This window comes from Ornithorhynchus anatinus, chromosome 2 (assembly GCF_004115215.2).
Source record: "Ornithorhynchus anatinus isolate Pmale09 chromosome 2, mOrnAna1.pri.v4, whole genome shotgun sequence".
Taxonomy (NCBI): Eukaryota; Metazoa; Chordata; class Mammalia; order Monotremata; family Ornithorhynchidae; genus Ornithorhynchus; species Ornithorhynchus anatinus.
The window spans coordinates 170,745,973-170,818,061 of NC_041729.1; the positions used below are offsets into that span (position 1 = coordinate 170,745,973).

General features: G+C 49.2%; 1 protein-coding gene across 1 annotated transcript; it reads left to right on the top strand.

Moving 5' to 3' along the window:
• Window positions 1–10,064: 10,064 nt before the first annotated feature.
• On the top strand, window positions 10,065–37,317 carry LOC114806168 (C-type lectin domain family 6 member A-like). Its single transcript, XM_039915068.1, has 5 exons — window positions 10,065–10,776; window positions 19,366–19,497; window positions 35,003–35,217; window positions 35,994–36,103; window positions 37,036–37,317. Exons 3-5 carry the CDS (start codon window positions 35,005–35,007, stop codon window positions 37,211–37,213), a joined length of 501 nt encoding a protein of 166 aa, XP_039771002.1. The 5' UTR covers window positions 10,065–10,776; window positions 19,366–19,497; window positions 35,003–35,004; the 3' UTR covers window positions 37,214–37,317.
• The last annotated feature ends 34,772 nt before the right edge of the window (window positions 37,318–72,089 follow it).

Consider the following 72,089-nt stretch of genomic DNA (forward strand, 5'->3'; position numbering starts at 1 on the left):
AAACAAATAAATTACAGATGCGGACATAAAGTGCGGCGGGGTTAAAAACGGCAGTCTGACAGCCTCACAGAACGAGGTGGGGGTGGGGAGTGGGGGGGCGGAGTGAGCACACATCAAGCTGCCGCCTTAGTGACTGTGGAACCACAACAAGGAAGAGATTCGCAAAGGCATTCATGTAAACCCGTTGTGGGCAGGAACCGTCTCTCTTTATTGCTGAATTGTACTTTCCAAGCGCTTAGTACAGTACGCTGCACACAATAAACGCTCAATAAATACGATTCAGTGAATGAATGGGCTCTACCTGAGACAGGTGATTGCTGGCCTGTGGGAGCGGAGCATGGAGGGAGGCGTGGCCTTCTCTCCCTGTTCTACCCAGTAACGGTCCTGGACCAATCAGTGACCGCGACCTTAGGCCCACAGCTGCCACGCCTAAAGGCAGGTAAAAGGCGATCGCTGGGAAGGGCGAGGGGGCTTATAGAAATCGAGAAGCTAGTGGATCGGGGCATGCAGAGCAAGGAATCACACGCACAAAGGTAAGAGCAGCTGGGGAATAAACCCGGGGGGGAGGGGTTCCCTCTGGCTTACCCGATGTAGGGTAGTCTGTGTACCCCACCGGGATCACAGTCTTATTCCTAATAAAAATAAAAATAGTACTTGTTAAGGGCTTACTAGGTGCCAAGCACCGTTATAAGCACTGAAGTAGATACAAGTTAATTAGGTTGGACACAGTTGCTGTCCCACTTGGGGCTCACACCCAGTGCTTAGCACAGTGCCTGGCATATAGTAAGTGCTTAATGAATACTGTCATTATTACTAACCCATTTTATATAAGTGAAGTGAATTGCCCAAGGTGCCAGATCAGACAAGAGGTGGAGTCAAGAGTAGAACCCCTGTCCCTCTTGTCATGAGTCGTTCCCCCACACTATCAGGTGACCCCTCCCCCCAGGCTTATTCCCCCATGGGCATAGCCCCATCCCAGAGTCCTTTTCCTGCCCACCAGAGCAATCTGGCCCCTCCTTAAGACAATTCAGTTCCTCTTAAACAATTCAGGTCCTCAAAATTCCTCAGCAAGATAATAGTTTCTCTGTTAAATTGTCCTTTACCTTCATTACTTCCGGGATCAGATAATACAAGATGGTGTCGTCCTTTGGCCTCGTTGCTCCCCGGGTCAAATAATAGAAGATGCAGTCATTCTCGCCACACTTCTGTATCCCAGGCCCTTGATCGATCCACTAGACTACATTGCTTTTGTGGCTCTGCTTGTCCGGCCAGCCTCCGGTCTCCTTTCTCTCAGACTGCAGTTCTCTTGCCTATTCTCTGCCTGATGGACTGACTCACTGACAGTGTGCCCCACTCTCCATCGATGCTCTTCCACTCTCCTTAGCTCTTTTGTGCTCCCTTTCTCTCTCCCATGCTCTGTCCAACCCTCTTCTGTGATTTCCCACTCTCTCCTGTTCTCACTCATTCTCCTGTGCTTTCCCCTCTCTTTTCCATGATCTCCCACGCTCTCATCTTCTCCCACTCTTTCCCAACTTTCTCATATTTTCCTGCTCCCTTATATTTTCTTACTCTGCAACTCTCTCCCACTCTCTTCTGCTCTCTCCCATCTATGATTCTATTTATACATTTTGATGGTATTGATGTCTGTCTACTTATTTTGTTTTGCTGTCTCCCCGTCTTAGACTGTGAGCAGGTTGTTGGGCAGGGATTGTTTCTATCTGTTGCCAACTTGTACATTCCAAGCGCTTAGTACAGTGCTCTGAACACAGTGAGTGCTCAATAAATGCAATTGAATGAATGAATGAATCTTCTCCCTTTTACGATCTCTCCCACTCTCTTGTCCTGTCTACTACATCTCTGCCCCGTCCTCTTCCCCTCCCTTCAGGCTCGTATCTCCTCCTGCCTCCAGGACATCTCTACCTGGATGTCTGCCCGCCGCCTAAACCTCAACATGTCCAAAACTGAGCTCCTTATCTTCCCTCCCAAGCCCTGTCCTTTTCCTTGACTTCCCTATCACTGTGGATCGTACGACCATCCTTCCCGTCTCTAAAGCCCTCAACCTCGGTGTCATCTTTGACTCGGCTCTCTCGTTCACCCCACACATCCAGTCCGTCACCAAAACCTGCTGTTCTCACCTTTATAATATAGCCAAGATCCGCCCTTTCCTCTCCACCCAAAGGGCTATTTTACTGTTACAGGCTCTCATAATATCCCAGCTGGATTATTGTCAGCCTTCTCTCTGATCTCCCTTTCTTCTATCTCTCCCCACTCCAGTCTCTTCTTCATTCCACTGCCCGGCTCATCTTCCTGCAGAAACGCTCTGGGCATGTCACTCCCCTTCTTAAAAACCTCTAGTGGTTGCCAATCAACCTCTGCACAAAACAAAAACTTCTCACTCTAGGCTTCAAGGCTCTTCATCACCTTGCCCCTTCCTACCTCTCCCCCCTTCTCTCTTTCTACTGCCCACCCCACGCGCTCCGCTCCTCTGCTGCCCACCTCTTCACCATCCCCCATTCTCACCTGTCCCGCCGCCGACCCCTGGGCCATGTCCTCTCGCTGTCCTGGAATGCCCTCCCTCATCACCTCCGCCAAACTAATTCTCTTCCCCTCTTCAAAGCCCTACTGAGAGCTCACCTCCTCCAAGAGGTCTTCCCAGACTGAGCCTCCCCTTTTCCCTCTGTTCCCTCTGCTGCCTCTCTACTCCCTCCTTCACCTCCCCTCAGCTAAGCCCCATTTCCCCCCCTTTCCCTCTGCTCCTCCCCTTCTCCCTTCCCCTCCCCTCAGCACTGTGCTTGTCTGCTCATTTGTATATATTTTTATTACCCTATTCATTTTGTTAATGAGATGTACATCCCCTTGATTCTATTTATTGCTACTGTTTTTGTCTGTCCCCCCCGATTAGACTGTAAGCCCGTCAATGGGCAGGGCTGTCTCTATCTGTTGCCAATTTGTACATTCCAAGCGCATAGTACAGTGCTCTGCACATAGTAAGCACTCAATAAATACTATTGAATGAATGAATGAATGAATATTACTTTCCTCCTGTTCTCACCCATTCCCTCCCAATTTCCCACTCTACAATGACCTCATGTTGACACTGAGGAGTGTAAACTGAGCATCGATCAGAGGGAGGAAGACTTCAGATAAAGGTGCAGACTCATAACTCAGTAACCTTCATCATTCCCCCCATCTTGATTACTGGGTGTTCACAGAGTAGCTACATCCTGACTGGCACCTAGCACGTCTGGCACCTCATCATTTAAAGTGATGGGAAACTCAGGAGGAGGATGGGGTTTGGGTGAGAAGATAAATTTTGTTTTAGGCATATTCAGTTGGAGATGAAGGGAGGACATCCAAGAAGAGATGTCTTGAAGGTATGAGGAAATGTGAGATGGCAGAGAAGTCTTTCATACTCTCAGGCATGTGCTCTCTCCATCTACTAGGCCATGCTGCTCCTTCTTGTATCCTTAGGGCTTCTCTGCAGAGGAACTCTTACAGATCTGCAGGTCCTAGAAAGGAAAACATGAAGTTTGAGGATCCCCGGGGGTCACCTTTAGTTGTTAATAAGCTGAGGTATTTATTGACTGCCCACTGGCCACAGTACACTGTGGGAAATGAAGTACTCTTGGGAAGTTACAAGAAGAAGTGACAGGACCCAGACTTCAAGGAAGTGAAACATTAAATGAGGAAGCAGGCATCAAAGTATTTACAACTGGAGTAATCAAATGTACAATAGACTGACAGTATGCAGTTCTGAGGCTCGCTATAAATCAATATATCAGTTTTGGAATGGCTGGTGTACTCCTGATATACTTTATATTCACCCCACCCCGAACCCCACTAATGTCCATATCCTAATTCTCTCCCATTTCCACTCTCTAATTTATTTTACTCCTGTCTCCTCTAGACTGTAAGTTTCTTCTGGGATGGGATCATGTCTGCCAACTCTACAGTACAATTCAGTGCTTACTGTACAGTGCTTCAGTACATTTCATCTATAAACCCAGGGCTCCCCTAGTCACTGGCCTTTTCACCCCCCACACCCCAAGGACAATTCGACCATCTCCTCTGGGTATCACCATATTATGTTATTATTGCTGTTATTGCTGAGTATTAAGTTTTAATTGCTGTCGTTTTCCTCACCAACCTCACCATAACCCTTCAATCCCCTCACTCCTGACTGCCCATCCCAGTCCTCTCCTCCCCCCACACCTCCACACTCAACTCCTGCCCTCTCCTTGTGCCACCCCTACCACTCCTCCCTTCCCCATTCCTATAATCCCTCTGTCCCTGCGCCACCCCTCGTCCCCCTCCCCTACACAGGCCCCCCCCATCTTCCATCCCCCTCCCTCTGCACAGGCCCTTTCACCTCATTCCCATCCAACCCCTTCCCTGCCCCTTGCACCACCCCCACTGTTCCTCCCCGCTCCATCCCTTTCCTTCTGTTCCATCGCCATTCCTCATCCCCCCACGCTTTGCCGGCCCCCATCAACTCGCTGCCATCCAACCCTTCCCCTGCCCCTTGCACTTCCCACCCTCCGCCACTACCCCCTCCACAGCTGCTGCCAGGTGTGGCTTGTGGAACCCCCACTTCAGTTTAGGGAAGCTCCCCTTCATCCTTGACCTGTTCCTGTTTGTCATTCCCCCTCCTTGCCATCGCTGAAATTTTGCTCTCCCCTGATGGCACTGTCTCCCCTGCCGCTCTTTCCAGAGGGGGTTTCATCTTCTCCCACCTCCCCAGACTCACTGGAAAAGGAGGAGGGTTGGCTTCCTTCTCACACCCCAGTACCACTTTTGTACCACCCCTCCCCCCACTACCCTTTCTTTCCCTTCCTTTGAAGCCGACATCATCTGCCTCAACCACTCACTCCAGATTCTAGTAGCTGTCATCTACTGCCCCTCTTTAACCATTTTGATACCTTTCTCACATTGTTTCTCTCTTCCGCTGTACCCAAATTGATCCTTAGGGACTTCAGTGTCCACAAAGATGTTCCTGATTGCCATTCTGCTGCCTGCTTCTATCAGTCCTCAACTCTGCTCACCTCCTCGTCCATCCCACCTTGCCCACTCACCAACTTGGACACAGACTTGATCTCATCATCTCGAACCACTGCACAAGCATGGCATGGATAGAGCACAGGCCTGGGAGTCAGAAGGTCTTGGGTTGTAATCCAGACTCCACAAGCTGTCTGCTGTGTGACCTTGGGCAAGTCACTGAACTTGCCTGGCACAAAGTAAGCACTTAATAAATACCATTATTATTATTATCATTATTATACTGCCTTGATTACTGTATCAACCACCTTGCTGACCTCCTTACCTCCTGTCTTTCCCCATTCTAGTCTGTACTTCACTGTACTGCCTGGATCATTTTCCTATAAAAATGTTCAGAACATGTTTCCCCCCTCCTCCAGTCTTTGCCCATTCTCCTCTGCATCAAACAAAAACTCCTCGCCATTGGCTTTCAATCTCTCTATCACCTCACTCCCTCCTACTCATCTCGCTACTCTCCTACTACAACCCAGCCCACACATTTGGCTCCTCTAGTGCTAACCTTCTCATTATACCTCGGGCCCTTCTATCTCACTGCTGACTTTTCGACCACGTCCGACTTCTGGCCTCGATGCCCTCCCTCTTCATATCCAAGGGACATGACTCTTCCCGGCTTCAGTGGCTTACTGAGGGAACATCTCCTTGAAGAGGCCTTCCCTTACTAAGCACTCCTTTCCTCTCCTCCCACTCCCTTCTGCATCACCCTGATGACCTCCCTTTACTCATCCCCCCCTTGCAGCTCCACAGCTCTTATGTACCTATCTGTAATTTATTTATTCATATTAATGCCTGCCTCCGCCGCTAAACGATAAGCTCGTTGTGGGATGGGAATATGTCCTTTCCTGTTATAGTGTACTTTCCCAAGAGGTAAGTACAGTGTTTTGCACCCAGTAAGAGCTCAGTTAATATGATTGAATGAATCAATGAGTGAATGAAAATTTGTTAAGCAATCACTATCTGCCAGGCACTATACGAAGTGCTGGAGCAGTCCGTCTCCCCCATAGGGCTCACATTATCAATGCCCATTTGACAAATGAGGTAACCAAGGTCCAGAGAAGTAAAGTGACCTGCCCAAGGTTAAACAGCAGACAAATGGTGAAGTTGGGATTAAAACCAGGTCCTTCTGACTCCCAGACTTTGCTCTAACCATTAGGTCATGATGCTTCTCTGTCCCAAATACAGGATGAGTGCCCGGTCTAGTGGTCATTGATGGAGGACTCTGAGTGCTCCCACCATGGAACTAATGTGTCTTCCTCCCCAACCCTGTCCCCTATCTCCTGCAAGTCACTTGGGGCAAGTCACTTCACTTCTCTGGGCCAGCCCAAGGATTTGAGCTGACTCCCCTATGGCCTCCTCATTGGTGTCTGAGGTATGCTGGGCCCTCGGTGCCCACATGCATCGCCCTTCACCACGTACCAGTTTCATGGCTTGGTTCTACTGTCAGGCATGACCAGCTCCAGTGGCCTAAAACCACTGCTTCCTTCACACACACACTCATCACCACCACAGTGATGATGATGATGATGGCATTTGTTTAGTGCTTACTATGTGCAAATCTCTGTTCGAAGCGCTGGGGGACACAAGGTGATCAGGTTGTCCCACATGGGGCTCACAGTTTTAATCCCCATTTTACAGATGAGGTAACTGAGGCCCAGAGAACATAAATGAGTTGCCCAAAATCACACAGCTGGTTCCACTGCCGGGTTGGCTTTAGATGCACACAACCGCTGCCCCTGCCAAACACAAACACACAAACACTCCACCCCTCATCCCCACTAGTTTTGGGGCCTGACTTCAGCAGCCCAGAATCACTGCCCCCTCTCACCTCCCACCCTGATATCCGGGGGCCATGGTGGATCCCCCAAACCCTGCCCTAGAATGCAGGCTGTGGAGTCTCCTGGAATTCTTGCCACCACAGGACACTTTCAACCCCAGCCCTATCGCATCTTGGGATTGACCTGAGCACACCAAGTTTCCCCAACATATTTCTATTCTGTGAGTGTCCCCCTTGCGTGCCCATCTCTGGTTCACATGGCTCCAAGATGGCAGAGCATGCCATGAGGTGGAGATCAATGAGGCGACTGGAGGAGGGATCAAGAGTGATGAATGGGGAACATTGGTGACCAAGGAATGCCAACTTCCTGCTCACCTGTCAGTGAGAAGCCATGGAAACCGATTGACAGCATGGGGACTAATAATAATGATGTTATTTATTAAGAGCTTAATAATAATAATAATGTTGGTATTTGTTAAGTGCTGACTATGTGCAAAGCACTGTTCTAAGCGCTGGGGGGATACAAGTTGATCAAGTTGTCCCTCATGGGGCTCACAATCTTCATCCCCATTTTACAGATGAGGTAACTGAGGCCCAGAGAAGTGAAGTGACTTGCCCAAAGTCACACAGCTGACAAGTGGCAGAGCCGGGATTAGAACCCAAGACCTCTGACTCCCAAGCCTGGGCTCTTTCCACTGAGCCACGCTGCTTCTCTGATGATAATTTGTGCTGGTTGGATCATCTTCAGGACATCCAAGGGCAGCTGACACCATCAGCTGACATTGGGCAAATTCAACTGGGTGTGCAGTGTGTCTCAGTAGAAAGAGCACGGGCTTGGGAGTCAGAGGTCATGGGTTTGAATCCCGGCTCTGCCACTTGTCAGCTGTGTGACTGTGGGCAAGTCACTTAACTTCTCTTGGCCTCAGTTCCCTCATCTGTAAAATGGGGATTAAGACTGTGAGCCCCACATGGGCCAACCTGATTACCCTGTATCTACCCAGTGCTTAGAACAGTGCTTGGCACATAGTAAGCGTTTAACAAATACCAACATTATTATTATTATTATTATTATTATTATTATGTGTTAAAACCTTGCCCCGGTAAGTACCTGGTGGCTCGGGATTGAGATCACCTGGGAAAGAGTGGGATCAAAAGGGCCTGAACTGGAGCGAGCTGTTGTCCCTGCCGTCTTTGCCCTCCACCTCTCTGGGAGTGGTAGCATATGGAATCTCCATCTGCCAAGGAATTAGAAATGGCAGTGGTGAGAGGTCAGATGGACTTTTGAAGCAAATCTAAATGCGGACTTTCCCTCGCCTGTCCCTAATCCCCAAAACTACCTGTGTCCCCACCCCCTGACCCCCTGCCAGAAACACCTCCCTGTTTGCCGCATGTGGGCCGGCAGACTCTATCTCAGTACCAGAATGCACAAGGTGTTGACCTGATTCTGGTCCAAAACCAGGGTAATAATGATAGTAGTGGTATTTGTTAAGCGCTTACTGTATGCCAAGCACAATTCATTCATTCATTCAATAGTATTTATTGAGCGCTTCCTATGTGCAGAGCAGTGTACTAAGGAGCTTGGATTGTACAATTCGGCAACAGTTAGAGACAATCCCTGCCCAGTGACAGGCTCACAGTCTAGACAGGAGAGACAGACAACAAAGCAGAACATAACATAACAAAACAAAACAAGAGTAGTGAAGTGACTTGCCCAAGATCACACAGCAGGTATGGAGGTGGAGCTAGGATTAGATCCCATGTCACCTGATTCCCAGGCCCTTAGTCTTTCTACTACACCATGCAGCTAAAACACAAGATAAGCAAGAAATTGAAAAATGAGGCAAACCATCTGGAAAAAGGCAGCCAAATGAATCTGAAATGAAAAGATCACATAATATGGGCCTAGGCAGCAGATATGAGAAGATCCCGTTGGACGGCCGAAACTGATGGCTTCAGACCTTAGGAACCATCCAGTTTAACTAACAGCCTGATCAGAAAAGCTGGTCCGTACCCTAGCAAAATCCAATCCACTGGCACCCTTTAGTAAGGCACAGCTTCTCGCTCTCTGGAAAAATCCACGTTTGAATCATTTCTAAGATGTAGAACATTCGTTTCACATTATGTTCTGCTTCTTCTCCTTTCCCAGACCTTGCCAAGTTGGATACCCAGCTCATTGAAGAATGCCATGCACTTCTCAGCCACTTCCCAGCTCTGCTTCTTCAACCCAGAAACAAAGAGCCGGCAGATGCGATTATCTAAGGAAAAGCTGCGGGGGAGGAGCTGAGGCCAGTGGAAAGAGAGTAGAACAGGCTGGGCTGTAGAGTAAGCCCATTCGACCGACAATTCCTTGAAGGCTGTGAGTGAGTTCAGAGCACTTAATAAAGTGCTCTGCGCCCAGCAGGTGCTTGATAACTATTGATTAAACCCCACCATTCATTCAATTCAATCATATTTATTGAGAGCTTACAATGTGCAGAGCACTGGGCTAAGCACTTGGGAGAGTACAATATAACAACAGACACATTCCCTGTCCACAACGAGCCTACAGTCTAGAGCGGGGGAGACAGACATTAATAGAAATCAATTAATGATGGATATGGACGTAAGTGGTGGGGAGGTGGGGTGATTAATGAAGGGAGCAAGTCAGAGAGATGCAGAAGGGAGAGGGAGTAGAGGAAAGGAAAGCCACACGTGAAACAGGCTCCCAGAGAAGGTTTGTTCTACAAGGACCTGGGAAGGAGAGAGAGAGAGAGAGAGAGAGGGTGTGACTCGGGGCTCCAGGAAAAGGCTGACAGAAATGGATCATGGCAATTTAGGAACCACTATGTAGAGCAGAGAAATTCGGCTAGAGCACCTGAATCACAAAACAGGTGGAGCGATCCCCACCTCAGGTTCTACGGGAAACTGCTGTCCATCTAGGCAGAATCCTGGACTCTTTATCATTTTCCCTTCAGGGAACCGACATTTTTGATTGGTTTACTTTTTGAGATTTATGGATATGCTCTCGTAAAACCATGAGCTGGCCAACGATGCCAAGGCCTGTCTCTTGGCCTAATTTAATGTGGCTAAGAGTCACTGAAGGGTTTCGACTTCTAAGCCCTGGGGTAGATACTATCATTATTATTCAGTGTTTAGTACAGTGCTCTGCACATAGTAAGTGCTCATTAATTAGACAGTGAGCCCCTTATGGAACAGGGACTGTGTCCAACCTGATTAGCTTTTATCCATACCAGTGCTTAGTACAGTGCTGACACATACTAAGTCCTTAACAAGTATGACAATAATATTTACCATGATAGTAATAAATTCGATTGATTGATTGTTCGATTGATGGGCTGGTATAGCTGGGGCTTTGGGGATTGAATGAGGGAAGGGTTAGTGCAGGAGGTGAGATTGAAGAGTGACTTTGGGGATCTAGAAAGGGCTTTCCTGACTTGAAATTGATTTCAGTCTCAGTCTCCCCTTTAGATTGTAAGCCCCTGAGAGGAGGAATCCTAATTACTAACTCTATTGGCCTCTCCTAAGCACTTAGTACACTGCTCTGCGCACGGTGGGTACTCCAAACCACTGAATGATTAATTGATTGTTACTTTTATCTGGGACACCAAAACATCAGAGCCCTCAGTTAGATTCATCTCCATTGCATGACAGTGTCCACATTAAAACCTGGTCTTTGGGAAAACCCCGAAAGCTGAAGCTCCATTAGCAGGAAGTCCCCAAACACATGCGGTCACTTCTGTGTAAGAAAGGTATGATGAGAGACTGACCTCAGAACAGGAGGGGTGGAATCTGTAGACCACAGTTGACCTATGCACAGGAGAGTGAAGTCATAGAGCTCCAGCCACCGGAGAGAAAAATGGATGATAGCCAGGCTCATTGCTGAATCCACCCCATTCTGGCAGCTGGCCAGCACTGGACACAATCATGGACAGCTGGAGGAACCCAGCAAGGTGAGTCCAGGGTGAGAGGAGGAGTGGTCAGAGAGGGGTTAGGCTGGGGGGCGCTAAGGGGCTGGGAGCCTGAGAGGTTGGGGGACTGTGATCAGGAGGCTGTGAATTTGTAGGGCTGGGCCTATGAAACTGGGGTCTGGAAGGCTGGGAGACTAGGAGGCTGAAGACCTGGGGGGGCTAGGGAAACTGGCTGACCTGAAGGGATGAGAAGCAGTGATGCCTAGTGGAAAGAGCACGGACCTGAGAGTCAGAGGACCCGGTTTCTAATCCCAGCTCTGTCATTTTCCTGCTATATGAACGTGGGCAATTCACTCAATGTCTTTGTGGTTCAATTTCCTTAACTGTAAAATGGTGATTCAATAAATGTTCTCCTTCCTACTTAGACTGTGAGCCCTGTGTGGGACAGGGAAGGTGTCTTCTCTGATTCACTTAATAATAATGTTGGTATTTATTGAGCGCTTACTATGTGCAGAGCACTATTCTAAGTGCTGGCATAGATACAGAGTAATCAGGTTGTTCCACGTGAGGCTCACAGTCTTAATCCCCCATTTTACAGATGAGGTAACTGAGGCACAGAGAAGTGACTTGTCCACAGTCACAGAGCTGACAAGTGTCAGAGCCAGGATTTGAACCCATGACCTCTGACTCCGAAGCCTGTGCTCTTTCCACTGAGCCACGCATAGTAACTGTGATAATGAGGAGGGGTGTGAGGGCAGGGGGGATGAAGAATCAGACCTGGGCCTAGGAGCAAAGGAACCTGAGAGAGGTCAGAGTGGGAAGTGGCCCAGGGACTGGGGATGGGGATGGATCACTGGAGTAGATGAACAAGTGAATGCTAAGTTCCAGAGGTCACTGGCCCCGGAAAGGAGAAGGGCTGAGCCTCCAGTCTCAGGGTTGGGGGATGAGGGCCTAGTCGTATTATTATTATTATGATATTTGTTAAGTTCATTCAATAGTATTTATTGAGCGCTTACTATGTGCAGAGCACTGTACTAAGCGCTTGGAATGTACAAATCGGTAACAGAGACAGTCCCTGCCCTTTGACAAGCTTACAGTCTAATCAGGGGAGACAGACAGACAAGGACCTTGACAATTAATAGAATTAAGGGGAAGAACATCGCATTAAAACAATAGCAAATAAATAGAATCAGGGCGATGTACAGTTTATTTCGTTTCGTTTATTACTGTTTATTGTTGTCAGTGCTGCCACCCACCTCTCTGGCCTCTCCATGTCCCTCCTCCCCCCCTCCCCCCTCCCGCCCCTTCCTATCCTCCCCTTCCCCTTCCCCTTCCCCTCTCTTGCTCAGCTCTTTCCCGCTTTCTCCTCTGTCTCCTCCCCCCCTCCCCTCTCCCGCCCTAGAACCCCACTTTACCAGCACTACCCCTCTTCCCCCTCCCCCTACTCTTCCCCCCACCAAACCCCCTCTTCACCCCCTCCCCCCTTCTCTCTTCCCCACTCATGCCCCATCCCAGTCCTCCTGTCCCACCGCTACCCCTCATCCCCCTCTCCCCGTCCAGGGCCCCGCCACCTCCTTCCCATCCAAACCCTCCTCTCCCCCACCCTTCCCCCCCTCCCCCCCTTGCACCCACAGCTACTTTCAAGTGTGGCCTCTGGAACCCCCGCTCTATTACAGGTAAGCTACCTTTCATCCATGACCTTTTCCTCTCTCGCTCTCTCCTCCTCCTCGCCCTTTCGGAAACGTGGCTCTCTCCCGAAGACACGGTCTCCGTCGCCGCTCTCTCCGGCGGAGGCCTCTCCTTCTTCCACTCCCCCAGACTCACCGGTAAGGGAGGAGGCGTCGGCTTCCTCCTCTCGCCCCGTTGCCGCTTCCGCACTATCCCTCCTCCCCCCTCCCTCTCCTTCCCCTCCTTCGAAGCCCATATCGTTCGCCTCTACCACCCCCTCCAGTTACTTGTCGCCGTCATCTACCGCCCTCCCGGTCCCACCTCCGACTTCTTCAACTACCTTGACCCCTTTCTCACCTTCCTTCTCTCCTTCTCTCTGCCCACTCTGATCCTCGGAGACTTCAACATCCATACGGATGTACCCGACGACTCCTCTGCCGCCCTCCTGCTATCCCTCCTCGACTCTGCCGACCTCCTCCTCCACCGTACCGCGCCCACTCACCGACTCGGACACACCCTCGATCTCGTCATCTCCTACCGCTGCACTATCTCCTCCCTCACCGACTCTGAAATCCCTCTCTCTGACCATAACCTTCTCACCTGCCTCATCTCTCACACTGCCTCCCCCTGCAAATCTTCGCTACTGCCCCACAGAGACCTCCGCTCTCTCGATCCCATCGGTCTCTCCAATAGCATCTCTCCTCACCTTGCCGCCCTGTCCTCTCTTCCCACTCTCGACGATCAGGTCTCCGCTCTCAACTCCACCCTCTCTACTCATCTTGACTCTCTCGCCCCCCTTTCCCTCCGCCGCTCTCGCTGCACTAAACCACAGCCCTGGATCACCTCCTCCGTCCGCCTCCTACGCTCCTATGCTCGAGCTGCTGAGCGCTGCTGGCGAAAGTCCAAGCACCGAGCCGACCTCACACACTTCAAATTTATCCTTTCCTGCCTTAACTCTGCCCTCTCCTCCACCAGGCAAAGCTTCTTCTCCTCCCTCATCGACACCCATGCCCGTCACCCCCGCCGACTGTTCCGGACCTTTAACTCTCTCCTTAGGCCCCCTGTTCCTCCCCCTCCCCCATCTCTCACCCCCAATGATCTGGCCACCTATTTCCTCACGAAAATTAACACGATCAGGTCTGAGCTCCCCAAAGTCACCCCTCCGCCTCTCCCCTCCCCCCCACCGACCCCCTCCCCTACTTTCCCATCCTTCCCTGCAGTATCCTCAGAGGAGATCTCCTCCCTCCTCGCAAGTGCCACCCCCTCCACCTGCGCCTCGGACCCCATTCCCTCTCACCTTCTTAAAACCATCGCCCCTGCCCTCCTACCTTCCTTAACTTCTATTTTTAACCACTCAATCTCCAAGGGCTCCTTCCCCTCTGCCTTCAAACATACCCACGTCTCCCCCATCCTAAAAAAACCCGCTCATGACCCCACTTACCCCTCCAGTTATCGCCCTATCTCCCTACTACCCTTCCTTTCCAAAATCTTAGAACGAGTCGTCTACAATCGATGCTTAGAATTCCTTAACTCCCATTCTCTCCTAGACCCCCTCCGATCTGGCTTCCGTCCCCTCCACTCTACCGAGGCTGCTCTCTCTAAGGTCACCCATGACCTCCTTCTTGCCAAATCCAATGGCTCCTACTCCATTCTGATCCTCCTTGACCTCTCTGCTGCCTTTGACACTGTCGACCATCCCCTCCTCCTCCATACCTTATCTCACCTTGGCTTCACGGACTCTGTCCTCTCCTGGTTCTCCTCTTACCTCTCTGGCCGTTCATTCTCAGTCTCCTTCGCTGGAGCCTCCTCCCCCTCCCATCCTTTAACTGTTGGAGTTCCTCAAGGGCCAGTTCTTGGCCCTCTTCTGTTCTCCATTTACACTCACTCCCTCGGTGAACTCATCCGCTCTCACGGCTTTGACTACCATCTCTACGCAGATGACATGCAGATCTACATCTCCGCCCCTGTCCTCTCCCCCTCCCTTCAGGCTCGCATCTCCTCCTGCCTCTGGGACGTCTCCACCTGGATGTCGGCCCGCCACCTAAAACTCAACATGAGCAAGACTGAGCTCCTCATCTTCCCTCCCAAACCCGGTCCTCTCCCGGACTTCTCTATCACCGTGGATGGCACGACCATCCTTCCCGTCTCTCAGGCCCGCAATCTCGGTGTCATCCTTGACTCGTCTCTCTCGTTCACCCCACACATCCGATCCGTTACCAAGACCTGCCGGTTTCACCTCTACAATATCGCCAAGATCCGCCCTTTCCTCTCCACCCAAACGGCTACCTTACCGTTACGGGCTCTCGTTATATCCCGGCTAGACTACTGTGTCAGCCTTCTCTCTGACCTCCCTTCCTCCTCTCTCGCCCCGCTCCAGTCTATTCTTCACTCCGCTGCCCGGCTCATCTTCCTGCAGAAACGATCTGGGCATGTCACTCCCCTTCTTAAACAACTCCAGTGGTTGCCTATCGACCTCCGCTCCAAACAAAAACTCCTCACTCTAGGCTTCAAGGCTCTCCATCACCTTGCCCCTTCCTACCTCTCCTCCCTTCTCTCTTTCTACCACCCACCCCGTACGCTCCGCTCCTCCGCCGCCCACCTCCTCACCGTCCCTCGGTCTTGCCTATCCCGCCGTCGACCCCTGGGTCACGTCCTCCCGCGGTCCTGGAACGCCCTCCCTCCTCACCTCCGTCAAACTGATTCTCTTTCCCTCTTCAAAGCCCTACTTAAAACTCACCTCCTCCATGAGGCGTTCCCAGACTGAGCTCCTCTTCTCCCTCTACTCCCTCTGCCATCCCCCCTTTACCTCTCCGCAGCTAAACCCTCTTTTTCCCCTTCTCCCTCTGCTCCTCCACCTCTCCCTTCCCATCCCCACAGCACTGTACTCGTCCGCTCAACTGTATATATTTTCGTTACCCTATTTATTTTGTTAATGAATTGTACATCGCCTTGATTCTATTTAGTTGCCAACGGTTTTTACGAGATGTTCTTCCCCTTGACTCTATTTATTGCCATTGTTCTTGTCTGTCCATCTGCCCCGATTAGACTGTAAGCCCGTCAAACGGCAGGGACTGTCTCTATCTGTTGCCGACTTGTTCATCCCAAGCGCTTAGTACAGTGCTCTGCACATAGTAAGCGCTCAATAAATACTACTGAATGAATTAACAAAATAAATAAGGTAATGAAGATATATACAGTTAAGCGGACGAGTACAGTGCTGAGGGGATGGGACGGGAGAGGGGGAGGAGCAGAGGGAAAGAGGGGAGAAGAGGGTTTAGCTTTGGAGAGGTGAAGGGGGGGATGGAGGGAGCAGAGGGAAGAAAGGGGGGAGCTCAGTCTGGGAAGGCCTCTTGGGGGAGGTGAGCTTTAAGTAGGGTTTTGAAGGGGGGAAGAGAATTAGTTTGGCGGAGGTGAGGAGGGAGGGCGTTCCAGGGGTCCGTTCCAGCAGGAGGACGTGGCCCAGGGGTCAACGTGGGATAGGCGAGAACGGGGGACGGTGAGGAGGTGGGCGGCAGAGGAGCAGAGCGTGCAGGGTGGGCAGTGGAAAGAGAGAAGGGAGGAGAGGTAGGAAGGGGCAAGGTGATGGAGAGCCTCGAAGCCTAGAGTGAGAAGTCTTTGTTTCGTGCAGAGTGTGATAGGCAACCACTGGAGGATTTTAAGAAGGGGAGTGACATGCCCAGAGCGTTTCTGCAGGAAGATGAGCTGGGCAGCAGAGTGAAGAATAGACTAGAGCGTGGCGAGAGAGGAGGAAGGGAGATCAGAGAGTAGGCTGACACAATAATCCAGCTGGGATTTTATGAGAGCCTGTACCAGTAAGATAGCTGTTTAGGTGGAGAGGAAAAGGAGGATCTGGCGATATTATAAAGGTGAGACCGGCAGGTTTTGGTGACGGATTGGATGTGTGGGGTAGAAGCTAGAGGGGAGGAGGGGGAAAAGGGTAAGCCCCCCACCAGGTCTGGTCCCCAGGCCCGCCATATAGCCCCTGCAGAGGAGCCGGGATTGGTGGATGCAGCTCACTCTGATAATGGGGTGTCTCCTCCCCCTCAGATCTCCCAGCACCATAAGCCGCCTCCTGGTGTTTCACATTGCAGTGACATTGACCATTAAGCTGCTGATATCGATATTGACCCTGGTTTTCGTTCTGTGTGAGTATGGACTTTGCCCGGCCCACCTGAGGATGCCAGACCCCCCGACTCAGGACACTGAGGGCTCAGAAGAACTCCTCTCCCCAGCTGCCAGATCCCAGAATCTGCCCCATGCTCCACAGCCTGGGGCTGTGACCTCAGACCCCGTGGCTGAACCCTCACACACATGGCCACGATTCTTGCCTTGGAGAATTACCCAAGGTCCTGTGGGCTTCCTGGGGCCCTGGGGTCCTGGGGAGGTGTTTATTCCTGAGTCTATGCCCCTCTCTATGTCACACTCCCTATGGGACTCTCCCCAGACCTCTCTCCTCTCCTCCCCTCCAGACTATCGCCGCTCCTCCCTTCCAGCCTCTCTCCACTCCTCAAGAACCTCCAATAGTCTCTTGAGGGACCTCCAATGGTTGCCCTTCCCTTTCCACATCCAACAGAAACTCCTTACTTTTGGCTTTACAGTACTCAAATCAACTTACCCCTCAGACTCACCTTGCTACTTTCCTAATACAGCCCAGCCCGTACACTTTGCTCATCCAATTCTAGTTTTCTCAATGTACCTCGATCTCGTTTTTCTCACTAGTGAACTTTCACCACATGCTGCCTTTGCCCTGCAGTGCCCTCCCTCTTTGTATCTGACATTTACTCTCCCTCCCTTCATCTCCTTCTTGAAGGCACATCTCCTCCAAGTGGCCTGCCATGACTAAGTAATGTTGGTATTTGTTAAGCGCTTACTATGTGCCAAGCACTGTTCTAAGCGCTGGGGTAGACATAGGGGAATCAGGTTGTCCCACGTGGGGCTCACAGTCTTAATCCCCCTTTTACAGATGAGGGAACTGAGGCACAGAGAAGTTAAGTGACTTGCCCACAGTCACACAGCCGACAAGTGGCAGAGCTGGGATTTGAACTCATGAGCCCTGACTCCAAAGTCCGTGCTCTTTCCACTGAGCCACGCTGCTTCTCCTCCTTCCCTCTTCTCCTACTCCCTTCTGTGTAGCCCTGACTTGTTTCTTCTATTCATCTCTGCTCCCAGCCCCACAGCACTTCTGTGCATATGTGTAATTTATTCATTCATATTAATTTGGGTTGGTCAATCTTAGTTGATAATAATAATTAATAATAATAATAATTGTATTTGTTAAGTGTTTACTTTGTGCCAGGAACTGGTGGAAGGACCCACAGATGCCACAGGCATTCCTCAGGCCTTGAGAGGCTAGAAAGGAAACACTCACAATCCTGGGGTCCAGTTCACTGGTCATACATCAGTTATGAGTATTTATTGAGTGTTTACGGTGTACGAAGCACTGTATTATGTGCTTGGGAAAGTACAGTCCAACAGAGTAGGTGGATTTGATCCCTACTCATAAGGAGCTTATAGTCTAGAGGGGGAAAAGACGTTAAAATACATTATAGGTGGATATGTAGATAAATGCTGTGTGTTGGGGAGGTAAAAATCAAAGTGTTTAAGAATTACAAAAGCAAGTGTCTAGGCAACAAAGAATGGAAGACAGACAGAGGAAATGGTGCAGAAGGGTGGGCAAATGGGGAAATGAGGACATAGGGGAGGCCTTGCCTAGAAGATGTGATTTTAATAGGTCTTTGAAAGTAGAGATAGTGGTAGACTGACAAATATGAAGCAGGAGGATGTTTCAAGCCAGAAGGAGGATGTGGGCAAGTGGTCAACAGCAAAACAGATGAGACCATGCTCATCAGAGAGGTGTCTTTCCATGACTGTGGACAACAGTCTAGGTGAAGGCTATCTTCCCACCCAAACCATGTCCCCGCTCATTGACTTTCCTGTCACTGTGGGTGGTGCTACCATCCTTGCTGTCTCTCAAGCCTGTAAAGTTGGCATTATCCTTGACTCCTCTCTTTCATTCAACCTTCATATTCAATCCCTCAGTAAATCCTGTTGGTTACACCTTCCCAACATAGCTAAAATAATAATAATAATAATAATGCTGGTATTTGTTAAGCTCTTACTATGTGCAGAGCACTGTTCTAGGTACTGGGGTAGATGCAGGGTAATCAGGTTGTCCCATCTGAGGCTCACAGTTAATCCCCATTTTACAGATGAGGAAACTGAGGCACAGAGAAGTTAAGTAACTTGCCCACAGTCACACAGCTGACAAGTGGCAGAGTTGGGATTTGAACCAAAGACCTCTGACTCCCAAGCCCGGGCTCTTTCCACTAATAATAATGGTGGTATTTGTTAAGTGCTTACTATGTGCAAAACACTGCTGTACGCCCTGGGGGATACAGGCTGATCAGGATGTCCCACTTGGGGCTCACAGTTTTAATCCCCATTTTATATCTGAGGTAACTGAGGCACAGAGAAGTTAAGTGACTTGGCCAAATTCACACAGCTGTCAAGCAGCAGAGCTGGGATTAGAACCTATGACCTCTGATTCTCAAGCCCAGGCTCTTTCCACTGAGCCACGCTGCTTCTCTGTAGGTAAATGTGGTCTAGGGGTCTGCGGAGGGACAGGTGAGATTGAGATTGAGAATTGAGATTGAAAACTTTGCACCAGAGGAGCAAAGTGTGTTGACTGGGTTGTAGAATGAGAGAAGTGAGGTGAAGTAGGAGGGAGCAAGGTGATGGACTGCTTTAAAGCCAATGGTGAGGAGTTTTAGTGTCCCTGAAATGGAAGCAGAAGGGGCCCTGGCTGACCCCAGGCCGGGGCAGAACAGATCCCAGCTAGGAGCTCCGCTCTATCAGGAGGTGAAGACGTGTCCCGCTTGAGTGTCCCCTTGGGCAGAGGAAAGGAAAATTTCTCTGCATATCCCATTCTGATGATGTCTCCTTCTCTCCTGTTCCTCTCTGCAGCTCTCCCGAACTCCCAGACCCAGACAGCTGCCATCAACTCCAACTTCACCAATCTGACTAACCTGACCTTCAGGACCCCCCAAACCACCCAGCCCTCCTGGACCACCCAGACCTCAGACTGCACCCCAAGAGGTATCCGTGGGATTCTCATTGAGAATCTGGTTTCAGCTAGAAACCTAGAAATTTCTGAACAATTTGGAAATGTGATACCAGGGGCTGGGCATCAGGAGGTCCCCCTGTTGGTGGGGGTCCCTCTCTGGAAGGGAAGTATCTCCCAGGGCCAGAGGTTGCTCTGAATCCCATTTTTGCCACCTCTCTCTCCTTCCTCCTCCTTTCTGCAGTGTCAGGCCCCTCCCAGCCCCTTGCTGGTGTCAAGACCCTCACACCCTCCGTGGCCACCTCAGAGCATTTCCCTCAGAGCCCCATTCAGTAGAGCAAGCAGGAGGCTCAGTCCATGCCAGTGCTCCAGATGAGGGTTTGGGTGATTGACACAGGCTGATCTGGGATAATAATAACATTATTAATAACAATAATAATATGAGTATTTGTTAAGTAATATTGTATTAAGCAGTCAGTATTTGTAAGGAAGCAGCGTGGCTTAGTGGAAAGAGCACGAACTTTGAAATCAGAGGTCATGGGTTCTAATCCCAGCTCTGCCACTTACCAGCTGTGTGACTTTGGGCAAATCACTTAACTTCTCTGTGCCTCATTTACCTCATCTGTAAAATGGGCATTAAGATTGTGAGCCTCACATGGGACAACCTGATGACCCTGTATCTACTCCAGGGCTTAGAACAGTGCTTTGCACATAGTAAGAACTTAACAAATATTATAATTATTATTATCATTAAGCTTTTAATATGTGGCAGCCACTATACTAAGCTCTGGGTTGGATAATTGGGTGGGACACAGTCACAGTCAGTCAGTTTTATTTATTGAATGCTTACTGTGAACAGAGCACTGTACTAAGCACTGGGTCGTGTACAATACAATAATAAACTAACACATTCCCTTCCCACAACGAGCTTGCAGTCTATAGGGGGAGACAGACGTCAATATATATAAATAAATTACAGATACAGACATAAGTGCTGTTGGCTGGGAGAGGGGATGAACAAATGGTACTTGTTAAGCACTTAATGTGTGCCAAGCACAGTGCTAAACACTGGGATAGTTACAAGTTAATCAACATTGAACTCACACTCTTAATCCCCATTTTTCACATATGAGGTAACTGAGGCACAGAAAAGTAAAGTGTCTTGCCCAAGTCACATAGAAGACAAATGTCAGAGCTGGGATTAGAACCCGTGATGTGGTTCAGTGGAAAGAACACGGGCTTGGGAGTCAGAGGTCGTGGGTTCTAATTCCAGCCCTGCCATTTGTCAGCTGTGTGACTTTGGGCAAGTCACTTAACTTCTCTGTGCCTCACTTACCTCATCTGTAAAATGGGGATTAAGACTGTGAGCCACACGTGGGACAATCTTGTATCTCCCCCAGTGCTTAGAACAGTGCTTGGTACTTAGTAAGTGCTTAACAAATACCATCATCATCATCGTCATTATTATTATTATAATGATTCTGACTCTCGGGCCAGTGCTGTATCCACTACGCCATGCTGCTTCCCTAATAAAGCGAGCAAGTCAGGGCAACTCAGAAGGAAGTGGGAGAAGAGGAAAGGAGAGCTTAGTCAGGGAAGGCCTCTTGGAGGAGATGTGCCTTCAATAAGACCATGAAGGGGGAGAGAGTGATTGTCTGTTGGATTTGAGGAGAGAGGGTGTTCTCAGCCAGAAACAGGAGATGAGCGAGAAATCAGAGGTGAGATGGACGAGATCAAGGAACAGTGAGTAGGTTAGCATTAAGAATGTCAGCCCTAAGTGTGACAGGGGTTGTGTCCAACCTGATTTGCTTGTAGCACACTAGAATTATTCTTCTTATTCTTATTAGAGGAGCACAGTGTATGGGCTGGGTTGTTGTAGTCATTTATTCATTCATTTGTATTTATTGAGTGTTTACTATGTGCAGAGTACTGTACTTAGCCCTTGGAAAGTAAAATTCAGCCATAACAAAAGACAATCCCTGCCCAAACCGGTTTACAATCTAGAAGGGGGGAGACAGACATCAAAACAAGTAAACAGGCATCAATATAAATAAATGGAATTATAGGTGTATATACACCAAAACAAGTCAAGAGGCACTTATATAAATACATTGAATTATAGATTTGTACATATATAAGCGAGTGCTGTGGGGCAGGGAGGCGGGTAGAGCAGAGGGAATGAGTCGGGGTGACAGGGAAAGTAGGGGAGCTGAGGAAAAGAGGGGCTTAGTGTGGGAAGGCCTCTTGGAGGAGGTGAACTTTCAATAGGGCTTTGAAGGGGCGAAGTTGATTGTTTAGTGGATTTGAGGAGGGAGGGTGTTTTAGGCCAGACGTAGGATGTGGGCCAAGCATTGACAGCTGAACAGGTGAGAACGTGGCCCAGTGAGAAGGTTAGCATGAGAGGCGTGGAGTGTGAGGGCTGGGATGTAGAAGGAGAATAGCTAGGTGAGGTAGGAGGGGGCAAGGTGATTGAGTGCTTTAAAGCCAATGGTGAGGAAATTCTGTCTGATGCAGGGGTGGATTGGCAACCACTGACGGTTCCTCGTTCTTGTCTGTCCCACCATTGACCCCTGGCCCACGTCCTACCACTGACCTGGAATGCCCTCCCTGCTCACATCCGCCAAACCCACTCTCTTCCCCTCTTCAGCCCTACTGAGAACTCACCTCCTCCAGGAGGCCTTCTTAGACTGAGCCTTCCCTTTCCCTCTGCCCCTACTCCCTGCCCCATTCCCCCTACTCCCTCCCTCTGCTCTACCCCCTTCTCTTTCCCATAGCACTTGTGTGTATTTGTATATATTATTTATTACTCTATTTTATTAATGATGTGTATATAGCTATGAGTCTATTTATCTTGATGGTATTGATGCTTGACTACTCATTTTGTTTTGTTGTCTGTCTCCCCCTTTTAGACTGTGAGCCCTTCGTTGGGACGGGATTGTCTCTATCTGTTGACAAATTGTACATTCCAAGTGCTTAGTACAGTGCTCTGCACACAATAAGCACTCAATAAATGAGATTGAATAAATCAGTGAAACTTCTTGAGGAGTGGGGAAACATGACCTGAACTTTTTTTGTAGAAAAATGATTGGGGCAGCAGAGTGAAGTATGGCCTGGAGAGGGGAGAGACAGGAAGCAGGGAGGTCAGCAGGGAGGCTGATGCAATACCCCAGGGGTATGAATAAATGAATGGAGAGGAAAGGAAATTTTTTGGGGTTGTTGTGAAGGTGGAACAACAGGATTTTGTGATGGATTGAATGTGTGGGTTGAATGAGACAGAGGAGTCAAGGATAATACCCAGGTTATGTGCTTATGATGCAGCAAGGATGGTGGTGCAATCTACAGTGATGGGAAAGTCAGGAGAAGAGCAATGTTTGGGTGGTAAAATAAGAAGTTCTGTCTTAGACATATTAGGTTTGAGGTGATGGGATGACAAAGAAGTCCCCCATAGGGCTCACAATCTTAATCCCCATTTTACAGATGAGTTAATTTAAGGAAGAGAGAAGTGAAGTGACTTATACAAGGTCACACAGCAGACAGGTGGTAAAACGGGAATTAGAACCCAGGTCCACTGACTCCCAAACCTGGGCTCTTTCCACTAGGCCTTGCTGCTTTCCAGAATGGTGGGTGAGGGGGGTGGGGACCCACAGATGCCATAGGCATCTCTCAGGCTCTGACAGGGTGGAGAGGACACACTCACAAAACTGAGGTCCAGTTCACTGGTCAAACATAAATGATCAGTGTTTATTGAGTGTTTACTCTGTAGAAAGCACTGTATTAAGCGCTTGAGAAAGTACCGCCCAACAGAGTAGGTGGATATGATCCCTGTTCCTAAGGAGTTTATAGTCTAGAAGGGGAAAAGACATAAAAATGAATTACAGGTGGATATGTAGGTAAGTGTTCTGTGTGGGGGAGGTAAAAATCTAAATGCTTAAGAATGACAATAATAATAATAATGTTGGTATTTGTTAAGCGCTTACTCTGTGCCGAGCACTGTTCTAAGCGCTGGGGTAGACACAGGGGAATCAGGTTGTCCCACGTGGGGCTCACAGTCTTAATCCCCATTTTACAGATGAGGTAACTGAGGCACAGAGAAGTTAAGTGACTTGCCCACAGTCACACAGCAGCGTGGCTCAGTGGAAAGAGCACGGGCTTTGGAGTCAGAGGTCACGCGTTCGAATCCCGGCTCTGCCACTTGTCAGCTGTGTGACTGTGGGCGAGTCACTTAACTTCTCTGTGCCTCCGTTACCTCATCTGTAAAAATGGGGATTAAGACTGTGAGCCCCACGTGGGACTACCTGATTCCCCTGTGTCTACCCCAGTGCTTAGAACAGTGCTCTGCACATAGTAAGCGCTTAACAAATACCAACATTATTATTAGGTTGCAGAGCGGGGATTCGAACCCATGACGTCTGACTCCAAAGCCCGGGCTCTTTCCACTGAGCCACGCTGCAAAACTAAGTATCTAGGCAACAAAGAATGGAAGACAGATAGAGGAAGTGGTGCAGAAGAGAGGGCAAATGGGGAAATGAGAATTTAGGGAAAGACTTGCCTAAAAGGTGTGAATTTAATGTAGGGCTTTTAAGGTAGAGAGAGTGGTGGACTGTCAAATATGAAGCAGGAGGATGTTTCAAGCCAGGAGGAGGATGTGGGCAAGTGGTCAACAGCAAAACAGATGAGAAAGAGTTACAGTGAGTAAATTGGTGTTAAAGGAGAGAAGTGGGTGGGTTGGATGGTTGCAGGAAATCAGTGAGGTAAGGTGGAAGGGGAGAGCAGATTAAATGCCTCAAGGATGATGGTAAGGAGTTTCTGTTGGTTGTTAGTGATGGCAAAAAGATGTGGAGATTTGGAGAAGGATGGGCAACCACTGGAGGTGTTTGAGGAATGGAGATATGTGGGCTGAATAGATCTTTAGAAAAATGATTGGGGCGCCAGGGGGGTCAGCAAGGAGGTTGATGCATAATCAAAGCCGTTTAGAAGAAGTGCTTGGAGAAGCAGGAGCCAGAATCCCCAGATGTCAAATTTCTTGGCCTAGTGGTCTGATGATGATGATAGTATTTGTTGAGCACTTACTATGTACCAAGCCCTATACTACCTGCTGGGGTGGTGACAAGATTATAGGGTTATTAAACCCAGTGAAGGCAGGGATTGTCTTTCTTTACTGCTGAATTGTACTTTCCAAGCGCTTAGTACAGTGCTCTGCACACAGTAAGTGCTCAATAAATACTATTGAATGAATGAATGGATGAATTCATAGAGTGCTTTTTCTATGCAAAGCACTGTACTAAGTGCTTGGGAGAATACACTATAACAATAAACAGACATATTCCCTAGCCTCAACATGCTTACACACTAGAGGGAGAGACAGACATTAATATGAATAAATTACAGATATGTACATAGTGCCGTGGGGCTAACACCATCCCTGTCCCACAAGGGGCTCACAGTATCCATCCCCATTTTACAGATGCAGGAACTGAGGCACAGAGAAGTGAAGTGACTTGCCCAAGGTCACACACAGACAAGTGGCATAGCATGGATTAGAACCCAGGTCCTTCTGACTCCCAGGTCTGTGCTCTACCTAGTAGGCCATGCTGCTTCTTTACGGTGACTTCCATTTCTAGCAAAAGACAGGCCTTCCCCAGGTTACATATTTTCCCGCCCCCTCTCCCCAATTTCCTCTTCAACCCCTCTGCTTCACCCACGAACAGGTGCACTCGTAGCATCCTGCAGCATCTGTGCCCACGTCGTGCACACCTTGTTACCTAAGTACTCACTCCCTTGCACATCCACTTTCCTTCTTCCTCCCACCAGTGATTTACTTTAGTGACTTTCTCCTTACATAAATTCAAAGATCCTTTAGGGTAGGTGTATGCCTACTAATTGTATTGTCCCCTCTCAAGTGCTCAGTCCATTCCTCTACTCATAATATGCACTCAGTAAACACTAAATACTGTCCCTTGTGCTTAGAACAGTTCTCTTCTCTGCACACTGTTAGTACTACATGCCATCGATTGATTGAGTACGGCAATGTTTACTAAGTACTTGTTACATGCTAAAGACTGGGGTAGATACAAGGTTATCAGACTGACTACCACGGATTGATTGGACCACGATCAGGAGAGGGGAGTCTGTCCACGGCTGTGGACAACGGTCCAGGTATGAACTGTTATCTTCCCAGCCAAACCCTGTCCCCGCGCCATTGATGGGACTTTCCTATAACTGTGGATGGCACCACCATCTTTCCTGCCTCTCAAGCGTGTAATCTTGGCATTATTCTTGATTCCTCTCTCTCATTCAACTCTCATATTCCATCCATCAATAAATCTGGTCAGTTCCACCTTCACCACATCACTAAAATCCCTTCCCTCTCCATCCAAACTGCTATTACATTAATACACTCACTTATCCTTATACAATCAGGCTGACAAGCAGCATGGCTCAGTGGAAAGATCCCGGGCTTGCAAGTCAGATGATGTGGGTTCTAATCCCGACTCTGCAACTTATCAGCTGTGTGACTTTGGGCAAGTCACTTAATGTCTCTGTGCCTCAGTTATCTCTTCCGTAAAATGGGAATTAAGACTGTGAGCCCCACCTGGGACAACCTGATTACCTTGTATCTACCCCAGTGCTTAGGACAGTGCTTGGCACATAGTAAGCGCTTAACAACTATCATTATTATTATTATCATTATCATTATTATCTATTATCTTACCCAGCCTGGATTACTATCAGCAGCCTCCATGCTGACCTCCCCTGCTCTGGTCTCTCCCCACTCTAGTCCACACTTGACTCTATTGCTCGGATCATTTTTCTCCTGAAACGTTCAGGACACGTTTCCCCACTCCTCGAGGAACTCCAAGGGTTGCCCATGCACCGTTACATCAAACAAAAACTCCTCATCATTGACGTTAAAAAACTCAATCACCTTGCCCTCTCAATCATTCATTCATGCATTCATTCATTCATTCATTCACTCAATCATATTTATTAAGTGCTTAATGTGTGCAGCGCACTGTACTACGTGCTTGGGAAAGGACAGTACGGTAATAAACAGTGACATTCCCTGTCCCCAATGAGCTTACAGTCTAGAGGTGGGGAGACAGACATAAATACAAATAAATAAAACTACAGATATATGAGAAGCAGCATGGCTCAGTGGAAAGAGCCCGGGCTTGGGAGTCAGAGGTCATGGGTTCTAATTCCGGCTCCGCTCCTTCTCAATTGTGTGAACTTGGGCAAGTCACTTCACTTCTCTGGGCCGCAGTTACCTCATCTGTAAAATGGGGATGAAGAATGTGAGCCCTATGTGAAGCAGCATGGCTCAGTGGAAAGAGCACGGGCTTTGGAGTCAGGGCTCATGAGTTCGAATCCCAGCTCTGCCACTTGTCGGCTGTGTGACCGTGGGCAAGTCACTTAACCTCTCTGTGCCTCAGTTCCCTCATCTGTAAAATGGGGATTAAGTCTGTGAGCCCCACGTGGGACGGCCTGATTCCCCTATGTCTACCCCAGCGCTTAGAACAGTGCTCGGCACATAGTAAGCGCTTAACAAATACCAACATTATTATTATTATTATTATGTGGGACAACCATATTACCTTATATCTACCCCAGCACTTGGAACAGTGCTTGGCACATAATAAGCACTTAACAGATACCAACATTATCATTACTATATATACACATGTGCTTTGGGGCTGGAATTGGGAGGAAGAACAAAAGGAGTAAGTCAGGGCAAATCAGAAGGGAGCAGGAGATGAGGAAAACTGGGGAGGAGATGTGACTTCAAAATGGCTTTGAAGTCGGGGGAGAGTAACTATCAGGTTTGAGGAGGGAGGGCGTTCCAGGCCAGAGGCAGGATGTGGGCCAAGGGGCTGTAGAAAGACAGGTGAGATGGGGCATAGTGAGAAGGATAGCTCTAGAGGAGCAAAGTATGTGGGCTACATTGTAGAAGGAGAGAAGTGAGGTGAGGTAGGAGGGGGCAAGGTGATGGACTGCTTTAATGCCAATGGTGAGGAGTTTTTGTCTCCTACTACAACCCAGCCTGCACACTTCACTCTTGTAATGTTAACCTTCTCACTGTACCTGAATGAGAAGCAGCGTGGCTCAGTGGAAAGAGCACGGGCTTTGAAGTTAGAGCTCATGAGTTCGAATCCCTGCTCTGCCACTTGTCAGCTGTGTGACTGTGGGCAAGTCACTTAACTTCTCTGTGCCTCAGTTCCCTCATCTGTAAAATGGGGATTAAGACTGTGAGCCCCACATGGGACATCCTCATTCCCCTGTGTCTACCCCAGCGCTTAGAACAGTGCTCGGCACATAGTAAGCGCTTAACAAATACCAACATTATTCTTATTATTATCTCCTCTATTTTGACACGGACCCCTCGCCCATGTCCTCACACTGATGTGGAATGCCCTCCTTCCTCTAATCTGACAGACAATTACAGCCCTGCCCCCTTTGCAACTTCAAACCTGATTAAAATACATCTACTCCAAGAGGCCTACCCCTACTGAGCCCCCGTTTCCTCTTCTGCCACTCCCTTCTACGTTGCTCTGACTTGCTTCCTTTATTTTTCCCTGCATCCACATTTAACGTAATTTAGTTCTGTAAAATAAATACATATAAATTCTGTAATTTATATTAATGTCTATCCCCTTCTAGACTGTAAGTTAACTGTAGGCAGGGATCTCCTGCAAGAGGCCTTCCCAGACTAAGCCCCACTTTTCCTCATCTCCCACTCCCTTCCATGCCTCCCTGACTTCCTCCCTTTGCTCTTTCCCCACTCCCATATCCACAGCACTTATGTACATATCTGTAATTTTATTTATTTTTATTGATGTCTGTCTTCCCCACTCTAGAGGGTAAGCTCATTGTGGGCAGGTAATGTGTCTGTTTAATGTTGTATTATAATTTTCCAAGCATTTAGTTCAGTGCTCTGGATTCAGTAAGGGCTTAGTAAATAGGATGGGATGGATGGATGGATGGATGGATGGATGGATGGATGGATGGATGGATGGATGGATGGATGGATGGATGGATGGATGGATGAATGAATGAAGAATTCCTTTCTTGAGTTTCTTCTTTTCTCTCCCCCACCTGCACACCACCCCTTCATTTAATAATAATAATAATAATGTTGGTATTTGTTCACACTGCTTCTTCATTTCTGAGAAGGGAAGAGTTGACCAGGGTCACAGCAGGTGGAGTGGAGTTTGAGGGGATTCTACTGCCTGGACACCCTTTCCCTTGCCCCTCTGTGTCCTCAGATAGAATGAAGAGTGATTCAAATCAGGGCCAAGAATATTCCAACCAGCTACTCTCCTGCCCCTCTGTGTCTTAAGATGCAGTGAATGATGATTCAAATCACGGCAAAGAATATTCCAAACTAGCTAGTCCCCTCTTTGTCCTCAGATTCAATGAACAATGACTCAAATCAGGGTCTAGAATATTCCAACACAGCTATTCCCTTGCCAACCCTGACCAGGCACCATTTCTCTTTCTGCCCTTCTATAGCAGGCCAAATCCGGCCAGTCCACTGAGACTTTCTGTTCCTGTCCCTCCCACCTTCCTTTGCTCCACCAGTGTCAGCTCCTCTCGCGCTTCTGTAGCAGGGCCCACAGTAGATCTGAACCTGCTTTTATAAAGGAGAGGCCAAAGCACTGATTAGATCGAACTGAACCTGATCTTCCCACCCTCTGTCAAATTCCCAGTATTATACTGAAGTCAGAAATCCCCACACTCCCTATCCAGGTGTCTGAATTCAATCCACTCCTCAGGTGTACTCTGGAGGGTCCTCCCTCTTTCTCTCTCTTTTTCTCTGTCTTTGTCCAGCCAATGATCAAGTGACCATTCACTCCAGCCAGGGAAGCATGGCCTTGCGCCTCCAAGACTTCTTCTTTCCTTGCGCGTCCTCCCACCCAGTTCCCCCCGCCCCTCCATGGGCATCTAGCTGATTGGCTTTTACCCTGCTTCCCCTCCCCCCAGCCCTAATCTATGTGTCTCCCCCACCCCCGCCGTGGACCCTGGACTACCTGGCTAACTGGGTCATTTTTGTTGCATTGTCACATCATGCGCTCTGGTGGGATGAAACTAGCCTTCTGAAGCCACTTCCCATGCTTCTCCCCACTCAATCTTGTATCTCATACTGGGCTTCCTGGCAGTTTTAAAATCTGAGGTAGGGTCTCGCAGAATCCCCAGCCCGTATCCCTTTCCCCTATTTCACTCCCCCAAGATCGGATGGGCTGAGGCTTCACCTGGAGCAATGCTTCAGTTGCCAACACTCATGACCGTGACACCCTCGCTCCTCCGGGCTGTCAGGCAGTGAGGCCAAAGGGCCACGTCTGGGGGAGGAACCCCGTCCATAGCAGTGTCTCTTCACTGGCACTGGGACCTCTGCAGCCATGATTACAGCTGGGTTGCAGTGAGGCCTCTGGAACAGACAGTGAACTTTGTGGTGAGGGAAGAAGTGGACGGGCCCCTCAGATGACAGCCAGCAGCGTAGGGAGCAGCTGAGAGGCAGGGGCCAGGAGCCCCAGTCAGCGCAATCTGCTCCCATTCCACAATCACACCATGACCATGTCTCTACTATGCCTGCCCAGTGTCCCTCTCAGTGTTGCAGGCAGGACCCCCATGGTATAGGGAGACCCCCACGGGCTAACAGTCTCTGAGCACCACCCCAGCCTCCTGTATTCCTCTTCTGTGGGCTCCCTAGGGCAGACACATGGCCTTTCCTCTAGAGCCGGGACTGCATGGGCTCCTCTTCTCCCTCTCAACTGTATATATCTTCATTACCCTATTTATTTTGTTAATGAGATGTACATCACCTTGATACTATTTATTAGCTATTCTTTTAATGAGATGTTGCTCCCCTTGATTCTATTTATTGCCATTGTTCTTGTCTGTCTGTCTCCCCCGATTAGACTGTAAGCCCGTCAAAGGGCAAAGACTGTCTCTATCTGTTACCGATTTGTACACTCCAAGCGCTTAGTACAGTGCTCTGCACATAGTAAATGCTCAATTAATACTATTGAATGAATGAATGAATGAAGTGACTTGTCCAAGGTCACACAGCAGACATGTGGCAGAGCAAGGATTAGAACCCACTTCCTTCTGACTCCCAGACCTGTGCTCTATCTACTAGGCCATGCTGCTTCTTTTCTCTGACTTCCATTTCTAGGGAAAGACAGACCTTCCCCAGGTCATATTCTCCCATCTCCTCTCCCTAATTTCCTCTTCAGCCCTTCTGCCTCACCCAAGAACAGGAGCACTCTCACCCTCCTGCTGCAACTGTGCCCACATTGGGGAACTGTGCCCACATTGGGGACACCCTGCTACCTGTGATTTACCCTAGTGACTTTCTCCTTTAATAGACTCGAAGATCTTTTAAGACAGGTGTATGCCTACTAATTGTATTGTCCCCTCTCAAGTGCTTAGTCCATTCCTCTACCCAGAATAAGCACTCAGTAAACACTAATTAGTGTCCCTTGTGCTTAGAACAGTTTTTTCTCTGCACACTGTTAGTCCTAAATGCCATCGATTGATTATGGCAGTGTTTATTAAGTACTTGTTACATGCTAAGGACTGGGGTAGATACAAGGTTATCAGACTGACTACCATTGATTGATTGATTGGACTACACTCAGGAGAGGGGAGTCTGTCCATGGTTGTGGACAACTGTCCAGGCGTGAGCTGCTATCTTCCCACCCAAACCCTGTCCCCACTCTGACTTTCCTATCACTGTGGATGGCACCACCATCCTTCCTGCCTCTCAAGCCTGTAACCTTGGCATTATTCTTGATTCCTGTCTCTCATTCAACTCTCATATTCCATCCATCAATAAATCTTGTCAGTACCACCTTCACAGCATGACTAAAATCCTCCTTTCCCTCTCCATCCAAACTGCTATTACATTAATACACTCACTTATCTTTATACAGTCATGCTGACAAGCAGCATGGCTTAGTGGAAAGATCCCGGGGTTGGGAGTCAGAGGTTGTGGGCTCTGCCCCTTATCAGCTGTGTGACTTTAGGCAAGTCACTTAACTTCTCTGTGCCTCAGTTATCTCATTCATAAAATGGGGATTAAGACTCTGAGCCCCACCTGGGACAACCTGATTACCTTGTATCTACTCCAGTGCTTAGAACAGTGCTTGGCACATAGTAAGCACTTAACAAATACCAACATTATTATTATTATATATACAGATGTGCTGTGCGGCTGGGATCAGGAAGAAGAATAAAGGGAGTAAGTCAGGGCAAAGGAGAAGGGAGTGGAAGATGAGGAAAACTGGGGCCTTAGTCTGGGAAAGCCTCTTGGAGGAGATGTGCCTTCAAAATTGTTTTGAAGTGAGAGGAGAGTTATTGTCAGATTTGAGGAGGGAGGGCATTCCAGGCCAGAGGTAGGACGTGGGCCAGAGAGTCTGTGGCAAGACAGGTAAGATCGGGGCATAGTGAGAAGGTTAGCACTAGAGGAGCAAAGTATGTGGGCTGAGTTATAGAAGGAAAGAAGCGAGGTGAGGTAGGAAGGGGCAAGGTGAAGGAGTGCTTAAGCGCCAATGGTGACGAGTTTTTGTCTCCTACTACAAACCAGTCCGCACACTTCACTCCTGTAATGTTAACCTTCTCACCGTACCTCGATCTCCTCTATTTTGACACGGACCTCTTGCCCATGTCCTCCCTCTGGCCTAGAACGCCCTCCTTCCTCAAATCTGACAGACAATTACATCCTCTTCCCCTTTCAATTTCTAAGCCTTATTGAAAGTACATCTCCTCCAAGAAGCCTACCCCAACTAAGCCCCTGTTTCCTCTTCTGCCACTCCCTTATACATCGCCCTGACTTGCTTCCTTTATTTTTCTCTGCATCTCAGCCCCACAGAACCTATGTACATATCTGTAATTAATTTGTATTAATGTCTATCTCCCCCTCTAGACTGTAATTTCACTGTAGGCAGAGATCTCCAAGAGGCCTTCCCAGAGTAAGCCCCACTTTTCCTCATCTCCCACTCCCTTCCATGCTGCCCTGACTTCCTCCCTTTGCTCTTCCCCACTCCCATGTACACATAACTTACGTACATATCTGTAATTTTATTTATTTGTATTGATGCCTGGATCCCCCACTCTAGATGGTAAGCTTGTTATGGGCAGGTAATGTGCCTGTTTATTGTTGTATTATAATTTCCCAAGTGCTTAGATCAGTGCTCTGCACACAATAAGGGCTCAGTAAATAGGAAAGGAAGGCAAGGCAAGGCAAGGCAAGGCAAGGAAAGGAAAGGAAGTCTTTCTCGAGTTTCTTTCTTCTTCTCTCTCCCCCATCTGCACGCCACCACTTCATTCCTTAGGAGGGGAAAGTTGACCAGGGTCCCAGGGTGTGGAGTGGGGTTGGAGGGGACTCTATTGCCTGGACACCCTTTCCCCTGCCCCTCTGTGTCCGCAGATACAATGAACAATAATTCAAATCAGGGCCAAGAATATTCCAACCCAGCTACTCTCCATGCCCCTCTGTGTCTTAAGATACAGTGAATAACAACTCAAATCATGGCAAAGAATATTGCATATTAGCTATTCCCCTGCCTCTCTCTGTCCTCAGATACAATGAACAATGACTCAAATCAGGGCTTAAAATATTCCAACACAGCTATTCCCCTGCCAACGCTGACCACGGACCATTTCTCTTTCTACCCTTCTTCTTTAGCAGGCCAGATCCGGCCAGTCCAAGGAAACTCTCTGTACCTATCCCTCCCACCATCCTTTGGAGAAGCAGCGTGGCTCAGTGGAAAGAGCACGGGCTTTGGAGTCAGGGCTCATGAGTTCGAATCCCAGCTCTGCCACTTGTCGGCTGTGTGACTGTGGGCAAGTCACTTAACTTCTCCGTGCCTCAGTTCCCTCATCTGTAAAATGGGGATTAAGACTGTGAGCCCCACGTGGGACAACCTGATTCCCCTATGTCTACCCCAGCACTTAGAACAGTGCTCGGCACATAGTAAGCGCTTAACAAATACCAACATTATTATTATTATTGTTCCGCCCCCTACCCCCCCACTCCCAGTGTCAGCTCCTCTCCCACCTCTGAGCAGGGCCCACAGTGGCAATGAACCTGCTTTTATAAAGGAGAGGCCAAAATATTTATTAGATAGAGCTGAACCTAATCTCCCCACCCTCTGTGAAATCCCTAGTATTATACTGAATTCAGAAATCCCCATACTCCTTATCCAGGTGCTGAATTCAGTCCACTCCCCAGGTGTACTCGGGAGGGTCCTCCCTCTTTCTCTTTCTCTCTCTCTCTCTCTGTCTTTGTCCAGCCAATGATCAAGTGACCATTCACTCCAGCCAGGGCAGTGTGGCCTTGTGCCTCCAGGACATTTCTTGCACCTTCCCCCTACCTGCCCCCACCCCCTCCAGGGGCTTGTGGCTGATTGGCTTTTACCCAACTGCCCCCCAAGAGCTGATCGATGTCACCACTTCTGTGGACCGTGGACTACCTTGCTAACTGGGTCATTTTTGCTGCGTGTTGTGCCATGTCCTCTGGTGGGAGGAGACTGGCCGTCTGCAGCCACTTCCCATCCTTCTCCCCGGTCAATCTAGTATTTCGTACTGGACTTCATGGCAGTTTTAAATTCTGAGGTAGGGTCTTGCAGGATCCCCAACCCCTATCCCAGATCCCTATTCCACTCCCCCAGGATCAGATGGGCTGAGGCCTCACCTGGAGCAATGCTTCAGATGCCAACACTCGTGACTGTGACACCCTCACTCCCCTGAGCTGTCAGGCAGTGAATCCAAAGTGCCTCATCTGGGGAAAAAACCCCACCCTTAGCAGTGTCTCTTCACTGGCACCGGGAACCCCGCGGGCATGGTTACAGCTGGGTTGTAGTGAGGTCTCTGGGACATTCATCCAATAGCATTTTTTGAGAACTTACTATGTGCAGAGCACTGTACTCAGCGCTTGGAATGTACAAATCAATAACAGATAGAGACAGTCCCTGCCCTTTGACGGGCTTACAGTCTAATCGGGGGAGACGGACAGACAAGAACAATAGCAATAAGATCGGGGAATCAATAAGCAATAAGAATCAAGGGGATGAACATCTCATATCCACATCCCAAATCCATCCCCACCCCCAGCACCCTAACCCTCCCCATTGAACTCTGATTCCCCGGGACACAGGGGCCCATGGAGTGGACAGAGTCCAACCCCTCCCCTGCTCTGATCCCCATCACTACTCTCCCTCAAAACCCCCGATTACCCAGGACACAGTGACCTTTGGAATGGTCAGAGTTTCCTTCTCCCCTGTTCTTCCCCTTTGCCCCCCACCCCAGAGCTGAGGGCCCCGAGTCTAAGCTCTGCCCATCAGTTGCTGAAGGCAGTCGAATCTCACCATGTGGGCTATACAGGGGGATTCTGTGACCCCAGGGGGCTCAGCCAGGGCCTGGGGCCTTCTGCTGGGATGGCGGATCAGGGACTGGGCCAGAGGTCCTACGTCGGAGAACTGGGCAGAGGTTGTGGGGGCCTCTTTGGGCCTCACTCCCACCCACTGATCTCTTTCCCAGCCATGTCCTTGAACTGCAATGCAGAAGGCTGGGAGGCCTTTGGGGGAAGCTGCTACCTCATCTGTGAGACCTCACAAAACTGTGGTGGCAAACAACCCAAGTGCAAAGAATGTTCAGACTGTGACCAGGAGAAACATGGCACCTGGAACTGCAGCCGACGGGAATGTTCCCGCGACGGGGCTGACCTTGTGATCATCAACAGCAGACAGGAGCTGGTGAGGCCAAGATAAAGGGGCTCCAAGCACCTCCCCCCCCCGACATGCCCGGAGCGGCAGACGCACTGGGACTCTCACTGCCTGCGGGCCTTCATCCCTCCCTCTCCATCCCTGTGCTCCATGTCCAGGGCAAAGGGAGCTGGTAACCCCCTCTGTCCTTGCAAGCTAGAGGAGCCCTGGACCCTTAACATGGACCCCATGATTCCTCAGTTACTTGGCAGCCCCTGTGCCTGCAGGAAGGGTCCAGGAGCGCAGCCTCCCCCTTTCTCCCAGTCATTCTAAGATCCACAAAGGTCTCCAGCTCCTTCTCCGACTCTCAACCCTCCCCCCAAGACTTCACCCCCACCCCTACCTCCCCTTCCAGTATCTCAGCTCCTTCTTCTCCATCGAATTTCTCAGGGAGATGCAACATTCCTTTCCCCCACTTGCCAGTGCTGGGTCATGTCTATGGACAGAGAGGTGGGGGGAGTCTCCTCCATTAAGCAGCATGGCGCAGTGGAAAGAGCATGGGGTTTGGAGTCAGGGCTCATGAGTTTGAATCCCAGCTCTGCCACTTGTCAGCTGTGTGACTGTGGGCAAGTCACTTAACTTCTCTGTGCCTCAGTTCCCTCATCTGTAAAATGGGGATTAAGACTGTGAGCCCCACGTGGGACAACCTGATTCCCCTATGTCTACCCCAGCGCTTAGAACAGTGCTCTGCACATAGTAAGCACTCAACAAATACCAACATTATTATTATTATTAACTTCCCCCATCCCTGCCCAACCCTCTTGCAGGAGTTTCTCCACAGCAGATTAAGACCATCGGGATGTTTTTACTACATCGGTCTCAACAAAATCCAAGACCAGTGGCGATGGATCAATGGCGAGCCTCTGATAGAGAGCAAGTAGGTTCCCTTCCCGTTATCCAATGGCGGCACCCCTGAGCAGAGGTGACCTCAGGTCCCCCATGGCTCCAGCCCAGCCCAGGGTGGTGGACGATGGGCTGAGTCTCTGGACGTGGCCTCTTGTGGACCTGGGTTGGGGGGACAGAGTAGGGAACAGGGGGTTAGGGAAATAAGGAGTGCTCCAACTCCCATCCCCAGGGTTCTGATCCAGGTTCATGTTCACCTGCCTGAATCTCCAGGCTGGGAGGGGTCCAAGGGTCAGGGGGCAGGGGAAGTCTCCTTTCCCTCAGTGTAGGGGAGAGGTTTCAGACAGCCGTAACCCCTCCCCACCAAACTCCACATTCCCAGTGGCGCACCCAGGAAAGCTCCTCCGGTCCTCGGCTAGACCAGGCATCCCAGCTACCACTGGCTCAGTATGGGCCCTGTCAGGCAGGGGAATGACCATATGGGTCATTGGTCTTGAGAAACAGCATGGCGTAGTGATAGAGCACAAGCCTGAGAGTCAGAGGGTCCTGGGTTCTGAGCCCGGTTCCTCCTCTTGTCTACTGTGTGACCTTGGGCAAGCCACTTCACTTCTCTGTGCCTCAGTTACCTCATCTGTAAAATGGGGATTGAGAATGTGAGCCCCACCTGGGGCACAGACTGCATCCAACCCGATTTGATTGCATCTACCCCAGCACCAAGTACAGTGCCTGGCACATAGTAAGGGCTTAGCAGATGCCATTGTTATTACTCAGGCTGGCATTTCCCTCCAGGCGGAAGTTGTGGGGGTGGGGGCGAAACCATGTACCACCTTCCTCAGCCTGGATCTCTGACCTCTGCCCCGGTCCACATTTCAGGTCTCTGCCCCTGGTCTGCATCTCTGGTATCTGCCTCTGGCCTGGATTCGAGCAGAGTTTGACATAATGGTGCCTGGACTTCTGTCTCCACAGGGTGCCGCTGGAAAATATCAATAAAACAGATACTAGAGACCATCACTGTGCTACGATTCGCCATGGTAACGTGTCAACAGCATCGTGTAATGATACTGATAGACATAACTGGATCTGCGAGAAGGGAGCTGGTGGTCGGAGCTGCCCGACGTCACGGACTCAAGCCAGGGGAGCTTGAGCTTGAAGAGCGGGGATGGAACCAGACAACAGGGCCAGCGGGTCGTTATTCATTCATTCATCCAATTATTTATTGAGCAATTATTGTGGGAGGGGCACTGTACGAAGCACTTGGAAAGTACAGTTTGTCAACAAATAGAGACAATCCCTACCCAACAACGGGCTCACAGTCTAGAAGGGGCGAGACAGACAACAAAACAAACAAGTAATCAGGCATCAATACCATCAAAATGGATAAATAGAATTATGGATATATACACATCAATAATAAAATAAATAGAATAATAAATATGTACATACATATACACGTTCTGTGGAGCAGGGAAGAGGGTAGAGCAGAGGGAGGGAGTAGGGGCGATGGGGAGGGGAAGAGGAGCACAGGAAAAAGGGGGCTCTGTCTGGGAAGGCCTCCTGGAGGAGGTGAGCTTTCAGTAGGGCTTTGAAGGGGGGAAGTGAGCTAGTTTGGCGGATGAGAGGAGGGAGGGCATCCCAGGCCAGAGGTAGGATTTGGGCCAGGAGTCGAAATCGGGACAGGTGATGGGGGAGGGTGTGTGTGTGTGTGTGTGTTGGTTAGGATTGTACAGGGTCTTTTTCTTGCAAGAGTACACAACTCTGGCAGAAATTAGTTAAAGGCAAGGCCTGGGGTAGGAGTAGGGGAAGGGGCAGCAGTGGGGACAGTGATGGGGTCAGGGCAGATGGCTGCATCCTGGAGATGGACTGAAGCCTCTCCCCCTGCCCTGGGCCAACTCACAGCCAATGACCTCCACTGTTCCTCCCCCTGGTCAGCCCACACCTGTCATCTTTGAGGACAGTGGGTCTGACCTGCCCAGGACGCGGACTGACCAGCCCTTTTGAGGACAGACACCTGGTCCTCACTACAGGGCCCGAGTGTCCCCAGCAGCTCCCAGGATTGCCCAGAAAGATGCTCCTGGGGCTCCTCAATGGTGCCTGGAGGCTGCCCGGACTGCTGCCACCACCCTCTCACTCTTGGCTCTGGCACTCAACTCAAGTTGTAAGTGTTCCGGGAGCGGCTGGTGTTCCTGCCCCTACCACTGGTTCTCAGACTGGATGAGGTTATCTGGGTCTGGGTCTCCCTGGTTTTCTGTGTGCATCTGGGTCTGTGTTTCTGTGTATGTGTGTGTGTGTGTGTGTGTGTGTGTGAATCTGTTTGTACTTGTTTCTGTATTTATGTGTGTGCCTTTGCCTGTGTGTACACCTGTTTCTGTTTTCATATGTTCCTGTGCTTGTGTCCATGTGTGTCTGCGTGTGTCTGTTTCTGTGTATTTCCATGTGTGTCTGTGTCTGTGTCCTTGTATATGTATGTGTGTCTGAGTCTGTGTCCTTGTGCTTGTGTGTGTCTGTGTTCGTGTGTGTCTGTGTCTGTGCCTGTGTGCATCCGTGTCTATGTATGTTTGTGTTCACTCCCCAGAACCAGGGAGACTCCAGCTCAGCGGTCTCCAGTCACAGTCAGCTTTCACAGTCCTGCTTCCTGTGAACAACTGCATTTGTACATAAGAGGCTCAGTCCAGATCAGGAAATAAACCCCTCCCTCTGACCCAAATGAAGGAGTCCCCACCCCCTGAGACCCTGCTGATGTCCCTGTGCAACTTGCCTGCCCACACTGCTCACAGTCCTGTGAGCCCTGCCTGAGCTCTGGGTTCTGGATTCTCATCCCCTGGGCCAGGTCCGCCTCCCTGCTCTATTGCTCCACCTCCCCCCTGTATTGCTCCACCTCCCTGCCCTATAGCTCTGCCTCCCTACCATTAAGCTCCACCTCGCTGACCCAACACTCTGCAGGGATTGGCCAGGCTCAGGCCGGTGTCACCCATTGGTGATTGACACCCCATGGCCCAGCTCCCTGGGAGGCTGCTGAGCTTGGGGGTGAGTGGCCTCCTCACCCCAGAACTTCCCTAATGGAGTCAAGCCCAATAGTCATCAGGAGAGGGAGACAGGGCCCTTGGGTTATGGCCCCCAGATGGGGCAGGGAGAGCAGAAGACTGGGGCAGGGAGGGAGTGACCAGCCCCCAGGCCAGCAGCGCAGGCTCCTGGGGAAGGGACTCACTTCAGTGACTTCATTGTTGAGGAGGGATTGTCTCTATCTGTTGCCAAATTATACATTCCAAGCGCTTAGTACAGTGCTTTGCACACAGTAAGCGCTCAATAAATACAACTGAATGAATAAGTACGATTTAATGAATGAGTAAATACAATTGAATGAATGAATGAATGAATATAGGCAAAGAAATCTGGACACAAACCCTGTCCCCCATAGGGCTCACAGTATATTCATTCTCATTTAACGGATGTGGTAAATGAGGCAAAGAGAAATGAAGCAACTTGCCCAAGGTCAAGCAGCAGATAAGTAATAATAATGATGATGATGATGATGGTATTTGTTAAGTGTTTACTATATGCCAAGCACTGTTCTAAGCCCCGAAGAAGATATAAGGTAATCAGGTTGTCCCACGTAGGGCTCACATTCTCAATCATTTTACAGATGAGGCCCAGAAAAGTGAAGTGACTTGCCCAGAGTCACACAGGTGACGAGTGGCAGAGCCAGGATTAGAACCCACGACCTCTGACTCCCAAGCCCATGCTCTTTCCACTAAGCCACCCTGTGGAGTTGTGATTAAAGCTTAGGTCCTTCTGACTCCCAGGCCTGTGCTCTATTCATTCGTTTATTCAATTGTATTTATTGAGCACTTATTGTGTGCTCTGTACTGTACTGTACTAAGCACTCTACCAAGTGCTTGGAAAGTACAATTTGGCAACAGATAGAGACAATCCCTATTCAACAACGGGCTCAAAATCTAGAAGGGGGAGACCGACAACAGATCAAACCAAAACAAAACAAGTAGACAGGCATCAATACCATCAAAATAAATAGAATCACAGATATATATACAAGGCATGTACATATATATATGCATATATATACTCTATCCACTAAGCCATGCTGCTTCTCTATTCGAATTGTGGATGAGTGCCCAGCTGGCAGTCCCCGACAGGGGCTCTGAGTGCTCCCACCAGTAATGTGGCCCCGCACCTCCCCTTCCCGTCCTCTCTCACCTGCATAGCATCCCAAGGGCCTGTACCATCACCATTACAGACTAATCCATGGTGTGCCGGGACCACCATGCTGAAATGCAACAGTCCACATCCCTGTCAGTTTCAGGGTCTGCTTCCACTGTTAGACCAGCTCCGGTGGCCCAGAAGAACTACTCTTTCTCTCTCTCCCTCTCACACACACACTCTCTCTCTCTCTCACACACACACACACACACATATGTCCCATGGCCCAGCTTCACTGTCAGACAGATTCCAGCAGCCCCTGAGAGGAACCTCCTTCACAAACACATTCTTCTGGGACTGGTCATGCCCCGATGGCTCCTTGGTGCCTAAAATACACCCTTTCTTCTCCATCCAAATTGCTACCACGTTAATAGAATCACTCATCCTATCCCACCTGGATTACTGCATCAGCCTCCTTGCTGACCTCCCAGCCTTCTGTCCCTCTCCACTCCAGTCTGTACTTCACTCTGCTGCCTGCATCATTTTTCTATAAAAACGTTCAGGACATATCACCCCACTCCTCAAAATACTCCAGTGGTTGCCCAGCCACCTCCGCATCAAACAAAAACTTCTCACCATTGTCTTTAAAACATTCCACCACCTGGTTCCCTCCTACCTCATTTCGCTTCTCTCCTTCTACAAGCCAGCCCGCACACTTCACTCCTCTAGTGCTAACCTTCCCACTGTGCCCCCATCTCTCCTGTCTCACAACTGACCCTTAGGCAATGTCCTGTCTCTGGTCTGGAACACTCTCCCTCCTCAAATCTGCTTGGCAATTACTCTCCCCCTCTTCAAAGTCTTATTGAAGGCACATCTCCTCTAAGAGGCCTTCCCAGACTAAACCCTCCATCTCCTCTTCTCCCACTCCCTTATGGGTCACCCTGAGATGCTCCCATATTCTTCCCCTCTCCCAGCACTTCTGTACATATCTGGATTTTTTTATTTGCATTGATGTCTGTCTCACCCCCTCTAGACTGTAAGCTTGTGGCAGGGAATGTGTCTGTTTATTGTTGTATTGTACTTTCCCAAGCACTTAGAACAGTACTCTGCACACATTAAGTGTTTAATAAATATGATTGAATTCCATGAATGAATGAATGAATGAATGGAGGCTCCCAAACCGACTGGACCATGCTGCCCACAGCTCCAGGCAGTCCTCCCCCTCCTCTCCCCCCGCCCCTCCCCCCACCACTCCTGATCATGGATCATGGCTCTGAACACTGCCCTCCACCATGGCTCCAGGCATTCTTTTCTGTCATGTCTCTGGGCACTCCTCCCCATCATGGCTCCAGGCACTCCTGTCAGTCAATCAGTCGGTCAGTCAATCCAAAGTTATTTATTGAATGCTTACTGTGTGCAGAGCACTGTACTAACTACTTTAGAGAGTACAATATAAAAATATCACAAACACATTCCCAGCCCACAATGAGCTTACAGTCTAGAGGGGAAAGACAATAATATAAATAAATAAATAAAATTACAGATAGGTACATAAATGATTTGGGGCTGGGAAGTGGAATGAATAAAGGGACCAAGTCAAAGCAAAGAAGAAGGGAGAGGGAGACAGGGAAAGGAGGGCTTAGTCAGGGAAGACCTCTTGGAGGAGATGTGCCTTCAATAAGGCTTTAAAGGAGGGGAGAGTAATTGTCTGTTGGATATCAAGAGGGAGGACATTCCTTGTCAGAGGCAGCACGTGGATTAGAGGACCAAAGAGTGCAGGCTGGCTTGTAGTAGGAGAGTAGTGAGGTGAGGTAGGAGGGGGCAAGGTGATTGAATACTTTGAAGCCAATGGTGAGGAATTTCTGTTTGATGTAGAGGTGGATGGGCAACCACTAGAGGTTCTCCCTTTCATGGCTCTCCTCCCAATATGGCTTCAGGCATTCTTCCCCATCATGGCCCCAGGCACTCCTCCCTATCATAGTCTGGGCTATCCTCTCCATTGTAGCTCTGGGCTTTTTCAGTTTCCCAAGGGGCAGCAGTGATTGGACTGGATACACTGTATAGAGACAAAATCTCTGCACATTGATGTATTCTTTTTCCTGTCCCTTGCGAGCACAAACAGGCCTCCTTGGGACCTGTTTTGGAGGAGCGGGGAGGGGAATGGAACCTTCCTGAGGTTCTGTCCTGGGGATGGGAGGAAGGAAAATACTTCTTCTCTTAATCCTGACATCAACCTAATGTCCTCCTGTTGCACTTCATATTACTTTTCCCCAAGCTTAGCCTGCATGTGCATTTCTCTATTCAATGGCCAGTCAATCCTATCATCTGATTTCTTGGTTTGTCTCCCCTGTCAGTGTGTCAGCTCTGAATATTGTTAAACCGCAAGCAAATGAAGACTCACCGCCAACTCCACCGCCAACCCATAACCCTTATTTACCTGCAGCTATTTCTACTCTTATCTCTTCCCTTTTCCTCTAATTTTTTTATTGTCTCTCTCCCCTGCTAAACTGTAAACTCGTTCAGTTAATTATCCTCTATCTGCCTCAGTGCTTGGTACAGAGTAACACTTAGCAAATAATAGTAATGATAAAGTTGGTATTTGTTAAGCGCTTACTATGTGCAGAGCACTGTTCTAAGCACTGGGGGAGATACAGGCTAATCAGGTTGTCCCACATGAGGCTCACAGTTAATCAGCATTGTACAGATGAGGTAACTGAGGCACAGAGAAGTTAAGTGACTTGCCCACAGTCACACAGTTGACAAGTGGCAGAGCTGGGAGTCGAACCCATGACCTCTGACTCCCAAGCCCAGGCTCTTTCCACAGGGCAAAGCTGCTTCACCATTAGTATTACTCCTAAGGGTAATGATTATGTTCCCTAACTCTATTGTTCCCTCCAAACCACTCAGTACAGTACAGGACATTTTTCTGCACCCAACAGACTGTGAGCTCCTTGAGGGCAGGGCATGGCTCAGAGGAAAGAACCCAGGCTTGGGAGTCAGAGGTCATGGGTTCTAATCCCGCCTCCACCACTTGTCATCTGTGTGGCTTTGGGCAACTCACTTCACTTCTTGTCTGTCCGTCTCCCCCGATTAGACCTGTAAGCCCGTCAAACGGCAGGGACTGTCTCTATCTGTTGCCGACTTGTTCATTCCAAGCACTTAGTACAGTGCTCTGCACATAGTAAGCGCTCAATAAATACTATTGAATGAATTCTCTGGGCCTCAGTTGCCTCATCTGTAAAATGGGGATGAAGTCTGTGAGCCCTTTGTGGGACACCTTAATTATGTTGTAGTACCCCAGTGCTTAGAACAGTGCTTTGCACATAGAAAGCGCTTAGCAAATACCAATATTATTATTATTATATTACGTCTACTAACTCTATTGTACTCTCCCAAATGTTCAGTGCATTGCTTGCACACAGTGGACTGTCAACTTCTTGAGGGCAGGGATTATATCTGCTAACTTTATTATACTCATCTAAACTCTTGGTGCAGTTCTCTGTATAGACCAGGCTCTCCATCAATATTATGGATTGATAAACTCCTTGAGGGCAGGGAACATGTGTTGTGCTTCTGATGTATTTTCCTGAGTGCTTAGAATAGTGCATTGTACACAATGGGTGCTCGATAAATACCATACCATTACTGCTACTGTGAATAAATATGTACCAATGTGCTGAGAACAAGTGTGAATTAGGGAACCCCAATTTCCCAGGACACAACTCCCCCTCAGTTGACAGAGTCCACTCTAGCCTCTGACCCACTCCCACCCCCATCCCACCATCTCCCATGAATCCTGATTCCACAGGACACAGGAACCCTGTAGTTAACCGAGTCCGCCCCCACAGCAGACCACACCCCAATCCATATATATTTATAATTCTATTTATTTTATTCATGATGTGTATATATCTATAACTGGAGAAGCAGCGTGGCTCAGTGGAAAGAGCATGGGCTTTGGAGTCAGGACTCATGAGTTCGAATCCCAGCTCTGCCACTTGTTGGCTGTGTGACTGTGGGCAAGTCACTTAACTTCTCTGTGCCTCAGTTCCCTCATCTGGGGATTAAAATGGGGATTAAGACTGTGAGCCCCACGTGGGACAACCTGATTCCCCCTATGTCTACCCCAGCGGTTAGAACAGTGCTCGGCACATAGTAAGCGCTTAACAAATACCAACATTATTATTATTATAACTCTATTTTGATGCTATTGATGCCTGTCTACTTGTTCTGTTTTGTTGTCTGTCTCCCCCTTCTAGACTGTGAGCCCACTGTTGGGTAGGGATTGTCTCTGTTGCCAAATTGTAATTTCCAAACACTTACTACAGTGCTCTGCAAACAGAAAGCGCTCCATAAATATGATTGAATGAATGAATGAACCCCGATTCACCAGGACACAAGGGCCCATGAAGTGAATAGAATCCACCTTCTCCTCTGCTCCCATTCCCATCCCTACCCTCTCTCGAGATCCCTGATTCCCCAGGACACAGTGACCCCCAAAGGGTCCAGAGTTCTCTCTCTGTCTCTTTCCCACCCCAACCCTCCTCACCCAGAGCTGAGGGCCCCGAATCCAAGCTCCACCCATCACTCACTGGGGGCAGTTGAGTCTCACCACATGAGGCTATGTAGGGTGATTCTGGGCCCCCACCAGGGACCAGAGCCTTCAGCTAGGATGGGGGGATGGGGGCTGGGCCTGGGGTCCTGGAACCTTCAGCTTGTTTGGATGTGGTCCCACATCCCAGAACTGGGCAGAGATTGTGGGGGTGGGGCCTGGTGGCCTCTTTGGGCCTCACTCCTACCCACTGTTGTCTTCCCCAGCCACATCCTCAACCTGTAGTGCAGAAGTCTGGAAAGTCTTCAAGAGAAGCTGTTACCTCGTCAATGAGACCTCACATCTCTGTAGCAGCAAACAACCCATACGTAAAGAATGCTCGGACTGTGACCCAGGGAAATGTCAGACCTGGAACTGCAGCCAGTGGGAATGTTCCCTCTTCAGGGCCTACCTGACAACCATCATAAGTGGACAGGAGCTGATGAGGCCATGATAGAGGGTCCCCATCCCCACCCCAGAAATGGGAGAGGGACTGGGATGCTCTCTGCCTGCAGGACTCTCTTTGACCCCATCCCCTGCACAGCACCAAGTGTCCAGAGCAACAGGAGCAGGAGCTGTTATCCCCTAGTATTGCAGCAACCCCTGTACCTACAGGAAGGGTCCAGGAGTGAAGCCCCCCAACACCATGATTCCAAGATCCACAGAGGTCTCCAGCTCCTTCTCCAATTCCCACCACTGCCCCGCACTCGCTGACTCCACCCCCACCCCCACCCACTTCCCACTCCAGTATCCCAGCTCCTTACCCCCGTGGAATTTCTCAGAGAGATGTAGCATTCCCTTCCCCAATTCCCAATTATTGGATCGTTTCTGGTGTCAGAAGGGTCAGTGGAGCCTCTCCCATTGAGCTACCTCACCTACCCACCCTCCTAGCAGGAGTTTCTCCAGAACAAAACCAGATCATCTGCATCCGTATCAACAGAACCCATGAGCAAAGGTGGTACATCAGTGAGAAGCTGCTGGATCAGAGCATGTACGTTCCTTTGCCCCCTGCCCAGCAACGGGAGCCGTGAATGGAGCTGACCTTGCGCTTCCCAGGGTTCTGGCCTGGTCTGGGGTGGTGACAGGCTGAGTCTCTGGATGCGGCCTCTGTTGGGCCCAGATTGGGGGAGGGAAAGAGGGGATGGGATCAGAAAAATGAAGAGTGATCCAACTCTCTTCTTCAGTGATCTGATATAGGTTTGGGTTAATAATAATGTTGGTATTTGTTAAGCGCTTACTATGTGCAGAGCACTGTTCTCAGTGCTGGGGTAGACAAGGGGGAATCAGGTTGTCCCACATGAGGCTCACAGTCTTAATTCCCATTTTACAGATGAGGTAACTGAGGCACAGAGAAGTGAAGTGACTTGCCCACAGTCACACAGCTGACAAGTGGCAGAGCTGGGATTCGAACTCATGACCCCTGACTCCAAAGCCCATGCTCTTTCCACTGAGCCATGCTGCTTCTGCCTGAGTCTCTGGGCTGGGAGGGGTCAGGGGATGTCTTCTTCCCCTCAGTATAGAGGAAGGACCTTCAGATATCCCCAGCCCCTCCCCACAGAGTTCCATGTTCCCAATAGGCCCCTCAGCACAGCTCCCCCAGCCCTCAGCCAGACCAGCCATCCCAGCTCCCACCACCTCAGTAAGGCCCTGACAGAAAGGGGAATGACCATGATTGGGCTGGTATTTCACTCCAGGCTGAAGGAGAGGAGTGGGAGCAGAGGGGAAGGAGCAAACCAATGTACCACCTTCCCCAGCCTGGATCTCTGTTACTGCCCCCAGTTTGCATTTCTGGTCTCTTGCCCTTGGCCTATTTCTCTGGTCTCTGGCCCTGGACTAGATCTTTAGGCTCTGCCCTGGTCTGGATCTTTGGTTTCTGGCACTAGCCTGCATCTCTATCCTCTGTATCTCTATCCTCTGTTCCATTCATTCATTCATTCAGTAGTATTTATTGACCGCTCATTATGGGCAGAGCCCTGTACTAAGCCCTTGGAATGTACAGTTCCATCTCTGGTCTCTGCACCCAGCTTGCAGCTCTAGTCTCTGCCCCAGTCTGTTTCTCTGGTCTCTGGCCCTGGCCTGGATCTCTGCTCCAGTCCAAATCAATTGCCCAACAGGGTCAGGATGGGGCCATGACATAATGATACCTGGACTTCTGTCTGCACAGTGTGCCTCCATTCAATATTGCTAACTCCCAGACTAGTGACTATCACTGTAGCATGATCATCCATGGTAAAGTGTCAACAGCACCGTGTTGTGACATAAATCCCTGGATCTGCGAGAAGGGAGTCGATGGTCCGAACCACCCGACGACACAGACTGGAGTGGGAAGAGCTTGAGCCCGAGGACCTGGGAAGGACCTGGACACCAGGGCCAGCGGGATGATAGGTGGGGTAGAAGGGGGAACGGGGGGGCGGGGTTTGTGTGTGTGTGTGTGTGTGTGTGTGTGTGTGTGTGTGTGTGATGGTAGGATAGTTTGAGGGTTAGGATTGTCAAGGATCTTTTCCCCCTAGGCATAAACAACTCTGGTGGAAATAAATTACAGGGCAGATCCAGGGGCAGAAGAAGGGGCAGGAGCAGGAGTGGGGATAGGGTTATAGATGGGGGCAGAGCGAGGGGAGGGGCAAGAGTGGGGACAGGGCCAGGGACAGAGCAGAAGGATGCTTCTTGGAGACAGACTGTAGCCTCTCCTGTCCTGGGCTAACTCCCATTCATTCATACACTCATTCAGTCTTATTTACTGAGCACTTATTGTGTGCAGAGCACTATTCTAAGCACTTCGAAGAGTACAACAATGAAGGGACATATTCCCTGCCCACAACCAGCTTACGGCCTAGAAGGGAAGACAGACATTAATATAAACAAATAAATTACAGATACGGACATAAAGTGCTGCAGGGTTTAAAACGGCAGTCTGACAGCTTCACAGAACAACAGGGGGGTGGGGAGTAGGGGCGGGGGTGAGCCCACAACAAGCTGCAGCCTTAGTGACTGTGATCCCGCAAACGAAAAAAAGGAAGAGATTTGCAAAGGCACTGATGTAAACCCATTGTGGGCAGGGATTTTCTCTCTTTATTGTTGAATTGTACTTTCCAAGCGCTTAGTACAGTACTCTACACACAGTAAGAGCTCAAAAAATTACGATTCAATGAACGAATGGATAAATGAATAAATGAATGGCAGGTGATTGCTGGTCTGTGGGCGCTGAGCATGAAGGGAGGCGTGGCCTTCTCTCCCTCTTCTACCCAGTAGCCGGCCTGGACCAATCAGTGACTGCGACCTTGGTCCACAGCTGCCACGCCTAAGGTAGGTGAAAGGCGATCGCTGGGAAGGGGAGGAGGACCACTGGAAGTCAGAAGTTTTTGGAGCGGGGCAGGCGGAGCAAGGAAACACATGCAGAAAGGCAAGAGGAGCTGGGAAAGAAACCCGTGGGGAGGGGTCACCCGATGCGGGCTAATCACCAGTCCATGTACCCCACTGGGATTACAGTCTTATTCCTAGTAATAATAATAGTCCTTGTTAAGGGCTTACTATGGGCCAAACACTGTTCTAAGCACCGAGGTAGATATAAATTAACTAGTTTGGACACAGTTCCTGTCCCACTTGGGGACCACACCCAACGCTTAGCACAGTGCCTGGCACATAGTGATTAATGTTGGTGTTTGTTAAGCGCTTACAATGTGAATACCGTCATTATTTATACCTATTTTATAGATTAGGTAACAGAGGCATAGAGAAGTGAACCGATGTGCCCAAAGTCCCACATCAGACTAGTGGTGGTCAGAGAAGCAGCGTGGCGCAGTGGAAAGAACATGGGCTTGGGAGTCAGAGGTCATGAGTTCGAATCCCAGCTCTGCCGCTTGTCAGCTGTGTGACTGTGGGTAAGTCACTTCACTTCTCTGTGTCTCATTTGCCTCATCTGTAAAATGGGGATTAAGACTGTGAGCCTCATGTGGGACAACCTGATTCCCCTGTATCTACCCCAGGGCTTAGAACAGTGTTCTGCACATAGTAAGCACTTAAATACCAACATTATTATTAAGTAGAACTCATGTCCTTAGTGTCATGAGTCACTCCCCCACAGTATCAGGCGAACCCTCCCAGTGGGGGTTATTATTCCCCTGTGGGCATAGCTCCATCCTACAGTCCTTTTCCTGCCTACCAGAGCAATCTGGTCCCTCCTTAAGCCCTCTGCAAAACAATTGAATTCTTCTCCAACAATTAAGGTCCTCAAAATTCCTCAGAGAGATAATACTCTTTCTCCTTTAAATTGTCCTTTGCCCTTGTTACTTCCTGGATCAGATAATACAAGATGGTGTCATCCTTTGGCTTGTTGCTCCCCAGCTCAAAAAATACAAGATAGAATCTCTCCCACTCACCACACTTCTGTCTCCCAGGCCCTTGCTCTATCCATTAGACTACACTGCTTCTGTGGCTCCGCTTGTCCAGCCAGCCTCCTCCGGTCTCCTTTCGGGCTGCAGTTCTCTTGCCTAGTCTCTACCTGATGGACTGACTGACTGACAGTATGTCCTGCTCTCCATCACTGATGCTCTTCCACTCTCTCTAGCTCTTTTGTGCTCCCTTCCTCTCTCCCATACTTCTGTGATCTCCCACTCTCTCCTGTTCTCACTCATTCTCCTGTGCCTTTTTCCACTCTTTTCCATTATCTCCCACAATCTCATCTTGTCCCACTCTTTCCCAACTCTCTCATATTTTCCTGCTCTCTCCATTCTCTTTTTTGCAACCCTCTCCCACTCTCTTCTGCTGTCTCCCGTCTTCTCCCTTTTACATTCTCTCCCACTGTCTTGTCCTCTCTAGTGCTTTCTCCTGTTCTCACCCATTCTCTCCCCCTCTCCCACTCTATAGTGACCTCATGTTGGCATTTAGGAGGGTAAACTGAGCATCGATCAGAAAGAGGAAGACTCCAAATGAAGGTGCAGACTGATCACTCCGTAGAGAAGCAGCGTGGCTTAGTGGAAAGAGCCCGGGCTTGGGAGTCAGAGGTTATGAGTTCTAATGCCGGCTATGCCACTTGTGTGCTGTATGACCTTGGGCAAGTGACCAAACTTCTCTGTGCCTCAGTTACCTCACCTGTAAAAATGGTGATAAAAAAAAATGTGAGCCCCACATGGGACAATCTGATTACCCTGTATCTACCCCAGTGCTTAGAACAGTGCTCAGCACACAGTAAGTGCTTAACAAATACCAACATTGTTATTATTATTAACCTTCCTCATTATCCGCATACTGATTATTGGGTGTTCACAGAGTAGCTACATCCAGACTGGCACCTAGCAGGTCTGGCATCTCATCATTTAAAGTGATGGGAAAGTCAGGGGGAGGACAGGGTTTGGGTGAGAAGATAAGAAGTTCTGTTTTAGGCATGTTAAGTTGGAGATTCATTCATTCATTCAGTAGTATTTATTGAGCGCTTACTATGTGCAGATCACTGTATTAAGCGCTTGGGATGAACAAGTCGGCAACAGATAGAGACAGTCCCTGCCGTTTGATGGGTTTACAGTCTAATCGATGAAGGGAGGACATCCAAGAAGACATATCTTGAAGGCATGGAGAAATGTGAGATGGCAGAGAAGTCTTTCTTACTCTCAGGCCCGTGATCTCTCCATCCACTAGGCCATGCTGCTGCTTCTTGTATCCTTAGGGCTTCTCTGCAGAGGAACTCTTACAGATCTGCAGGTCCTAGAAAGGAAAACATGAAGGTTTGAGGACCCCCGGGGGACACCTTCAGTTGTTGATAAGCTGAGGTATTATTGTCTGCCCACTGGCCACAGTACACTGTAGGAAATGAAGTGCACTTGGGAAATTACAAGAAGAAGAAATGACAAGAAGTGTTTCAGGGAAGTGAAACACTAAATTTGGAAGCATTCATTCATTCAATAGTATTCATTGAGCTCTTACAATGTGCAGAGCACTGTACTAAGCACTTGGAATGTACAAATCGGTAACAGATAGAGACAGTCCCTGCCCTTTGACAGGCTTACAGTCTAATCAGGGGAGATGGACAGACAAGAAAGCAGGCATGAAAGTATTTACAACTGGAGTAATCAAATGTACAATTGACTAAGCCAGTAGGCAGTTCTAAGGCTGGTTATAAATCAATATATCAGTTTTGGAATGGCTGGTGTACTCCTGATATACTTTATACTCACCCCACCCTGAACCCCATAGCACTAATGTTCATATCCTAATTCTCTCCCATTTCCCCTCTCTAATTCATTTTACTCCTGTCTCCTCTAGACTGTAAGTTTCTTCTGGGCAGGCATCATGTCTGCCAACTCTACAGTACAATTCAATGCTTTCTGTACAGTGCTTCAGTACATTTCAGCTATAACCCCAGGGCTCCCCTAGTCACTGGCCTTTTCACCCCCAACAGCCTAAAGACAATTGGACTATCTCCTCTGGGTATCGCCGGATTATGTTATTATTGCTGTTATTGCTGAGTATGAAGTTATAATTGCTATCGTTTACCTCACCGACCTTACCATGACCCTTCAATCCTCTCTCTCCTGACTGCCCATCCCAGTCCTCTCCTCCCACCACAACTCCGCACCCAACCCCTCCCCTCCCCTCCCCTTGTGCCACCCCTGCCCTTCCTCCTTGCCCCATCCCTATAATCCCTCTGTCCCTGCGCCACCCCTCGTCCCCCTTCACTACACGGGCCCCCCATCTTTCAACCCCCCTCCCCGTGCACGGGCCTCTTCAACTCATTCCCATCCAACCCCTTCCCTGCCCCTTGCTCCACCCCACCCTTCTTCCCCACCCATCCCTGTCCTTCTGTCCCAATGCCAATCCTCATCCCCCCCACGTTTCGCCAGCCCCTATCAATTCACTGCTATCCAACCCCTCCTCTGCCCCTTGTGCTGTCCCCGCTCCCCACTACCCCCTCCACAGCTGCTGCCAAGTGTGGCATGTGGAACCCCCACTCCATTTTAGGGAAGCTCCCCTTCATCCTTGACCTGTTCCTGTTTCAGTCATTACCCCTCCTCACCATCACTGAAACTTTGCTCTCCCCTGATAACACTGTCTCATTTGTTGCTCTTTCCAGAGGGAGTTTCATCTTCTCCCACTTCCCCAGACTCACTGGAAAAGGAGGAGGTGTCAGCTTCCTTCTCGCACCCTAGTGCCACTTTTCTACCACGCCGGATCCCCCAACCCTTTCTTTCAAGCCAATATCATCCGCTTCTATTACTCACTCCAGATTCTAGTAGCTGTCATCTACCTCCCCTCAGGTCCTTCCTTCAACTTCTTTAACCATTTTGATGCCTTTCTCAAATTCTTTCTCTCTTACTCCATACACAAATTGATCCTTAGGGACCTCAGGGTCCACAAAGATGTTCCCGATGACCCTTCTGCTGCGTGCCTTCTATCATTCCTTAACTCTGCTGACCTCCTACTCCACCCCACCTAATCACCAACTTGGACAGAGGCTCGATCTCATCATCTCGAACCACTGCACAAGCATGGAGTAGTGGATAGTGCACAGGCCTGGGAGGCAGAAGGTCACAGGTTATAATCCTGGCTCCAAAACCTGTCTGCTGTGTGACCTTGGGCAAGTCACCTAACTTCTCTGTGGCTCAGTTACCTTATCTATAAAATGGAGACTGAGACTGTGAGCCCCATGTGGGAGAGGGACTGTCTTCAACCTTATTTACTTGTGTCCACCCTAGCGCTTAGTACAGTGCCTGGCACATAGTAAGTGCTTAACAAGCACCATTATTATTATTATTATTATTATTACCCTTACCAACTCTGGAATTCCTCTATCTGATCACAACCTCCTCACTTGCCTCCTCTTCCACACACCTCTTCCCTGTAAGTCTGTACTATTCCCCAACAGAGACCTCCCATCCCTGGACCCCATCCAATTTTCTCAACTAATCATGCCCACTTAGCCTCCCTCCTTTGATGACTAAATAGATGTTCTCACTGCCATCCTCACTACTGAACTCAACTCAATCGCTCCCCTTTCCCTTTGTCCATTCCATACTACTAACCCACAGTCCTGGATCACTCCCACTGCCCTTGTGCAAGAGCTGCTGATTGCTGCTGGCAGAAATGTAAATATCAGGCTGACTTCATCCACCTGAAGTTTATCCTTTCTTGCTTTAACTCTGCCCTCTCCTCTTTGCTCTTCCCCCCTCCCAGCCCCACAGCACTCATGTACATTTTATTTATTTGTATTGATATCTGTCTTCTCCATTCTAGACTGCGAATCAGTTGTGGGCATGGAATGTAACTATTTATTGTTGTATTGTACTCTCCCAAGTGCTTAGTACAGTGCTCTGCACCCAGTAAGTGCTCAGTAAATATGACTGAGTGAATGAATGAATTAATGCACTCTGCACAAAGTAAGCACTCAATAATTAGACAGTGAGTCCCATATGGGACGGGGACTGTGTCCAACCTGATTATCTTGTGTCTACCCCATTGCTTAGCACAGTGCCTGGCATATAATAATGTTGGTATTTGTTAAGCACTTACCATGTGCAGAGCACTGTTGTAAGCACTGGGGGAGATACAGGGTCATCAGGATGTCCCACATGAAGCTCACAGTTTTAATCCCCATTTTACAGATGAGGGAACTGAGGCCCAGAGAAGTGAGGTGACTCGCCCACAGTCACACAGCTGCCAAGTGGTGGATCTGGGATTCGAACCCATGACCTCGGACTCCCAAGCCAGGGCTCTTTCCACTGAGCCACGCTGCTTCTCTTATGTATATATTAAGCATATATTAAGCTTATATTATTAATTAATGTTATTATTCAGTATATATTAAGCATATATTAAGCGCAGCTAATTTTACTGTTTTGTACTCTCCCAAGCATTTAGAACAATGTTTTGCATATAGTGGGCCCTCAATGAATACCATTTATTGACAAGTGCCATAATAATATCTACCATAATAATTAATACCATTGATTAATTGGTTGATTGTTTAGTGGGCTTGTACAGCTGGGGTTTTGAGGATTGAATGAAGAATGATTAGTGCAGGAGGTGGGATTGTGGTTACAATGGGGATGTAGAGAGTGCTTCCTCCTACTTGGAATTGATTTCACTGTGCCTCTCTCAATTAGATTGTAAGCCCCTGAGGGTTAGGGATCCTGCTTACTAACCCTATCAAATTTTCCCAAGAACTTAGTACACTGGGTCTGGATGCTATAGGTACTCCATATCATTGACTGATAGATGGATTGGTACTTTTACCTGGGACAAGAAAGTATCAGAGTCCTCAATAAGATTCCTCTCCATTGCATTAAAATGTCCACCCCAAAATCTGGTCTGCAGAAGACCTTGGAAGCACGAGCTCCATCCAAACCCATTCAAGAGGAAGTCCGCAAACATGTGGTCACTTCATTCTAAGAAAGATATGACCGGACCATGACCTCAGAGCAGCAAGGGTAGAAACTCTTGATCACACCTGGCCTTGTGCCCAGTGCAGCAAATCCACAGATGCCCAGCCATCAGATGGGAAAACAGATCATCCGTAGGCTCATTGCAGATTCCACCCTTTCCTGCTGTCAGGACACCAACATGGACAGCTGGAGGCACCCAGAGAGTGAGTCCAGGGAGAGAGGATGAGTGGTCAGATAGGGGTTGGGGACCTGGGAGGCTGAGGGGTGAGGGGATAGGGGTAGGGGACTGTGGGGCTGTGGGTTTGGGGACTGGGAGATTGGTGCTGGGGGCTGACGGTCTGGGCACTGGGAGATGGGAAGCCGGGAGGCTGGGGGGCTTAGAAGGCTGGGGAAGCTGGCTGATCGGAAGGGATGAGAAGCCTCGTGGAACGACAACTGGCCTGAGAGTCAGAGGACCTGGGTTTTAATCCTGGTTCTGCCAATCACCTGTTTTGAGCCCCTGGGCACACCACTTCACTTGTCTGTGTCTCAGTTTCCTCAACTGCAAAATGGGGATTCAATCACTGTTCTGGTTCCAACTTAGACTTTGAGCCCCATGTGGGACAAGGATTGTGTCTGATCTGATTCACTTGTATTTACCCCCGTGCTTAGAATCGTGCTTGACAGCTAGTGAGTGCTTAAGAAATACTATAATAATTGTGCTAATGAGGAGAGGTGTGGGGACAGTGGAAATGAAGGGTCAGCCTGGACCCCAGAGTAGAGGAACCTGAGAGAGGTCAGAGGGGGGAGTGGCCCCAGGAACTACGGACAGATCACTGGCCAGGTGGACAAGTGATTTCATTCATTCAATCATATTTATTAAGTGCTTACTGTGTGCAGAGCACTGTACTCAGAGCTTGGGATAGTACAATACAGCAGTTAAGATTGACAATCTTTGCCCAGTATGAGCTCACAGTCTAGAGTTGGGGGAGACGGACAGCAATATGAATAAATGGACATCAATATAATTAAGTAAAATTACAGATATAGACATAAGTGCTGTAGGGTGGGGAGAAGGGGGAAGAGCAAAGGGAGTAAATCAGGATAATGCAGAAGGGAGTAGGAGATGAGCAAAAGAGGGACTTAGTCTGGGAAGACCTCTTGGAGATGTATCTTCAATAAGGCTTTGAAGGTGGCGTAGAGTAATTGTCTGGCAGATTTGAGGAGGGAGGGCATTCCAGGCCAGAGGCAAAATGTGGGCCAGGGGTCAATGGTGAGATAGGGTAGATCAAGGCACAGTGAGAAGGTTAGCAGCAGAGGAGCAAAATGTATGGATTGGGTTGTAGAAGGGTGAGAAGCGAGGTGAGGTAGGAGGGAGTGAGGTGATGGAGAGCTTTAAATCCAATGGTGAGCAATTTCTGTTTGATACAGAGTTGGATTGTCAACCACTGGAGATTTTTGAGGAGTGGGGCGACATGTCCTGAATGTTTCTGTAGAAAGATGATCTGGGCAGAGGAGTGAAGTATGGACTGAGATGGGAAGAGGCGAGAGGTTAAGAGGGTTCCGGAGGTCCCTGGCTTCAGAAGGGAGAAGGGCTGAGCCTCTGGTCTGCAGGGGTCAGGGGATGAGGGCCAGCTTGGGAGTGAGGGAGGTCAGTGTCCCATTCAGGACTCAAGGTTGTCATTGCCCGATGTAGAGTCTGGGTCATCAGCTGGTGTGGGAACAGTGGGGAGAGTGGGGGTTGGAGATGGGGGGGAGCAGCTGAGAGAAGCCATGAGCAGGGTGCTGTCTCAGGCTGCAGGGGGTTCCACTGTGTGCTGGTTGGGGCAGTGGGGGTCAGCCTGCCACCCTTCTGTAGATCAGAGAAGTCTCGGTGAGGGAACCCTGTCCTGGACCTGCAGAGAACTGAGGAGTATGGGGCAGAGAGGGGAGAGGAGTGGGGAGAGGCTGGAGGGAGGAGAAGGAGGGGCTGCTTGACGGGAAAAGTTGGGACAGGAGTGGGGAGAGGTTTCAGGGCAGAAGTTGGAAGAGGAGTGGGGAGAGACTGAAGGAGAGAAGCAGGGAAAGGGGTGAGGAGACTGTGGAGGGGAGGAGCCAGAAACAGATAAGCCTGTACCAGATCATTTCCTGGGGGGGGGGGGGGGGTCCTGTTAGCCCCCCACAGAGGCTCAGGCTTGGAGGATGTAGATCACCGTGGTAATGGGGTGTTTCTGCCTCCCCCTACTCTCTAGATCTCCAGGAACCATGAACCTGCACCTGGTGGCATACATTTCAGTGACATTGATCATTAAGCTGATGATGTCCTCCCTGCTTGTCTCTCACTGTGAGTATGGCCCCAGCCAGACCTGCCCCTTCGTGTTGGGTATTGATTCAGGACATCAAGGGCTCAGGATGGCTCCTCTTCCCAGCTGCCAGGGCCTAGAATCTGCCCTGTGCTCCACGGCCTGGGGCTGATATCTCTCACCCTTGGGGTGGACACACACACGTGGCCATGATTCCTTTCTCAGGATATTACCCAAGGTCCTGGGCTTTCTCTGGTCCTGGCGTCCCAGGGAGTTGTTTTTTCCTGAGTTTCTGTCCCTCCTCGTAGGACACTCCCGCACTCCTCTATCTTGTCCTCCCTTCCATCCTCTCCCCATTCTATGCTAAGCACTAAGTACACTAGGAAGTATAAAGTACCCTCAGCCCTGCCTTCCTTGAGATTGTAGTCCAGCAGGGGACTCAGGCAGAAACAGCATTGGAAGCAGCATGGGCTAGTGCTTAGGCCATGGGCCTTGGCATCAGAATGACCTGGGTTCTAATCCCAACTCCAATATGTCTGCTGTGTAACCTTGGGCATGACACCGAATTTCTCTGTGCCTCAGTTGCCTCACCTATAAAATGATTTAGACAGTGAGCCCCATGTAGCATGTGGACTGTGACCAACCTGGTAAAGCTTATATCTACTCCAGTGTTTAGTTCAGTGCCTGGTACATAATAAGTCCTGAAGAAATATCTGCCCCTCCCACTCAAAAAAATACTTAATTAGGAAGAAAATGACAGCAATGATATGTACAAGTAAATTAATAGTCATAATAATAATTATTGTTATTGTATTTGTGAAGCACTTACTATGTGCCAGGCACTGTTCTAAGCGCTGGGGTAGATACAAGGTAATAGGATTGGATGCAGTCCCTGTCTCACTTTGGGCTCACAGTCTTAATCCCCATTTTATAGATGAGGTAACTGAGGCACAGAGAAGTGAAGTGACTTGCCCAAAGTCACACAGCTGACAAGTGGCAGAGCCTGGATTAGAACCCACGACCTTTGACTCCCAAGCCCCTGCTCTTTCCACTGAGTCACGCTGCTTCTCTACTGCTTCATTATGAAATGCCTCTTTCCTTGGCTCTGCCTTGGATGCCCCCGTTCTGTCCGCAGCTCTGCCCTCATGGTCCCTGGTTCTGCCCCTGGCTGCTCCCACCTCTATCCCTGGCTCTGCCCTTGCTCTGCCCTGGCTGCCACCAGCTCTGTCATTGCCTCTGCCCTCGTGTCCCCCAGTTTCATGCCTGGCTCTGATCCCAAATCTGCCCCTGCCCCTGGCTCTTTCTTCAAGGCCCCTAGCTCTGCCCCCAGCTCTGCCCCAGCTCTGACCATGGCTCTGCTCCAGCTCAGCGCCTGGGATCTAATACAGAAACCATCCTCTCAAGGGTTGCCAATGATCTATAATAATTAATTATGGTAATTGTTAAGCACTTACTACGTGCCAGGCACTTTTCTAAGCACTGGGGTAAATACAAGTTAATCAGGTCGAACACAGTCGATGTTCCACATGGGGCTCACATTCTTAACTCCCATTTTATAGATGAGGGAACTGAAGCCCTGAGAACTCAAGTGACTTACCCAAGGTCAAAAGGCAGACATGTGGCAGAGTCAGAATTAGAACCCAGGTCCTCCTGACTCCCAGGCCTGTGCTCTCTCTCCTTCTTGCAAATCCAACGGCCTTTACTCCGTGCTAATCCTCCTGGATCTCTTAGCTGCCTTTAACACGGTCCAACTTTGGCTTCACTGACACTGTCCTCTCCTGCTTCTCCCTATCTCTCTGGCCGCTCCTTCTCAGTCTCTTTTGTGGGCTCCTCCTCTGCCTCCCACTCTCTACTGTAGGTGTCCCTCATGGGTCAGTCCTGGGTCCCCTTCTGTTCTCCATCTACACCCACTCCCTTGATGAACTCATTTGCTCCCATGGCTTCAACTATCACGTCTATGCTGATGATTCCCAAATCTTGATCTCCAGCCCTGATCTCTCTCCCACTGCAGAGAGGTCTCACATTTCCTCCTGCCTTCAAGACATCCCCACTGGGATGTCCTGCCATCACCTCAAACTTAACATGTCCAAAACAGAACTCCTTATCTTCCCACCTGAACCCTATCCTCATCCTCTCTTTCCCATCACTGTAGACAACAACACCATCCTTCCTTCCTGTCTCAGAAGCCCGTGACCTTCATTCATTCATTCAATCATATTCATTGAGTGCTTATTGTGTGTAGAGCACTCTACTAAGTCCTTGGGAGAGTACAGTGTAACAATAAACAGATATGTTCCTGCCCACAATGATCTTAAAGTTTAGAGGGGAGACAGACAATACTAATAAATAAATTACAGATCTACACAGATACAGATAAATGGTGTAAATAAGTATACATAAGTGCTTCACATAATCCTTGACTCCGTGCTCTCGTTCAACCCACATATTCAATCCATCACTGAATCCTATGGATTCAACTTTCACAGCATTGCCAATATCCTCCCATTCCTCTCCATCCAAACTGTTACCACATTAATAATAATGTTGGTATTTGTTAAGCGCTTACTATGTGCAGAGCACTGTTCTAAGCACTGGGGTAAACACAGGGGAATCAGGTTGTCCCACGTGGGGCTCACAGTCTTAATCCCCATTTTACAGACGAGGGAACTGAGGCACAGAGAAGTGAAGTGACTTGCCCACAGTCACACAGCTGACAAGTGGCAGAGCTGGGATTCGAACTCATGAGCCCTGACTCCAAAGCCCGTGCTCTTTCCACTGCGCCACGCTGCTTCTCAATCACTTATTCTACCTCGCTTTAATTAGTGTATCAGCCTCCCTGCTTACTGCCCTCCCTGCTTCCTGTCTCTCCCCAGTCCAGTCCAAACTTCACTCTGCTGCCTGGATCATTTTTTAACAGAAACATTCAGTCCATGCTTCCCTGCTCTTCAAGGAACTCCAGCGGTTGCTCATCCACCTCCACATCTAACAGAAATTGCTCACTGTCACCTTTAAAGCACTCAATCACTCTGACCCCTCCTACCTCCCCTCCCTACTCACAACTAATACTAACCTACTCACTGTACCTCGATCTCATCTATCTTGCTGACGACCTCTCTCCCATGTCCTGCCTCTGGCCTGGAATGCCCTCCCTTTTCATACCCAACAGATGATTACTCTCTTCCTGCTTCAAAGCCTTATTGAAGGCACATCTCCTCCTAGAGGTCTTCCCTGACTAAGCCCTCTTTTGTTTTTCTCCCACTCCCTTCTGTGTCACCCTGACTTGGTCCCTTTTTTCACCATCCACCACACCCAGCCCCACAGCATTTATGTCCATATGTAATTTCTTTATTTATATTCATGTCTGTCTTGCCCTCTACAATGTAAGTGAATGTGTCAGTTAAATTGTCATCATGTACTCTCTCAAATGCTTTGTCCAGTGCCCTGCACATGGTAAGCAATCATTAAATTCTATAGATTGCTTCATCTAACTTGTGAGGTCACTCAATCTCCCGTGAGAATCCTGCTCTGCCAAGGCCCCAGCCAAAGACTGTTCTGGTTTAGGGCTCCACTCCCATGGGCAGTAAATCTCATGGTCTGGGCCGGGCCCTGTAGGCTCTGAGACTGATCATCTGGGGCTACACAGACTCTAGACAGTAGAGGGGAGAGGCTGGAGGCAGAGAAGCAGTATGGCCTAGTGGATTGAGCCTCAGCCTGGGAGTCAGAAGGACCAGGGTTCTAATCCCAGTTCCACTACTTGTCTGCTGTGTGACTTTGGGCATGTCACTCCTCTTCTCTGTGCCTCAGTTACCTCGTCTGTTCAGTGGAGATTAAGACTGAGCCCCATGTAGGACATGATTTGTGTCCAACCTTATTAGCATGTATTTACCCCAGCACTTAGCACAGAACCTGGCCAATAATAATAATAATAATTTGGTATTTGTTAAGCACTTCCTATGTGCCGAGCACTGTTCTAAGTGCTGGGTAGATACAAGGTAATCAGGTTGCCCCACCTGGGGCTCACAGTTCTAATCCCCATTTTCCAGATGAGGTAACTGAGGCACAGAGAAGTTAAGTGACTTGCCCAAGGTCCCACATCGGATAAATGGCAGAGCCGGGATTAGAATCCATGACCTCTGAGTCCCAAGCCTGGGCTCTTCCCACTGAGCCATGCAAATACCATATTAAACAAAAGAAAATACCATCAAAAAGAGAGACCAGTGAAGGGCAATATGATCATCCAGTTGTGATAGGCAGTGAATCTACACTACACTCGCTGTTTAGAATTCCTTAACTCCCATTCTCTCCTGGACCTCCTCCAATCTGGCTTCCGTCCCCTCCACTCTACTGAGACTGCTCTCTCTAAGGTCACCCGTGACCTCCTTCTTGCCAAATCCAACGGCTCCTACTCTATTCTAATCCTCCTTGACCTCTCAGCTGCCTTTGACACTGTCAATCATCCTCTTCTCCTCCACACCTTATCTCACCTTGGCTTCACGGACTCTGTCCTCTCCTGGTTCTCCTCTTATCTCTCTGGCCGGTTATTCTCGATCTCCTTGGCAGACTCCTCCTCCCCCTCCCATTCTCTAACTGTTGGGGTTCCCCAAGGGTCAGTTCTTGGCCCTCTTCTCCATCTACACTCACTCCCTCGGTGCACTCATTCGCTCTCACAGCTTCAACTATCATCTCTATGCAGATGACCCACAGATCTACATCTCTGCCCCTGTCCTCTCCACCTCTCTTCAGGCTCGCATCCCCTCCTGCCCGCCACGTAAAACTCAACATGAGCAAAACTGAGCTCCTCATCTTCCCTCCCAAGCCCTGTCCTCTCCCTGGCTTCCCTATCACTGTGGATGGTACGACCATCCTTCCCGTCTCTCAGGCCCGCAACCTTGGTGTCATCTTTGACTCAGCTCTCTCGTTCACCCCACACATCCGATCTGTCACCAAAACCTGCTGGTCTCACTTTATAATATAGCCAAGTTCTGCCCTTTCCTCTCCACCCAAACGTCTATCTTACTGTTAGGGGCTCTCGTAATATTCCGGCTAGATTACTGTGTCAGCCAGCTCTCTGATCTCCCTCCTCTCTCTCCCCGCTCCAGTCTATTCTTCACTCCGCTGCCCGGTTCATCTTCCTGCAGAAACGCTCTGGGCATGTCACTCCCCTTCTTAAAAACCTCCAGTGGTTGCCTATCAACCTCTGCACGAAACAAAACTTCTCATTCTAGGCTTCAAGCCTCTCCATCACCTTGTCCCCTCTTACCTCTCCTCCCTTATCTCTTTCCACTGCCCACACCGCATGCTCCGCTCCTCTGCCGCCCACCTCCTCACTGTCCCCCGTTCTCGCCTATCCCGTCGTCGACCCCTGGGCCACGCTCTCCCGCGGTTCTTGAACACCCTCCCTCCTCACCTCCACCAAACTAATTCTCCTCCCCTCTTCAAAACCCTACTTACAGCTCACCTCCTCCAAGAGGCCTTCCCAGACTGAGCTCCCCTTCTCCCTCTACCGCCCCCCTTCTCCCTCTACCACCCCCCTTCACCTCTCCACAGCTAAACCCTCTTTTCCCCCCATTTCCCTCTGCTTCTCCCCCCTCCCTTCCCATCCCCTCAGCACTGTACTCATCCACTCAACTTTATATATTTTCATTACCCTATTTATTTTGTTAATGAGATGTACATCACCTTGATTCCATTTATTTGCTATTGTTTTAATGAGATGTTCATCCCCTTGATTCTATTTATTGCTATTGTTCTTGTCTGTCCGTCTCCCCCGATTAGACTCTAAGCCCATCAAAGGGCAGGGACTGTCTCTATCTGTTACTCATTTGTACATTCCAAGCTCTTAGGCCAGTGCTCTGCACATAGTAAGTGCTCAATAAATACTATTGAATGAATGAATGAATGAATGAATCGAGGCAGTGATGGCATAGGTGGACCAGTGTAGTGATTTTGAGGAAATCAGTAGATTTTAATGGTAAATTGGTTGAGGGAGCAGAATGACATCAAGGGGTCCAGAGGCTACGAAGGATGTGGGCTTCAGTCACAGGAAGATATGGCTGTTTTTTGTTTTTCTTTAAATGGTACTTGTTAAGTGCTTACTATGTGCCAGGCACTGTATTATGTATTATGTGCTATTTTGATGCAAGATAATCAGATTGGACAAAGCCCTGTCCCACACAGGGCTCACAGTCCTAGTCCCCATTTTACAGTTGAGATAACTGATACACATATATTAAGTGACTTGATGAAGGTCACACAGCACTCAAGTGGCAGAGCTGGGATTAGAACCCAGATTCTCTGACTCCCAGGCTGATGCTCCATCCACTAGGACCCCACTGCTTCTCTCCACCAACACCACTCCAGCCTCTACTCCACTTCCACTGCACTCCACTCTTACTCCTCATTTCCACTCTAATGGAGTGGCCAGATACAAAATTTGAATGAACAGCATAAGTAACTGAATAGTTCAACTGCATATAAACAGAAGGGCTGAGACTGGGTAGGAATAAATACATAACTGCTAAAGGTGGCTGTTGGGTTCCATGCTATGTGTAGTTGTGAATTAATTGGGAAAACCTTGTTGAAGGAAGTGAGATTCAAGAAGAGGGATAGAATATGGGGAGACCCGAGCTTTTCTGCATTTATGGGGAAGAGGGAGTCCAGGCCAGGGGAACGGTGAGAAAGAGAGATTTGAGATGGGAGAGTGGAGAGTGAGGTACAACTGGAAGGGGAGCAAGGGAGGAGGGAAGATTTAGTCTGTGATGGAGCAGAAGAGAGGGGGTTGTGAGAGGGGGTAGGAAGAGATGACACAGGGGAGACCTTGAAGCTGATGGTAAACAGTTCTTTTTTATTGGGGAAGGAGGTTCCTGAGCAGAGGAATGATGTATTATAAACAGAGGTTTAGGAGTGTGATCAGGACAACTGCATGTGTGGCAGATACTGAAGAGGGGCAAGGCTGGAGACAGGGAGGCTTCTCCAGGTTGCAATCCCCCCCTGCCATTAAACTGCCACTTCAGCCCCTCTGCCTCACCCACATACTAATACATTCTCCGCCTCCTGTAGCATTTGTGCCCAAATCATGCACACCCTGTTACCTAAGCACTCATCCCCCTGCACATCCACTTTCCTTCTTCCTCCCACCTGTGATTTATTGTAGTGACTCTCTCCTTACTAAGACTTGAAGATCCTTGAGGTTTATGTCTACAATAGGATTTGCAGGTCCTGAACTAGGTTCCTGCCCCAATTGCGACCTCACTCCCCAACCTCCCTGTCCTTCCCCAGGCCTGGGTGGTTGGGGGCTCTTGATACAGAGACACCAACGGATCCCAGCCCAGGGGAGGAGACACGCGCGTGTATGTGAGAAAGAGAGAGAGAAAAAAGAGAGAGAGAGGGAGGAATGAGGGAGGAGAGGACAGGAAGCTCCTCAGTCTGAAGCAGAGTGTGTGGAAAGGAGAAAAATCTAGGTGAGGGGTTGAGGCGAAGAGGCATTTTACCTTGCTGGGGTCCCATCCTGGTAGCAGAAGGAGGGGGATGGAATTCTCCTGGGGCCCCATCCTGTGGGTAGAGGGCAGGATATTTCATCCCTGTCTCCTCTCCATCCTGACATCAACCTAACGACCTCCTCTTGCACTCTGTATTGATTTACCTCCAAATGCAGCAGGCTTGTACATATATCTCTCAATGTCCAGTCAATCCTATAATAATAATTGTGTTGTTTGTTAAACACTCCTATGTGCCAGGCACTGTACTAAGCCCTGGGGTGGATACAAGCCAATCAGTTTGGTCACAATCCCTGTCCCACATGGAGCTCAAAGTCTTTATCCCCTTTTTACAACCGAGGTAACCGAGGCACAGAGAAGTTAAGTGACTTGTCCAAGGTCACAAAACAGACAACTGGCAGAAATGGGATTAGAACCCAGATCCTTCTGATTCCCAAGCCTATGCTCTATCCACTAGGCCATGCTGTTCCTATCATCTGATTCCTCTGTTTGTTTCCCCAGGCAGGGTGTAAACTCTGAGCACTGTCAAACTTAGAACATTAGGAGATCATTTTCAAAGTCTGCCTTATTCGCTCTTGTACCTGAGCTGCAGAGCGCTGCTGGCAGAATTCAAGATATCAGACCAACTTCGTCCACTTCAAGTTTAACCTTGCATGCTTTGACTCTGTTCTCTCCTCTCCCTGGCAAAATTGTTTCTCTATCCTTATTCACACCCTTGCCTATCGCCCTCACCAGTTGTTCCAGACATTTAACTCCCTCCTCAAAACCCCGGTCCTCCTGCCTCCCCCATTCCTTGCCCCAATTGACCTGGCTGCCTACTTTATGGATGTGGTGAGCCCATGACAAGCTGCTTTAATAATAATAATGATAATGGTGGTATTTGTTAAGCGCTTACTATGTGCAAAGCACTGTTCCAAGTGCTGGGGGGATACAAAGTAATCAGGTTGTCCCACATGGGTCTCACATTTTTAATCCCCATTTGACAGATGAGGTAACTGAGGCACAGAGAAGTTAAGTGACTTGCCCAAAGTCACACAGCTGGCAAGCGGTGGAGCTGGGATTAGAACCCATGACCTCTGACTCCCAAGCCCAGGCTCTTTCCACTGAGCCACGCTGCTCCTCTAAGTAAAGGACACTAGTCCTTTACTAGTGACTTTTTGTGATCCTTTGAACAACAACAAAGAAGAAACTTGCGAAAGACCTGGGGTGCCCTACTTCAGGACAGTCATTGCCAGTTCATCGGGACAGGGCACTGAGGGAGATGTGGCCTTCTCTCCCTCTTCTTCCAAGTGATGGGTCTTGTACCAATCAATGACTGCTGCATAGGGCCACAGCTACCATGCCTACAAAGCTACAAAAGGTGGTTGCTTTCAGTAGTGAGGAAAGAAGGAGCACTCAGGAGAAGCAGCATTTGTGAGGGAAGCAGCATTTGGGGGAAGCGGTGAGCGGAGGAGGCTTGCAGCGTCAGTGGTCCATGTCACCAGTAACTTCTCCCAACCTTCTGCTGTGGGATCTGCAGAATGGGCTCCCTTGACCAGCCGACTGGTACTGGACCTTCGGTGGAGTGGGTGTGAATGAGTGTGCATGTATCACTCCCCTGCACGTTGGTAAAAAACTGAGTAAAACTTTCCACAGTAACTTTGGTGGTTTGGTTTGACTCTATATGTTTTGCAGAGGCTGCCCACTACAGGAAAATCCTGGTTGGTATGAGCTAGGGGCTCATGGCAGTTAAGAAATTGACACTCTCAGGTGTGATCTCCCCAAAATCTCCACTACCCCTCAACAGTCCCTCCCTATCCTGCCCCTTCTTCAACTCTTTCATCTTTCCCACGAGTATCTCTAGAGGAGATCTGCTTTCTCTCAAAATCCATCTCCTCCACCTCTACATTCTATCCCATCCTTCTCACCTAATCAGAACACTTGAAGCAGCATGGCTCAGTGGAAAGAGCACAGGCTTGGGAGTCAGAGGTCATGGGTTTGAATTCTGGCTCTGCCACTTGTCAGCTGTGTGACTGTGGGCAAGTCACTTAACTTCTCTGTGCCTCAGTTTCCTGATCTGTCAAATGGGGATTAAGACTGTGAGCCCCACGTGGGACAACCTGATTACCCTGTATCTTCCCCAGCGCTTAGAGCAGTGCTCTGCACATAGTAAGCGCTTAACAAATACCAACATTATTATTATTATTCCCTTCTTTCCTTCTTAACTGCCATCTTCAACTGTTAACTCTTCAATAGCTTCTTCCCCACTGTTTCCAAAAACACCCATGTTTCCCTTATCCTAAGAATACCCTTCCTTGAATCCATGGTTCCCTCCAGTTATTGCCCCATCTCACTCCTACCATTCCTCTTCAAACTCCTTGAGCAAATTGTCTATGCCCTCTGTCTCAAGTTCCTCTCCTCCAATTATCTCCTTGACCCCCTCCAATTTGGCTTCCGACCCCTTCACTTCACAGAAACTGCCTTCTCAAAGATCACCAATGGTACTTTCCAAGTGCTTAGTGCAGTGCTCTGCACACAGTAAGTGCTGAGTAAATACGATTGATTGAATGAATGAGTGAATCCCCTTCTTACCAAAATCCAACAGCCTCTATTCATCTTTCCCAGCCCCATAGCACTTAGGATCATCCTAATCCTCCTCGATCTCTCAGCTGCCTTCGACACTGTCCACCACCCCCTTTTCCTGGAAACATTACCCAGCCTCTGCTTCACTGACACTGTCAAGCGTGGCCTAATGGATAGAATATGGGCCTGGGAGTCAGAAGGACCTGGGTTCTAATCCCAGCTCCGCCACTTATCTGGTGTGTGACCTTGGGCAAGTCACTTAACTTCTCTGGGCCTCAGTTCCCTCATCTGTAAAATGGGTAATGAGACTGGGAACCCCACCTTTGACAAGGACTGTGTTCAACCTAATTAGTTTTTATCTACCCAAGCACTTAGAACAGTACTTGACACAAAGTAAGTACTTAAATACCATCATTAACATCATCCTGGTTCTCCTCCCAACTCTCTGGTCACTCATTCTCAAACTCTCTTGCAAGCTCCTCCTCTGCATCCCACCCCCTAACTGTGCGTGTCCTTCAAGTTCCAGTTCTGGGTCCCCTGCTCTTCTCCATCTATACTCACTCCTTTGGAGAATTTATTTGCTCAAATGACTTCAACTTCCATCTCTATGTGGATGATACTCAAATCTGTATCTCCAGCTCTGATCTCTCTCTCTCTCTACAGTCTCACATATCCTCCTGCCTTCAAGACATCTCTACTTAGATGTCCTCCTGTCACTTCAAACTTAATGTATCTAAAACAGAACATCTTCCCACCCAAACCCTGTCCTCCCTCTGAATTTGCCATCACTGTAGATGGTACCATCATCTTTCCTGCCTCACAAGTCCATGTCCTTGGCATTGTCTTTGACTCCTTGTTGTCATTCAACCCACATATTCAATCCATCACGAAATCCTGTCGGTTTCACCTTCACAACATTACCAAAATCTGCCCTTTCCTCTCCATCCAAACTGCTACCACGTTAATCCAGTCACTTACCCTACCCCATCAGGACTGCTGTATTAGTCTCCTTGCTGACCTCCCAGCCTCCTGTCTCTGCACCCTCCAGTCCATTCTTCACTCTGCTTGCCCAGGTCATTTCTCTACAAAACACGTTCAGGCCATGTTTCGCGCCTCCACCAAAACCTGCAGTCATTGGCCATCCACCTCCGTCTCAAACAAAAACTCCTCACCAGAGGCTTTAAAGCACTCAATCACGTTGCTACTCTCCTACTACATTCCAGTCCACACACTTCACTCCTCTAATGCTAACTTTCTTGCTGTACCTCAAACGCATCACTGACCTTTGACCGCTGACCTATCCTCCACATCCTTTCTCTGGTCAGGAATGCCCTGCCTCTTCATATATGAAGGATAATGACTCTCTCCCCTCCTTCAAAGCCTTATGGAAAGAATATCTCCTCCAAGAGGTCTTCACTAAGCCCTCCTTTCCTCTTGTCCCACTCCCTTCCTCATCACCCTGACTTGCTGCCTTTATTCATCTTTCCCAGCCCCATAGCACTTAGGTACCTATCTGTAATTAATTAATTTATATTAATGCCTGTCTCCCCCTGTAGACTATAAACTTGTTGTGGGTAGGGAATGTGTCTGTTTATTGCTATTATGTACTTGCCCAAGCGCTTAAGAACAGTGTTCTGCACACAGTAAGTGCTCAGTAAATATGATCGAATGAATGAATGAGTAAATGACTCACCCCTCACTCCACCCCTGAATCCATAATCGTTACTTCCTCTAATTTATGTTAATAATGTTGGTATTTGTTAAGTGCTTACTATGTGCAGAACACTGTTCTAAGTGCTGGGGGAGATCCAGGGTAATCAGGTTGTCCCACGTGGGGCTCACAGTCTTAATCCCCATTTTAGAGATGAGCTAATTGAGGCACAAAGAAGTGAAGTGACTTGCCCACAGTCACACAGCTGACAAGTGGCAGAGGCGGGATTCGAACTCATGACCTCTGACCCCCAAGCCCGTGCTCTTTCCACTGAGCCACGCTAGTGTCGGTCTCTCCTGCTGGATTCTAAACTTGTCCAATTTATTACTCTGTATCTACCCAAATGCTTAGCACTGTGCTTGGTAAAGAGTAAGCGCTTAACAAAGACCAAAATTAATACTATTAATGAGGGCAAAGATTATCTCTCTACTCCACTCCACTGTGCTCTCCCAACCACTCATCACAGTGCTCTGCACTGTAAGCTCCTTGAGGGCAGGGATCATATCTCTGAAGTTTAATATTCTCTCCCAATCAGTTCAGTACATTATAGCACGCTGTACACTGTGGAACCCAAGCTTCTTGAGGGCAGAGATCACATCTATTAACTCTATCATAGTTTCCCAAAATTGCTGTACAGTGCTCTGCAAAGATTAGGCTGTCCATAAAGAGCATTGATTTATTGGTGAATTGATAAACTCCTTGTGGTCAGGAGACATATCTTGTGTTTCTGATGTTCCTTTCCAAATATCTAGAACAGTGCATAACCCACAGTAGGTTCTCAATAAATACCATCCCTGCTATGATTAGGAATAACTATGTACTAACATGCTGAGGACCCTTGTGAATACACACCGTAGAGGATGGTCTGTGAACTGCCATAAGTCACACGGGCAGTTGAGATTTCCTCAGGGAAGGCTTTCTGGAGGAGAAGGGGTTTTTCTAGGAAGGCTTGAAGGTGGGAAATACGGGGTTGTGAAGGATGTGGTGGGGAAGGGGAAGGGACCAGCATGAACTAGGCAACAGAGACATTAGACATTGGACATGGGACATTGACAGGACAGTATGCTTAGAAGGGATCTTGGGAGGAGGGGAGTGTGAGAGCTGGGGAGCGGTCGGTGAACTGCTTTGGGGAGGGAGGGAGGGGCCAGGATAATGATGATGATGGCATTTGTTAAGTGCTTACTATGTGCCAAGCACTGTTCTGGGGGAAATACAAGGTAATCAGGTTGTCCCATGTGGGGCTCACATTGTTAATCCCCATTTTACAGATGAGGTAACTGAAGCACAGAGAATTGAAGTGACTTGCCCAAAGTCACACAGCTGACAAGTGCCAGAGCCAGGATTAGAACCCATAACCTCTGACTCCCAAGCCCTTGCTCTTTCCACTGAGCCATGCTGATTCTCAAAAAGGAAAAAAAGGAGCTATCCAACTCCTGTCCCCAGTGACATGATCCAGGTCCAGGTTCTCCTGCCTGAGTCTCCAGGCTACCAGGGGTCAGGGTCAGGGGTCAGGGGATGTCTCCTTCCCCTCAGCCTAGGGGAAAGACCTTCAAACAGCCCCAACCCCTCCCCACTGAGTTCCATATCCCCAGAGGGGCCCCCAGCACACCTTCCCCTGTCCTCAGCCAGACCAGGCATCTCGGCTACCACCACCCCTTTAGGGGCATTCCAGGCAGGGGAATGACCATCCTGGGGCTGGCATTTCACTTCAAGGATGAAGGAGTGGGGTGGGAGCGAACCAGTATACTACTTTCCTCAGCTGGGTCACTGGTCTCTGCCCTTGGCCTGGATCTCTACTCTACTGATGGGAAAGTTAGGGGAGGACAGGGTATGGGTGGGAATATAGAATTCTGTTTTAGATATGTTTGAGGTAATGGAAGGACAACTGAGTAGAGATATCTTGAAGGCAGGACAAAATGCGAAACTGCCGAGATGGAGAGGGATCAGGGTTGGAGATATAGACTTGGATATCATCTGCACAGAGGTGGTAGTTGAAGCCATGTTAGCAAATGAGCTCTCCAAGGGAGTAGGTGTAGATGGAGAATAGAAGGGGACACAGAACTGAACCCTGAGGGACACCCACAGGTAGGGGGTGTGAGGAGAAGAGGAGCCCAAGAAAGAAACTGACTCAGTTGACAGAGGGATAGGAGAAGAACCAGGAGATGACAGTGTCGATGAAGCTGAGGCTGGATAATATTTCCAGAAGGGGGTCGTTGACATGTCAAAGGCAACTGAGCGGCGGCAGAGGATTAGGATGGAGTAGGGGCTGTTGGATTTAGCAAGAAGATCATTAGTGACCTCTGAGAGGGTGGTTTCTGTGGAGTGAAGGGGATAGAAGCCAGATTGGAGGGAGTCAAGAAAGAAGTGGAGGAGAGGAACTTGAGACATTGGCTGTAAATAACTGGCTCAAGGAGTTTGGAGAGGAACGGTAGGAGGGAGATGGGGTGATGACAGGGGGGAGCCGTGGATTCAAGGAAAGGTGTTTTCAGAATAGGGGAGACGTGGGCCTGTTTGAAAGCAGTGGGGATGAAGCCATTGGAGAGAGAAAAGTTGAAGATGGCAATCAGGGAGGGAAGGGAGGGATTAAAAGTTTTGAGAAGGTGCAAAGGGATGGGATCAGATGCACAGGTGGAGGGGGTTACTTTGAGAGAAGGCAGGAGATCTCTAGAGATACTACTGGGAAACACGGGAGAGTCAAAGAAGGGGAAGGATGGGGGAGGGACTGGGAAGGGACGGGAAATTTTAGGGCGATTAACCCTGATGGTTTCAATTTTTTCAATAAAATAGGTGGGGCAAGGGATGGGAGAGGCCGGGGGACGGGTTTTGAGGAGGAGGCAAACGTCTGGAACAATGGGCAAGGGCAATGGGCATGGGTGTCAATAAAGCCCTATCACTGTGGATGTCACAACCATCCTTCCTGTCTCTCAGGCCCGCAATCTCGGTGTCATCCTTGACTCATCTCTCTCGTTCACCCCACACATCCTGTCCATTACTGAGACCTGCCGGTTTCACCTTTACAATATCGCCGAGATCCGCCCTTTCCTCACCACCCAAACGGCTACCTTACTGCTACGGGCTCTAGTTATATCCCGGCTAGACTACTGTGTCAGCCTTCTCTCTGACCTCCCTTCCTCCTCTCTCGCCCCGCTCCAGTCTATTCTTCACTCCGCTGCCCGGCTCATCTTCCTGCAGAAACGATCTGGGCATGTCACTCCCCTTCTTAAACACCTCCAGTGATTGCCTATCAACCTCCGCATGAAACAAAAACTCCTCACTCTAGGCTTCGAGGCTCTCCATCACCTTGCCCCTTCCTACCTCTCCTCCCTTCTCTCTTTCTACCGCCCACCCCGCACGCTCCGCTCCTCTGCCGCCCACCTCCTCACCATCCCTCAGTCTCGCCTATCCCGCCGTCGACCCCCGGGCCACGTCCTCCCGCGGTCCTGGAATGCCCTCCCTCCTCACCTCCGCCAAACTGATTCTCTTCCCCTCTTCAAAACCCTACTTAAAACTCACCTCCTCCAAGAGGCCTTCCCAGACTGAGCTCCTCTTCTCCCTCTACTCCCTCTACCCCCCCCCTTCACCTCTCCGCAGCTTAACCCTCTTTTCCCCCCATCTCCCTCTGCTCCTCCCCCCTACCTTCCCATCCCCTCAGCAGTGTCTCGTCTGCTCAACTGTATATATTTTCATTACCCTATTTATTTTGTTAATGAAATGTACATCGCCTTGATACAAGCAGAGTGGCTCAGTGGAAAGAGCACGGGCTTTGGAGTCAGAGGTCATGAGTTTGAATCCCAGCTCTGCCACATGTCAGTTGTGTGACTGTGGGCAAGTCACTTAACTTCTCTGTGCCTCAGTTCCCTCATCTGTAAAATG

Excerpts from the sequence above, each read along its gene's own strand:
- LOC114806168 (XM_039915068.1), top strand. The coding sequence starts at position 35,005 with ATGTCCTTGAACTGCAATGCAGAAGGCTGGGAGGCCTTTGGGGGAAGC. Across the intron at positions 35,218-35,993 it reads TCAACAGCAGACAGGAGCTG|GAGTTTCTCCACAGCAGATT; the intron begins GTGAGGCCAAGA and ends ACCCTCTTGCAG. Across the intron at positions 36,104-37,035 it reads GAGCCTCTGATAGAGAGCAA|GGTGCCGCTGGAAAATATCA; the intron begins GTAGGTTCCCTT and ends CTGTCTCCACAG.